Source organism: Panulirus ornatus, chromosome 52, assembly GCF_036320965.1.
Source record: "Panulirus ornatus isolate Po-2019 chromosome 52, ASM3632096v1, whole genome shotgun sequence".
NCBI classification, from domain to species: Eukaryota; Metazoa; Arthropoda; class Malacostraca; order Decapoda; family Palinuridae; genus Panulirus; species Panulirus ornatus.
This window is the reverse complement of record NC_092275.1, coordinates 6515403-6572463: the sequence shown is the minus strand read 5'-3', so window position 1 is coordinate 6572463 and position 57061 is coordinate 6515403. Positions and strand designations below refer to the sequence as shown.

General features: G+C 39.3%; 1 protein-coding gene across 1 annotated transcript; it reads right to left on the bottom strand.

The window, feature by feature from the left end:
• Positions 1-2006: 2006 nt before the first annotated feature.
• On the bottom strand, positions 2007-47156 carry LOC139765015 (uncharacterized). Its single transcript, XM_071692084.1, has 8 exons — positions 47035-47156; positions 43864-44014; positions 40042-40193; positions 39263-39391; positions 38664-38807; positions 31704-31793; positions 28610-29010; positions 2007-11069 (listed from the first exon to the last, which is right to left on the bottom strand). The coding sequence occupies exons 1-8, from the start codon at positions 47090-47092 to the stop codon at positions 10812-10814; spliced, it is 1383 nt and encodes a 460-aa protein (XP_071548185.1). The 5' UTR covers positions 47093-47156; the 3' UTR covers positions 2007-10811.
• Positions 47157-57061: the final 9905 nt, after the last annotated feature.

Sequence of the window (57061 nt, the reverse complement as noted above, 5' to 3'; positions counted from 1 at the left end):
TGGGGTATCATTGCATAAATTAACATTGATAGTGATAGACAAGTATAAAACAAATTGGAGTGATATGGTATATGAAAGAATATATGCTGTTATTGGGCTGAAGCTGGGCATGCGATGCAGATGAGGTAAACCAAAGAGAAGTATAAACCAAGTAAACCTTTTCATAAGTGGCAAAAAAATCAAACTAGAGTTCATGGTCATATAACATTCAATTTCTTTACATACTGGGAAGCAAATTATGCTTTCTTTTCCTACACCATGAAGCTTTAGAACTCTATCCTCTAATGTCTATCCCAATAACTATGATGTGGCACTTTTCAAAAGACAGGTTTTCACTTCTTCCAAAATTCATAAATACTTTTTCTTGGCTCTTCTTTTTCCCTTTCATTAACCTCTTCATATTTCAATGAAAGCCCTGCCTTGATGTGGAATCTTGTCCATTATTGGCGGCACCCCAACCCCTCAAAGCACACACACAATTATAGACATGCATATCATCCCTAGTGATAGAGAAGAAAATATACTTCCCAGGTATTCCCTGCAGCATGTTGTAGAAGGCAACTAAAAGGAGTGGGAGAAGGGGGCTGGAAATCCTCTCCTGTTGTTTTACTTTTCCAAGAGAAGGAACAGAGACATAGGCCAAGTGAGGACTTTTCCCTCTAAAGCTGTCATCTGCTCTTGATGCTAACTCACTAATGCAGGAAATGGCGAATATGTATGAAAAAAGAGGGGGTGGAATGCTATTTCCTGAGTGGTGGGGTAGTGACAGGAATGGATGAAAGCAAGCAAGTACAAATATGTACATGTTTATATATGTTTATGTTGATATGTATATGTGCGTGTATGGACATTTATGTATATATATATGTGTATATGAGTGGATGGGCCATTCTTTGTCTGTTTCCTGGCGCTACCTCACTGACGCAGGAAACAGCGATTAAGTATAATAAATAAATATAAAATGTGTATATGAGTGGATGGGCCATTTTTCATCTGTTTCCTGGTGCTACCTCACTATTGCGGGAAACAGCAATTATATATAATAAAAAAAAAATTCCATCTTCACTTTGGTTTCCCTGTTCTCCTTATTCCTTCCACTTCTGATGCATATATCCTCTTTGTCAACCTTTTCTCATTCATTCTATATGTCCAAGCTATTTTAGCACACCCTCTTAAGATCTCTCAAACACAGTTTTTATTATCATAGCTCTCTTTTACCCTCCTGAAACATTGAATTTCCAACTCATCCACCTTCATCCAGTGGGAGTGCAGTCCTGTCAAAGAACTTCTCACTTCAAAAGAATCCATATTTCTCTGCTACTGAAAATAGTGCATCCTTGTGCTCCAGGAGCCTTTAGAAAGAGGTCCAGGGTAACAGCAAGACTCTTTCATAGAAATTGGACCTGGGGTAACTATAAATAAATATATAAATAATAGTATGGCATAGAGACAGGTCTGCAAGTGAGGTCTCTTTTTTGTCAGTTCCAGAAGTTATCTCATGAATTAAAAAAAAAAGAAACTTCTATCCTCTTGCATTCATAATTCACTCCTATTCCATTTGCTCTCCCCTATTTATTTCAAAGTTAGAGGCTCCAGTCACAGACAAAAGTCCACAACAAAGCTGGTCCTTAACTGATATATAAAGAGGTTCATGAAAAGTGAAAAGCAGATAGAAGGAAAATTATTTACAAACATTGGAGGAAGTGAAAAATCTGTATTTCAAAAGTGTCAGGTCAGTTACTGGGAAATACCTGAGGCTGTAGAGTTAAACAACTTTATAGGGAAATAAATAGTTATCAAAACAGCTCATCCTTGATTCATATCTCTTGTTGAAAGAGGTTGAAGGCATAATGCTTTCCCCTAAGGCCACAAGTACTTTTTGGGGAAAATATTTGTAGAACCGAGGACCCCAGCTCCAACCAACTGTAATTTCCTTAATTCATATTTTCATTTTGTAACTCACCATCAACATCAGATGCAATGGGAGGCAAAAATAAAAAAGTATCAAAAGACTTAATATATATTTAACAGTTTCATAACAAAATTAACATATCTCTGATAAAAAGAAACAAATAACACTAAACCATATAAATATTCCTAAATGAGTGGATTTAGATATTTGGCACACAATCTGTTATACATTTAAACACTGAATAACACATGCACTTATTACTCTATGCAGCTTGATTTATATACAGCTGAAGATATGCAAGAAAAATAGGCAGTTATATACAATGTAAATATACTATATGGGTTCTATATTAAAAGTTCTCACCTATCAACAGAAGACACAGCAATAACATAAAGCATGTACACAAACATACTTACAAGCACAAACACATACCCATCCACCTATTCCTGTTAACCTGATGCTAGTACCACATGTGTACTTATCTACTTTTTTCTAGCACTATGGATGAAAAGCCAAAGCTTGTTAAGCCCCACTTGAAAAGCTGGATATGCTCAATAAATGAAAACTGTTTCAGCAGTAACAGTAACCAACAATGATTCTTATAGCTTCTTGTTAGAACCTGTAAAAATTCTGTAATAACAGCACAAACAAAAGATGAAGGAGGAAACCATACCACTGAAATTTCAGTTATATCCTGTGAGTATTGTGCATTTTATTCTATGGGCACTGTGCACTTATTTTCACCCAAAGCAAAACAAATTTGACTGTATGTATTGAAAATATGAGCTTTTGTAAGTGTTCAGTTAATTTCACTTCAATATTTCAACACAGCAGGTTTCAGGCAGCATATCTGCCTTAAGCTATCTATGGAAGCACTGCCAAAGTAGAAATAATGGGGTTGAATATCCTCTTACCAAAAGTTCCTTTGCTCCACCACATAAAAAACACATTCTCTAACTTAAAAGAACCTTACAAAATTTAGTTTTTTTACGTATCCTGTTTTTGCTTCCTCTTACACTTGCTAATCTCTCTTTACATGCTTCCATACTTTTAATTTCTATGTGTCTATTTGCTGCAAAGCCCTCATTCCTTTTACAGATGCTTATATTTCAGTGAAAACACTTAATTCTTAATGCAATGAAATGGCTACTCTAGCTCTGTAAGACATAAACCTTCACCTGAAAGTTCTTTAACTTATGATTAATCAATTATGTTAGTCATTTCATTTGACAGTAAAAGATGTTCTGGAAAGATGCTGCCAGATGCCACACTGCTTTGAATGGTGGAAAAGTTCTCCAACACAGAAATATTTCATAAATGATCCATACAAGGCAAAATACTTTGTGGCAAATAAAGTGCAATATTCTTGAGGAAATTTGAATGTAAACCTTACTTATGCTTCAAGTTGTGTAAGACACACGAATTTCCAAGAATCAATATACATTATGTAACTACAACATGGCCATACGGAGAGATCACTATTAGTTTGCTTATAATCTCAGTAGTTAAACCATTGTGGGGAACATGTGCTACAATATTCTGTGGTTAGTTGTGACAACACAGGATTAGAGTACTGGTAGATCCCTGAAACAAAGTCACTTAAATGAGAGGTATTTTAAATAAAATTCTAATGGAAAAGGAATTTGAATTTCATCAAAAGAGTAAAAGATAAGCAAGCATTCCTCTGTCAATATATCAGAACTTCTTTTCCTAAAAGGTTTTGAACAAAAGTGTGCCTATGGCATTGGATAAATATGCATAATGAAAACATATGCATGTATAGAGCGAGGCTGGATGGTTTGAGCACAAGTTTGAATGGGGAGGACATGAGGGAAGTGGAGTTTCAGATACCCAAGAGTGAATGTGGTAAGATATGGAACCATGGGAACTGAAGTAAGTCAAAAGGTGAAAGAAGGGAAAGTGGTCTTAAGGTGCACTATGGAGCATGTTTCTGTAAAGGAGGGTGGGTATGTTTGAAAGTACAGTAGTCCTGACAGTGTTGTAAGGATATGAGTCCTCAGCAGTCAGGATGGAAGATGTGCTGGAAATGAAATGCACTATGAGACTGACTGATCATATAACTGTGTCTGAGAGGGATGTGGTAGTAAGAGCAATCTAAATGCTAGAGCTGACAAAAGTTTGCTGTAATGGCATTGGCAAATGAAGAGGATTAGGGAAGAAAGCCTGAATAAGAGTATATATGAGTCAGAAGTGGAAGAAACAAGGAGGAAAGGTGACCAAGTAGATGGAAGAATGGTATGAAGAAAGACTGAACATTTGGAGGGTGAGAGGGATGCAACAGACAGTACAAATTAAGAGTGAAGTAGCATATGTGGGGTGAGGTGCTGTCAGTGGGATAAACAAGGCCAGATGAAGTGGTTAAAATAAACCACTGAGTGGACTGTGTGGTTTAGCTGTGGATGGTGGGCTCTGGTTTTGGTGCATTACATGTAATGGCTAGACTGAATGTATGTAAGTGAGGCCTTGAGCTTTGTTTTACTGAGGGCCATGACATCCTTGTTTCATTCTTCAAACATACTACCCATCTCTCCTCTCCTCTCATCTTATTTACATCTACACACCCTTCCCAGCTCCTTTTTCTGTTCTGTCTTTTAGAAACTGAAATATGAATATATATGTAGAACATTAATTAGATGACCTTTACTAGAGCACAGCTGCCCATGCTATTTCAGCTAACATGAAAAAAAAAAATTCCAGAAGTAATGACATCAAGGTCTGAGCCTCTATGGTAGTTGCAAGCATGTGTGTGGTCTTGGGCCTGTCCTTGGGGACACACAGTGTTATATGGGTGAGAATTAAATGGCATTTGCTCTGGTTGATGATAAAGTCCACATTTTGAAGGTCTCCAAGATTTGATGTCCTTGAATGAAGCATTTCCCCTTTTGATGGTGACATCAGCAGAAAATTGTTAAGATACAACTTGGGGAAGTAAGTTTTGGGAATATGGCTGACTAGATAGTCCCCAATCACCATTTCCTTTTCAGCACATAACTCCACAAGCTGTTCACCACTTCCATTTACATTACATTACAGTGCACCTCAATTATACCCTAAACTGCCACACTACTCACTTTTGCATTTAAATCACCAGTCACAAATAACCTGATCTCTGGTACCAACTTATTTCCACAAATCCCCTATCAATGACTTAAGGGACTTAGGGATAAGGAATGTGTTGCTTAGCAAGATTCCCATGGTACAGTAGGAGCATTAGGTACTTGTACTGAGAGATCACAAACTGGGTAGTGGCTACAGGGAAAGAGCCACCAAAAGGAGAATAAACATCTGAAATAAAAAAGGCGTGCAAGGAATAGAGTGAATTGAAACCATGTGGTATACTGGGGTTGATGTGCTCTCAGTGGATTGAACCAGGGCATGTAAAGCATCTGGGGTACACCATGGAAAGTTTTGTGGGGCCTGGAAATGGAGCTGGAAATGGAGTTGTGGTTTCAGTGCATTACACATGACAGCTAAAGACTGAGTGTATACAAATGTGGCCTTTGTTGTCTTTTCCTAGCACTATCTCGCGTGCATGCGGGGGGGGGGGTCATTTTATGTGTGGCGGGGTGGCAGCGGGAATGGATGAAGGTAGCATGTATGAATATGTACATGTGTATAAATGTATATGTCTGTGTATGTATATGTATGTATACATTGAAATGCATAGGTATGTATATGTGTGTGTGTGGGCGTTTATGTATATACATGTGTATGTGGGTGGGTTGAGCCATTCTCTCATCTGTTTCCTTGCGCTACCTCGCTAATGTGGGATACAGCGACAAAGTATAATAAATAAATACAAATGAATAATAGAAAATAAAAATTGGTAGTGTTGGACAGCACTAGACAGGCCTAGGCAATTTATGTCCAGCTCCTGTCTTGACTTCAAAAGGACCATAATCATGTGGCTTGAGCTGGGGAGGTAGTCAATGGGCCACAGTGCTTTCAAGCAAATGTGAGCCAGTAGGCATATAATTATAAACAATTGTACCATCCAAGAGGAAGAAACAATAAATAAACACATACAAAAGTCCCCTGTCAACAACTGGGGTTACAACCTTGGAAAACCCTGTGGGTGACAAAACTGTGGCTGGCAAGGTAGAAGGCATATGGGAACTGAGGCTTAGGGGGAGTATCTCCAGAGAGAGACGTACCTTAAATCTTGCTGTGAAAGCTTAAGGGTTGGCAATAAGCATGATGTACTTCAAAAACAAGCCTATTCTATAAAAGTACAGAAAAATGATGTAAAATTGTAAAGTATTAATATGATGGCAGTAAGTCACCCGTGATGCTGCACCTCCGTACTCCCACTATGAAGTCAGCTAGCAATCTAAGTTACACAAAAGGCTACCTCAACACCCACTCAGGTAACACTGGTTATGACAAACCTTTAGCATCCTTCTAGCAATGGCGGTCCGCTGGGCTGGACTATGGGTAGCCTATAGCCGATGTTCAGAAAACTTTGAAAGTGTCATGGGAAACTGAATACTCGAAACTTACTGCTATGATTGATAAAATGGTATGCATCATCTTAAGCATACATACTCAAAACAGTGGAAAGCAAGAAACATCTGTACTGGAGTCTAGCACTAAGGATAAATGATTAATCACACAAGCATGGTCACTCACAACCAACCTCTATCAGTTCCTGAAAAAGTCATGATGATCTCACTCATGCACTGAGAGAAACAATACATAGACCACAACCTAAAGTACTCCAAAATATAGCTATTCTCAGACAAATTATGTTAAAAGAACTGTTTATCAACCTGGCTTGGGGTGGCCCTGTCCACCAATATATCACGGTATACTGGTGAAGGTATGAGACTGCCAGTTATGAGGGCCAATGAATAAATCCTTCCATCATTACTAGAGAGGATGAAGTTTGTCTCCAAGTACGTAGCTTGTGTAGTCATAACTATGTGAATATATGAAGTTTCCATAAATCACATCCACTCCTTCCTTCAAGGTCCAAAATATGGAAACTAAGTGCTGACAGAACATGAATAGAGATGAATTGGGGGAAGAACTCAAAACAAAGGGCCTTGATCACTTAATGTCCATACCTGAGATTCCAGCCCAAAGCAGAAGTAGTATCAACACTTGTGTGATACCATTCTAGTCCATACATATAGAGTAATTCCACCATGAAGAGGCCAATAATTTCAAAAGGCCTCAAAAAACTGGAGAAAGACAAGTAAGACAAAGTAACACACGAACAGGTAAAAACACATACGACTGGAGCTGCATGGGGAGAGAGGAAGAAAAGAGGCAGGAGGAGGACACTTGATCTAAGCTTAAACCACTTACTGGGTTATACAATTTGCCTCCCTCACTAAGCACACTTGTAAATGTTCAAAATTATACAACCATTAGTTCCATAAGTTGGAAGCACCCAGGAAAGATAAAAATGAATAATACAGGAATGACAATGACAAAAGACACAAATAAGGGATAATGATTCATAATTAAATATTTGTCTGCAACCAGGATACTAAACATATTTGCAAATGCTAACCTAAAGATAAAAAGCAAGCAGGGATTGATTTGGAATGGTAGGTCAGTGATGTCGACCTAGTGGCAGGTTGCTCAATGGAAGAGATTTGTCAATCTATGATGATTCAGTTAATGGTAATTTGACTGAAAAGGGTGAACAGAGGAGAGCCTCCACACCAAGATGTTGGGGTTAGGAGAGATATGAACTCTGATAATTCCAAAGGATTATCTTGTTTGCTTGTTAGACACTGAGGGAGGAAAAATATTTGTAGAACTTTTCTTAAACTTGTTTGCCATTTCCTGGATTAGCAAGGTACCTTCAGAATCTGACGAAGAAATATCTTTCTCTCCTCACATCCATTCTCAAGCTGTCCTGTGTACTTCACCAAAAACATAGACCCCTAACCACGACCAGGCACACAAACCTTTCTGTGGTTTATCCCAGCCTCTTCCTATACCCTGGTTTAATCCACCGACATCATGTTATCTCATGTATATGACTTTGCTCTAATTCACTCTATACTGAGCATACCTTATGAGTACTCTCTTCCATGTTTAGAAGACATTTGGAAATGTCTCTGGGGCAAGTTAGGGGCTAAAGTGAAGGCAAGAGCAAAGGAATGGGTGGCAGATGACTTTCTTAACGAGGTGAATTTCTTGTTGATTGGTTAATTTGGATTTTTAACAAATCGAGGCTCATGACGAGATGCCTGAGGACTAACAGAATGCTTGTCTAGTATAACTGTATAAAGGCAATCGAGACAAAATGAGTATTCAAATTACAGAATTATAAGTTGTTAAAAGTATGTGGTAAGTTGTATGGGAGAATGGTGACTGACAGTGTGGTGGCATGCACAGAGCAGTAAACTGGTGAGGAGCAATGTGGTTTCAGGAATGGTTGCAGATGTGTGGAATCAGGTGTTTACATTTAAGAAATTGTGTGAGAAATAGTTAGAAAAACAAAGACTTGTCAGTGGACTTTATGGATCTAGAGAGGGCATATGATAATTTCGATAGTGATGCTTTGTGGTAGGTGTTATGAATATACGGCATAGAAGGAAAGCTATGTGAAGGCGTGAGTTTTACCAAGAGAGTAAGGCATGTTTACGAATAAGAGGAGAAGGTGAGTGGTTTCAAGTGAAGGTGGGACTGCATCTGGGGTGTGATGTTACCATGACTGAGGTGAAGAAGGTGAATGCAAGGGTCTTTACGAGAGCAACAGGTCTGCAGTTCTGGGGTTCGGAACATGGGAAGTGAGTCATATAAAGTTTGCTGGTGACATGATGCTGAGGGCAGATTTGAGCGAGAAATGTATGAAGCTGGTCTATGAGTTTAGGAGAGTTTGTGAAAGGAGGAACTTGACAGTAAATGTGATTAAATGTAGTATTATTAGGTTTAGCAGTGCAGAGAGACAAGTTAGTTGGAGTGTAAGTTTGAATGAAACCTGGAGAATGCAGAGTGTTTTAGATTTCTGAGAGTGGACATGGCAGTAAAAGAATAATGGAAGCTGAAGTGAGTTGGGGGTTAAGGTCCTGAGCATATTCAGGAATGTTTCTGTGGGGAGAGAGAGATGATTATGTCTGACGGTAAAGTAGTCCTATTGTGTTGTATGCATGCGAGATGTGGGCCCTACATGAGAAAGTACAAAAGATGGTGAATGTGTTGGAAATGAAATGTATGAGGATAACATGGTGTAAGGAGGCTTGATTAAAAAAATTAATTAATTAGGTAAGAAAGACGTGCAGTAGTAAGAGGAATACATATGAGACAGATGAAGTAGTTGTGCTGAAATGGTGTGGATATACGAAAAGGATAAATGAAAAGAGGATGACTAAGAGGGTTTAAGTCAGTAGCGGAGGAAGTCATACACATTCATATATTTTCTTTCATCAGTGTAAAGTCACCTTTGGCAAGGTTGTATCACTAGACTTCGATCTTGCCAAAGAACCTATCATACCAAAAAGAGTCCAAACATTTCCTGTTATTGACTCTACTGCAAGTTGTTGGCTAAAGGAATCTCTAGAGAAGGAGTCCTGGGTTATACAAAGTAATAACAAATCTAAACTACCATATGCAGGTACTGCCAAACTCAACCTGTGTTTAGTTACACTGCAAGTAAAGTCACCTTGGTTAGCCTGTATCACTGTCAAAACAAGTACAGCTTCACTGAGGAAGCTTTCTTTCTAAAGGAGTCCATAATGTCCCTAATCCTGACTGGAGAGCAGCCTCAAAGGTGCAGAAGCCCTATAAAAGGGTATATGAGCTTGTATAATTATATGATCATGCAAAAAAGTTGCTATTAGTTTAACTGGGCATAATTCTGGAAACCAAAAACTGGTTTGTGAAGAGACAAAAATCCATTAACATGGAAAATCCACAACCCTCTCACAACTTGGTTATAAACATCTAATCATACCTAAAGCCTTTTATGACTAATACCTTGGCACTAAGTGTATTTTTGTGGTGAAAAAATTGAAGGACTGCATTATAATCTACTATCTTTTCATATCAATATCTGTGTAAGGCTTACCTAAATATATTCTGCTTATACAAGTCAAGTAAATCTTTTACAGTTCATTCTGCAATGTGTATTACATATATATATATATATATATATATATATATATATATATATATATATATATATATATATATATATATATATATATATATCATCCCTGGGGATAGGGGATTAAGAATACTTCCCACGTATTCCCTGCGTGTCGTAGAAGGCGACTAAAAGGGGAGGGAGCGGGGGGCTGGAAATCCTCCCCTCTCTTTTTTTTTTTAATTTTCCAAAAGAAGGAACAGAGGGGGCCAGGTGAGGATATTCCAAAAAAGGCCCAGTCCTCTGTTCTTAATGCTACCTCGCTAATGCGGGAAATGGCGAATAGTTAAAAAAAAAAAAAAAAAAAATATATATATATATATATATATATATATATATATATATATATATATATATATATATATATATATACTGTACTACAAATATCATGGCAATGACAAAGTTCTCTTTATTCAATCTAACACCAGTTTAGTCTGTGCCCTATGCACAGATTTAACATGTGGACATAATATTCATTGTGAATTAACTCTTAGGGAGAATCAGTGCACTAATCTTTATATCTTCCTCCTACAGATGATAAAAGTGATTTCTTCTTTGTAGAGCACATTTCCAGTCTGTATCACAGAACACACCTAAACTTGCATTTCATTATATTTCATTACTCTATATCAACTAACCACTTTTGTTGGCCTAATATCCTTGCAACTTGCTTAAATCACCTAAATCTTACTTGTACACTTAACCTACTAGTTGCACAATACTTAGGCGTAAAATTTTGTGGTAAACGTATCATTAAACCTCTTTGATGAAAACCTATTTGTTACCTCGAGTTTGTGGGCCTGTGTAATGTGACGAAGTTGATCCTGAGGCCACAGCATGACCAATGTTATGATTATGTACCACAGTCACTTGAGGTGTATTATTACCATTGATGTCTCCATTGTTGTTTATATTAATGCTGTTGTTATTGTTGAGCAATGGGGACAGCAAGGAGAGTGAGGAGCCTTCACCTGAGCTCCCTACTGTAAGATCATCACGGGAAGAGTAAGGAGGAGGAGGCGCTCCAACAACCTGTTGAAAATATAACAACAGTTGTAATTACTAGCAGCATCGATTCTTCAGAGAAGCTAAGCTTCACTTAAAACATGAAGTGAACATGAATATCCTCTGCAACATTTCCCAATCTGGCAACCTTCCAAATGGGGTCCACTTGAGGTCAGTCATGTATCAGAGTAACAGGCATTGAACACAACATAGCAGGTAATATTCACACTCCTTTCCCTGCTTAAAGATTCCTGGACAAACAATGTGATGCATCAACAGAGATATGACATCATGGAAATAATTCCCTAAAATACTCTAACAACTACAAACAAAGTGTATTCAAAGCTGGACATGACATTATGGAACAATTTGCTACAATACTATTTCTAATAACTGTAAATAGTTTACTGTAATCTGAAGTGTATTTAGAGTTGACTTTGGCTGCCACTGGACGAAAGAAATGCAGGAGCAAAACAGCCTTCATTACTGTTACAGTTTTCAAGGCCATACTTACACTGCATCTTTACTAAGTGATGTTTTAAAATATCAAAAAATCGACTACCCTTTAATACTGCAAAAGCTTTATCATCCTCTATCTGTCAGACCTATGCAAAGCTGGATACAAGAATATGCTGCTTACAAGATTATATTCCCTAGACATTCCACAGAATTTCTTTTTTTTTTTTTTTTTACTATTTAAGTGTGATAAAATACTGTACTTCTGTAACTACCTACAATAATATTAATAAAGATAATGGTAATAATAGTATTAACCATAATAATAATAATAATAAGAATAAGAATAATAATAATAATGATAATAATAATTATATTCTTATTTCTAAAAGATAGAACAGAAGAAGGAGCTAAGCAGGGAGTGATGAACAACTAGAATGAGAGGACCAACTGACACAACCAGGATCTGAACTTAAGCACTCGATCTGGGATGGCCTGTGAATGCATCATGGTCAGCAATGCTAACTGCTACACCATGGAGGTCCATTGCTGCGTGTTTGATGACAGGGTGGCAGATATGTGGTGTCTGGGTCAGGGAGGTATGTGAAGTCATGAAAAGAGGCTGGGTGAAGAAAGAAGAGGTGGTGAAAGTCTTGCATGAGATTAAATGTGGAAAGGTGGCTAAAGTGGATGGTACTGCCATTCTGACTTTCTTAAAAGAGGGGATGACTGTGTCGTCGACAGGTTGTTGACTGGTTAGTTAAGAAACACTGAGGAATGTTGTGGAAAGATAGGTTGCTATCTGGGAGGGAGAAAATGGGTATGCTGAAAGTTACAGTAGTTCCTACAATGCTGTATGGATGCAAAGCATGGGCTAAAGATAAGGATGCGTGGAGGAAGTGGTGTTGGAACTGAAATGTCTAAGGACAATATGTGGTGTGAGTTGGCTTGGTCAAGTAATCAATAAATGGATAAGAGAGAGGTGTGGCAACAAGAGTGTCGATATGAGAGCTGAAGGATGTGTGTTGAAATGGTTTGGACAAATAGAAAGAATGAGTGAAGAGAGGTTGACAACGATGATATGTGTATCAGATGTGCAGGGAACAAGGTGGAGGGAGACCATATTGGAGATGGAAGGATGGAATGAAACAGATTTTAAATGACCTGGGCAGGAGGGTGAAAGGTATGCACAGGATAGAGTGAAGTGCAACAATGTGGTATGTAAGGGTTGCTGTGTTGTAAATGTACCTAACCAGGGCATGTGAACAGGCTGGGGAAAGTCTGTGGGGCCTTGTTGTGGACAGGGGAATGTAGTTTTGATGACAGCTAAAGAATGGATGTTATCAAATAAGGCTATTCTTTGTCTGTTCCTAATGGTATCTCGCTAACATGGGAAATAGTGAACACGTATGAAAAATGAAATAAAAAAGTATTAATCAGTGTACCAGGCTCTGCCTTGATGAGGTTACACTGCAAGTGAAAAATCAGCTTTGGTGAGGATATATCATTGGGATTAAAGTCCCATCAAAGAAATTTTCTCTCTAAAGAAGTCTAAATTTCCCTGTTACTGGAAGGCTAGGTTTCATGAGTTTAAAAAGGTCCTGGGTTACACCAGGACTCTTTCACAGATATTGGTCCAGGGGTAATTATACATAAATACGTAGGATAAGGCACAATCACTATGTTCAAATGAGAAAGCTTTGTTAAGGCTTCCATTTCAGTACAGTACACTACTATAAACTAATGTATGTGATACTGTGCCGTACCCATCTCAGCAAAGTATGCTACAGTAATGTATATGATACTGTACTGTGCTGTACAGTACAGTATGTTTATATTTATTAATAAGGCTATTATATTACATATTTCAAGGTTTTCATGTCACGTAGATTTCACATATATGGCACATCAAGAATACGATAACATAGGGTTCCTTCTTAGATGACCAATCAGCAGCTGTAACATAATTTTCAAAACGATATGCTTTTAGAAAAGGAATATAACATCATTTTGTATTGTGACATCATTATAAAATGCATTATGACTGAAAATATAAACAATATCTTGAACTATCTAATTATGTCATGTCACAGAAGGAGACTAGAAGGGGAGGAAACAGGCAGCTGGAAATCCTCCCATCCTGTATTACTTTTCAAAAGAAGGAACATAGCAAGGGGCCAAGTGATGAATTTTCCCTCAAAGACTGTAATCTGTTCTGTTGCTACCTCACTCATGCAGGAAATGGTGAGCATGTATGAAAAAATAGTAAATGAAAAATACAATTAAAAAAAGTCACTAATGTGAAACCTTGGTGTTGTTCTAAGAATGTGTACCCTAATTCTTGAATGTTGCTATTGCAAAATATTGCTCTACGAACTGTTTTTATATGAAAATCCATTGTATGAGTAATAGATAAAAACATATACTTATACAAAACAGAAACAAAACTAAAAGGACACTGATCCAAAATTAAAGGACACTGATCCATAATCAGCTGCTGGTCTGTCAACAGCAGATGCGAAGTGTGTGTTGGTCTTGAACCTGAGGAGGACCCTGGTAATATCAAGATCCTGTCTTAGACCATCTTGGGGCAATTACAAATGAATAAACTATTCAATGATGTTGCTCTACTTAACCTCTGCTAAGCTGTGTATTCAAGGAAACATCTCCATTGTAAAGCAATAATGGCATAATGTACACGAATAGATCATTATCTATACATATAACATTGTTGCAATATTGTACTAACAGAAAAGAGTAATGTGTGAGTAAGCCTGCATGTTCAGTCCTTTATATTCTATACTCATCAGAAAATAAACTTCCAATGTAGCCTTCTGCAATGTGCATAATAGGTAAATATCAAAGCTTCAAAACACTCCTGTCCACAAATAAAAGTAGAATACAAAAACTAAGCTAAACAATTCAAAACAAATTGGAGGCAATCTTAGGAACATTTTATTGTGCCAGAGGAGTAATACTGTATATATCAGAAAGTTAAAATTTTTGGTGAAATAATTTATCAATATAAAAAACTCAACATGCTTATGAATGCCAAAAGAATAGTAATTAAGAACATTTAGTAAATTCCCTTTGCTTTTTCCCCCCTCTGCCTCTGATGTGCAAAAATATTTTTTTTTCTTTTTTTTTGCTTTGTCGCTGTCTCCCGCGTTTGCGAGGTAGCGCAAGGAAACAGACGAAAGAAATGGCCCAACCCACCCCCATACACATGCCTTGATTCAATCCACTGACAGCACGTCAACCCCGGTATACCACATCGCTCCAATTCACTCTATTCTTTGCCCTCCTTTCACCCTCCTGCATGTTCAGGCCCCGATCACACAAAATCTTTTTCACTCCATCTTTCCACCTCCAATTTGGTCTCCCTCTTCTCCTCGTTCCCTCCACCTCCGACACATATATCCTCTTGGTCAATCTTTCCTCACTCATTCTCTCCATGTGACCAAACCATTTCAAAACACCCTCTTATGCTCTCTGAACCACGCTCTTTTTATTTCCACACATCTCTCTTACCCTTACGTTACTTACTCGATCAAACCACCTCACACCACACATTGTCCTCAAACATCTCATTTCCAGCACATCCATCCTCCTGCGCACAACTCTATCCATAGTCCACGCCTCGCAACCATACAACATTGTTGGAACCACTATTCCTTCAAACATACCCATTTTTGCTTTCCGAGATAATGTTCTCGACTTCCACACATTCTTCAAGGCTCCCAGAATTTTCGCCCCCTCCCCCACCCTATGATCCACTTCCGCTTCCATGGTTCCATCCGCTGCCAGATCCACTCCCAGATATCTAAAACACTTCACTTCCTCCAGTTTTTCTCCATTCAAACTCACCTCCCAATTGAATTGACCCTCAACCCTACTGTACCTAATAACCTTGCTCTTATTCACATTTACTCTTAACTTTCTTCTTTCACACACTTTACCAAACTCAGTCACCAGCTTCTGCAGTTTCTCACATGAATCAGCCACCAGCGCTGTATCATCAGCGAACAACAACTGACTCACTTCCCAAGCTCTCTCATCCCCAACAGACTTCATACTTGCCCCTCTTTCCAAAACTCTTGCATTCACCTCCCTAACAACCCCATCCATAAACAAATTAAACAACCATGGAGACATCACACACCCCTGCCGCAAACCTACATTCACTGAGAACCAATCACTTTCCTCTCTTCCTACAAGTACACATGCCTTACATCCTTGATAAAAACTTTTCACTGCTTCTAACAACTTGCCTCCCACACCATATATTCTTAATACCTTCCACAGAGCATCTCTATCAACTCTATCATATGCCTTCTCCAGATCCATAAATGCTACATACAAATCCAAAAATAGATATATAGGGGAAATAATCCCAGGTATGTGATGCAACTAGTGAAATCTGAAACATTCATGTAATTAGCAAATAAATGTTCATAGAAGCAATCAGTAAAACTTCTAAGCATGATGAGAAAGCACTCTGTGTTGTGGCTGGGTGAAACTTATAAGCTCTTTTCAACAATGACCTCACTTCATGCCATCAGCTGTTGGGCACATGACAAACCTCCTACCTCCCATAGCTACACCTGCATAACATCGCTAACAAAAATATTCTGTGCTGAAGAAATCAAACCATGCATTATCAATAGTACAGCATTATAATTCTTATATAAGTCCATCACATTATCCTTGTCTCCAAAGAAAGCTGTGTAGTATTCTTTAAGTACATGCTACAATTAACTTTTAGAGTGCTATGAATGTCAGTCTACTGTTATGTAGCATGGTTCTACAACTGTTAATTTATACATATCTTCCTACCAGAAATTGACTTTCGCATGTACTGTAGGTTTTGTTAGCTGGAATTAAAGGCAATCTAAACAAAGAAAGTCACCAGAGCTAACTGGAGGCATCATCAACATACTAGCAATCTCATGAGGGAAGTGAAAAAACGAGGTGGACTGCATCAACTTACAAGGTGAACTAAACAGACTCCAAAGTTGGTTTGATACATGGCTGACTAAATTCAACCAAAGCAAATGTAAAGTAATGAAGATGGGACAAAGTGAAAGAAGGCCTTAAATAAATATCATCTAACAGGAAATAAGCTTAAGGATTCTAAGTGTAAGAAGAACCTGGGAGTTGACATCATCCATAACCTGTTACTCGAGTCCTACATTAGGAGAATAATTAAGGAGATTAACTGTTTGACAGTAAATATTAGAACAGCTTTAAAGTAAATGAATAAGCTGAGTTATAGGGAAAGGTTACAGGCTCTAAATCTGACCACCTTAGAAGAGAGAAGGGTGAGGGGTGACCTGATCACTACCTTTAAGTTTCCAAAACAGACAGATGATGTAGACAGTGAGAATGACCTGATCAGTACCTTTAAGTTTTTAAAACAGAACGATGACGTAGACAGTGAACAGTTCTTCGAGAGATGTAGGAATAGAGGAACCTGAGGACAAAACATGAAATTAAGCAAGAAACTTGTTAAAAAAGATATAAAGAAGTCTTTTTATAGCATAAGTGGTGGATGAAAGGAATAAGGTATCGGAGAACATGGTTAATGCAGACAACATAAATAAGTTTACTAAGTTGTATGATAGTACAGAAACTTCAAGAGATGGAGACCAAGGAGCTTAAAACTCCTCCTTTTACAGTAAAAATAGGTAAGAAGAAATAAGTAATTACATGTAAGGTAATGAGGATGGGACTGAATGAAAGAAATCCTCAGTATGGTTATTATCTAGCAGAAAATAAGTTTTCAGAGTCTGTTTAAGAGAAGGAATTGGGGCTCTGACATCATCACTAACCTGCTGCCAAAGGCCAACCTTAGGAGAACACTTCAGGAGACAAACTACTTGCTGGAAAATATTAGGATAGTATGTAGAAAAGGAAATATTTAGCAAGCTGTTCATATCCTACATAAAGCCAAAACTATAAAATTCTTCTCAAGTTTGGTAACTGCACCTTAAGAAGCACATAGAGCTAACAGAGAAGGTCCAAAGGAGGGCAAAGAAGATGGTACTGTACTAGAATTAGGGGGCTGAGTTACAGGGAAAAGGTACAGGCTTTAAATTTGACCTCCTTGAAAGTGAGAGGAGTGAAGTGGAAGAGAAAAGAGTGAGGGTTGACCTGATCATAAACTTTAAGATTTAAAACAGACTGGTGATGCAGACAGTGAACAGGTCTCCAGAATAAGTAGGGACAGAGCAACCAGAGGTTATAGTATAGAATAAAGCAATTTTTTTTTTCTAAAGATGTAAAAAAGTACTTTTACAGCACATGAGAGATGGATGAATGCGATAAGATGACTATGGATGTGGTTACTGCAGACAACAAACATAAATTCAGGAAACTGTAAAATAGTACATATGGGCTTTTCCATTATTTCTCCCAGTCACTTCATATGACCTAGTTCAGTTCACTGACAGCATGTCCCACCCCAGTATACCACATCATTCCAATTCACTCTATCCCTTGCATGCCTTACACCCTTCTGCATGTTTATGTCCCTAACTCATCAAAATCTTATTAACTTTATCATTCCATCTCCAATTCAGTCTCCCCTTTCTTCTTGTTCCCTCCACTTCTGACACATATATCTTCTTTGTCTAACTCTCCTCACTTATTCTCTCCATTTGTCCAAATCACTTAAACAGTCTCTCTAGCTCTCTCTACTATACTCTCCTTATTATTACATGTCTTACCCAATCATTTACACAGGAATACAGAGGGATTCAAACAGCAACAGACCATTGGGTTCTTTGTTTGTGATAATGGAATATATCAGACTTACAGATTAGTGTGGTAAAAGTTTAAAAGCATACATTCTAATCAAAGAGAATAACCTGCAACTTGTACACTGTGACTGACAAGGTGTAAATAATATAAGTTGGGGACTTGAATAAAAATATTTATCGTCTCTTCTCAAATGTATCTACAGTACTGCTTTTAACCATTCTAACTGGCAGCTCATTCCAGATAGTTAACAATCCCACTGGAAAAAGTACTTTGCCTCATCTGAGATAAAATGTTTGCCTAGGAGTTTGTATCCATTACTATGAGTGAAAGCAGCTTGACAGATTAAGCCTTTGAAAATTCCAAATATTTGTTAAATCAACTTTCAATTTTCTCTTTTCTAAGCTAGACAGAGTCATGTCATTTAACTGATTCTCATAGAATCTGCTTCATTATCTTGACTCTTCAAAGTTGTGCTCTCTCCATTCTGTCAGTCTCCTTTTAGGTAGGGTGATCAAAAAGGAACACAATATTCAAGATGGGAATAAAACAATGAGCTATAAATAGTGAGGATGATATCCTTAGACTTAAATCAGAAAGCCCTACCTATGACTCCAAGAACTTTGTTTGCTCTTTCCATAGCTTACTTGGTTTTAGGGTTACCATAGATTATTACACACAAGTCTTTCTCCTCATTTATCTTTCACAGTTCTACAGAATTTATACTGTAGCTTATCTTTTCATTTTTACTAATACATAAACTATGCACTTATTGATATCAAACTTCACATGCCATGTATGAGACCAGTCTACCAGTTTGTCTATATCAGTTTAAGACCAGTCCATCAGTTTGTTTATATCAGTTTAAAGCGGAAGGCATTCAAGCTCATTTGTAGAATTATTTCCCAACTTTGTATCAGCATAAAATTTGATGTAATGCAATGCTACCCATTATCAATATGTATGAGAGAAAGAACTAGTCCCATGACTAATCTTTGTGGCACACCACTAGTTAGGTCTAACCATTCCAAGGCTAGACCATCAGTTACAATTCTTTGTTAAAGGCCTGTCAACCTGTCAACCAATTTCCTGTCTGCTTAAGTACAACCCCATCAATGTCACGTGACTGAATTTTTGCAATTAACCTTTGATGTGGAAAATCATCAAAAGCTTCTTGAAAATCCAGATTGATCATATCAACTACATTACCTTTGCATTACATGTCGGTTAGGCCAAAAAAGAAATTAAGAAGATTTGTCAGACATGAGTGATTTTGTTGAAAACCATGCTAAGAATTGTTGATTAAATGGTTTCCAATTCCATCATGAATGATGGTTTCTGTAAGTTTTCCAACCTCAGTTGTTAAACTACCTGGATAATAATTTTGGGCAGTAACTCAATACATTTTCTGAATATCAATGATACCTCAGCTAGCTTCCACTTATCTGGAAGCTTTTCCACTGCAAGTGACATTGAAAACGGAAGCTAAGGGCTAAACTATCTCATTTTTTGGCCTCTTTCATTGTTCTCAGATACAACATATCAAGGCCTACATTTTATTCAGTTTCATTCTGTTTACTACTGACAGTATATCTTTAGTTTTGGGTCAATCTGTTGCAGAATATTCTCTCATGTTAATGAAACTGTGCTGGTAAATGTGACATGTTTCTGGCTCATTTTGAAATTTTTTTTTTTTTTTTTTTTATACTTTGTCGCTGTCTCCCGCGTTTGCGTGGTAGCGCAAGGAAACAGACGAAAGAAATGGCCCAACCCCCCCCACACACATGCATATACACACGTCCACACACGCAAATACACATACCTACACAGCTTTCCATGGTTTACCACAGACGCTTCACATGCCTTGATTCAATCCACTGACAGCACGTCAACCCCGGTATACCACATCGCTCCAATTCACTCTATTCCTTGCCCTCCTTTCACCCTCCTGCATGTTCAGGCCCCGATCACACAAAATCTTTTTCACTCCATCTTTCCACCTCCAATTTGGTCTCCCTCTTCTCCTTGCTCCCTCCACCTCCGACACATATATCCTCTTGGTCAATCTTTCCTCACTCATCCTCTCCATGTGCCCAAACCACTTCAAAACACCCTCTTCTGCTCTCTCAACCACGCTCTTTTTATTTCCACACATCTCTCTTACCCTTACGTTACTCACTCGATCAAACCACCTCACACCACACATTGTCCTCAAACATCTCATTTCCAGCACATCCATCCTCCTGCGCACAACTCTATCCATAGCCCACGCCTCGCAACCATACAACATTGTTGGAACCACTATTCCTTCAAACATACCCATTTTTGCTTTCCGAGATAATGTTCTCGACTTCCACACATTCTTCAAGGCCCCCAGAATTTTCGCCCCCTCCCCCACCCTATGATCCACTTCCGCTTCCATGGTTCCATCCGCTGCCAGATCCACTCCCAGATATCTAAAACACTTCACTTCCTCCAGTTTTTCTCCATTCAAACTCACCTCCCAAATGACTTGAAATATAACGACTTTTTTTTTCTGAGATCCTCATTTGCACTTTGAACTAAATCTGTTTTTGTTGTGAGTAGGTTTTTCAACTAATTGGATTAGGGCACTATCAAGCAAACTTACGTACAGTCCACAACCAAAGCTACTTTAGATACTGTTATGTTAAAATCTCCAACTATGACAATCTTGTTCATTACAAACTTCTGCTAACTGATCATAAAATATTTTGTCTACCTCTGGTGTCTGTGCAAGGTGGCCTGTAATTTTGTAAGGGATTTAAATGAGCTTCAACAAAGAGCAATATACCACTACCTACTTTGTTTCCCCTATCCCTATTACACAGTGTATTGCGGAATTACAAATTCAGAGAGAAAATCTCTAATGTTGCCTTCTAAGATTCAGAAATGACAATCATATAATTTCATTCTAATGCTGTTGTTTCTAGCTCTGAGATTATACTGCACACACTCTGAGGATTAAGATGGAATATTTTTAGATGAGACTGAGACATATTTCAAAGGGTACTTGGAAAGGAGGATGGTTCTGCTCCATATGGATAACCCTCAATCACCCTCTTCAACATATTCTCATCTATCACCCATGTTTCACATCCACACAAAACAATCAGTTTTTCCAAAACTACAAATGCTTAACTCTTACTTCATAAAAAAGAACAATGGTTCTGACTTTCTCTATACCTAATGAGATAACTAAATAAGTTATGAGATGAAAGTTTATGTTATTTTTTTCTTCTTTTATTTGCTTTGTCGCTGTCTCCTGCGTTAGTGAGGTGGCGCAAGGAAACAGACGAAAGAATGGCCCAACCCACCCCCATACACATGTATATACATACACGTATGCACACACAAATATACATACCTATACATCTCAATGTACACATATATATACACACACAGACATATACATATATATACATGTACATAATTCATAGTCTGCCTTTATGTATTCCAATCGCCACCTCGCCAAACATGGAGTAACAACCCCCTTCCCCCTCATGTGTGCGAGGTAGCACCAGGAAAAGACAACAAAGGCCCCATTCATTCACATTCAGTCTCTAGCTGTCATGTAATAATGCACCGAAACCACAGCTCCCTTTCCACATCCAAGCCCCACAGAACTTTCCATGGTTTACCCCAGATGCTTCACATGCCCTGGTTCAATCCATTGACAGCATGTCGACCCCGGTATACCACATCATTCCAATTCACTCTATTCCTTGCACGCCTTTCACCCTCCTGCATGTTCAGGCCCCGATCACTCAAAATCTTTTTCACTCCATCTTTCCACCTCCAATTTGGTCTCCCACTTCTCCTCGTTCCTCCACCTCTGACACATATATCCTCTTGGTCAATCTTTCCTCACTCATTCTCTCCATGTGACCAAACCACTTCAAAACACCCTCTTCTGCTCTCTCAACCACACTCTTTTTATTTCCACACATCTCTCTTACCCTTACATTACTTACTCGATCAAACCACCTCACACCACATATTGTCCTCAAACATCTCATTTCCAGCACATCCACCCTCCTGCACACACCTCTAACCATAGCCCATGCCTTGCAACCATACAACATTGTTGGAACCACTATTCCTTCAAACATACCCAATTTTGCTTTCCAAGATAATGTTCTTGACTTCCACACATTCTTCAAGGCTCCCAGAACTTCCGCCCCCTCCCCCACTCTATGATTCACTTCCACATGCATGGTTCCATCCGCTGCCAAATCCACTCCCAGATATCGAAAACACTTTACTTCCTCCAGTTTTTCTCCATTCAAACTTACCTCCCAACTGACTTGACCCTCAACCCTACTGTACCTAATAACCTTGCTCTTATTCACATTTACTCTTAACTTTCTTCTTTCACACACTTTACCAAACTCAGTCACCAGATTCTGCAGTTTCTCACATGAATCAGCCACCAGTGCTGTATCATCAGCGAAAAACTACTGACTCACTTCCCAAGCTCTCTCATCCACAACAGACTGCATACTTGCCCCTCTTTCCAAAACTCTTGCATTCACCTCCCTAACAACCCCATCCATAAACAAATTAAACAACCATGGAGACATCACACACCCCTGCTGCAAACCTACATTCACTGAGAACCAATCACTTTCCTCTCTTCCTACACATACACATGCCTTACATCCTCGATAAAAACTTTTCACTGCTTCTAACAACTTGCCTCCCACACCATATATTCTTAATACCTTCCACAGAGCATCTCTATCAACTCTATCATATGCCTTCTCCAGATCCATAAATGCTACATACAAATCCATTTGCTTTTCTAAGTATTTCTCACATACATTCTTCAAAGCAAACACCTGATCCACACATCCTCTACCACTTCTGAAACCACACTGCTCTTCCCCAATCTGATGCTCTGTACATGCCTTCACCCTCTCAATCAATACCCTCCCATATAATTTACCAGGAATACTCAACAAACTTATACCTCTGTAATTTGATCACTCACTCTTATCCCCTTTGCCTTTGTACAATGGCACTATGCAAGCATTCCGCCAATCCTCAGGCACCTCACCATGAATCGTACATACATTAAATAACCTTACCAACCAGTCAACAATACAGTCACCCCCTTTTTAAATAAATTCCGCTGCAATACCATCCAAACCTGCTGCCTTGCCGGCTTTCATCTTCCGCAAAGCTTTTACTACCTCTTCTCTGTTTACCAAATCATTTTCCCTAACCCTCTCACTTTGCACACCACCTCGACCAAAACACCCTATATCTGCCACTCTATCATCAAACACATTCAACAAACCTTCAAAATACTCACTCCATCTCCTTCTTACATCACCACTACTTGTTATCACCTCCCCATTAGCCCCCTTCACTGAAGTTCCCATTTGCTCCCTTGTCTTACGCACTTTATTTAACTCCTTCCAAAACATCTTTTTATTCTCCCTAAAATTTAATGATAACCTCTCACCCCAACTCATTTGCCCTCTTTTTCACCTTTTGCACCTTTCTCTTGACCTCCTGCCTCTTTCTTTTATACATCTCCCACTCATTTGCATTTTTTCCCTGCAAAAATCGTCCAAATGCCTCTCTCTTCTCTTTCACTAATAATCTTACTTCTTCATCCCACCACTCACTACCCTTTCTAATCAACCCACCTCCCACGCTTCTCATGCCACAAGCATCTTTTGCACAAGCCATCACTGCTTCCCTAAATACATCCCATTCCTCCCCCACTCCCCTTACCTCCTTTGTTCTCACCTTTTTCCATTCTGTACTCAGTCTCTCTTGGTACTTTTTCACACAAGTCTCACCACTCTCTTCACCCCAACATTCTCTCTTCTTTTCTGAAAACCCCTACAAATCTTCACCTTTGCCTCCACAGGATAATGATCAGACATCCCTCCAGTTGCACCTCTCAGCACATTAACATCCAAAAGTCTCTCTTTCGCGTGCCTATCAATTATCACGTAATCCAATAACGCTCTCTGGCCATCTCTCCTACTTACATACATAAGTTTATGTAAAGTTTATGTAAACTGCATAAATAGGACTGGCCAGTCTGGTAAAACTGAGTCTTTCTTAACCCTTTCAGTTCTACATACATACCTAATACACATGGGACCAGAGATGTATACATATATGAGACATGTGATGATGCTTCATGCCCCAATTCTAAATCTCCTGAAGCACCTATGAATAATACAGATACATTATGTCATCAGTAGTAATTATTCACACACAGAAATATTCTAGCTGTTAGTTACTCTGCAAACATCCTGGTGAAAGGATACCTATTGAAGTGTACATCTGGTAACTGTTAGAGTGATACCTTTAAGTGTGGCAGCCACAAACATACACATGAGGTGCCATGGGAAGAAATACAATGCAATTTCAACAGCAATTTGTGATTTTGAAGTATAAGATTATGATGTTTAATAAGATATTTGGGCCCTGTGATGACAGATTACTGGTGGAAACAAGCTTACAATGAAGCTTACAAACTATCATACTACTAAGATTACTTAAAGGGATTACAGCTGTTAACAGTTTTGTTCATCTCCTTTTTGATGTATTTCTTTAATCATTACATAGAATTAATCTATCAAGACAATCTTTTTCTTAGATTTTTTGAAAAAGTTTTTCGCTAGAGGGAATGCAAAAACAGACTAAGGATGAAAAGAGTTAAACTATGAATGCTTGCCTTTATTCTTACACAAAAAAAATGTCACAAAAAAGGTTTTGCTAATTTTTGTGCAATCAGGTTGGCCAAAACAATCAACTGCCCATCAAAAAGTTTGATCTTAATATTTGCTCTTGATCCTTTTCATTTGTCGCATCAGTTGCAGGCTTCTCATGATCTCGTCTTTAGCTGTCCCTCTTCCTAATTATCACCTGAATCGAGGAAGGTGGATATCCTACTGTTCAATACTGTTAACACCTCATCCTTCAGTTAAAAACAATGTTCTGTGAGCAGTTCTTCAAGATCTTCTGCTCTTAGTCTCTCCTTATTACCAGGAATTTTGTTCATGATGTCACTGACGAACTCATCATTTATACCTTGGTTGTCATCCAAAATCATTTACCAATGGAGAAACTTTTTTTTCCATATGCCCCAAATAGTGGATTCCTTCACATTTCCTATATAAAATCATGAGCACTGCATCAGTATTTCAAGTTTTTAAGCCTCTAAAAAGCTTTCTTTTTCAAAAAGTAGCACTATGAAGCTGAAGCCTATGGGTCATCAAGGTTACTGGGGTTGATGGCTGTAGTAGAGATAGCTGCCAGGAAGTTGCTTACAATGGTCCTCATGAGAACAGCTGTGTAATGTCTTAAACTGTTCTATGTACCTAAAATGACATGTATAAACCAAAAAGGGGTGCTTGGGTGGCCAGCTGCACCCGTGGCACATGCCATGTTGGTGGTGGCTTTTCAAAATGTAGTAAGATGGGTAAGGTGTAGGCAGTAAAATGTATGAAATCACAGTTGAAAATGAATGGTTAACTATCTGGTGATTAAATAAATGTCAATTTAATGAGTATCCTCTTTATAAACAGAGTACCAATCACCATTCAACATGAGGGCATTGGATAGTTTGTCTAATACAGTGAAGAAAAATATAAGTTAAACCTTAGATATCAATTGTGAGGAAAAACACCACTCATGTAGTTAATTTTGAACCCATTTAAGGTTTCATTTAGGTTTCTTTTCATTTGTGTGGTTACCAACCTTTGCACAGAAAAACATCATATGTTATTCTCTTTGGAAACAGTGGTTGGGATCAACTGAAGTTTCAACCTTTCCTCCTTGATTAAATACATAGGTGAATGACTGTACCATCAAATAGTCTTAAGGCATCTCTTGTCACAAGCATGTTTCAGAAAAATTTCAGCTCTACTCACTGACCATACAACCCCTGTTGTAAATGTATGGCCATCAAATGCAAGTCGTGTGTTCACAGTGATCCCATGGAAAACATGTAAATCGATGGATTACTAAAGTCACTATGAGGAAAACTTATTACATAAGTTTGTAGGGAAAGTGAAGAAGTATAATGTGAGAAAGATGAAGAAATAAGGACTTAGTGATTTTTGTAGGATTATGTAAGAAGGATGGAGGTTTACATGACTCGGTGTTTGTGGAAAAATTCAGGTAACATCTGTGACCAACTTTCCAGAAAAAAACACTTCCAGTATCCTTCCTACAGGTGCCTGGCCTTCACTACCCTCAAACTTAATTGAAGCACAAAAGGTGTTACATTTCTAATGATGATCATATTATTCACCACCACTGCTGTGCTTGAGTATAAGAGTATGTATGAAACAAGCTGAGAGTTCATTATAAAGACAAAATCTTTCAATATCCTTCCCACACATGCCAGCCAATAAAGACAAAATCTTTTAATATCCTTCCCACACATGCCAGTCAATCTCCCTAAAACTGAACGTTAGTTTGAAAGGTGTAATATTTCTAAGTATCCTCATGTTCTTTATCATTAATGCTGTGCCTGTGTATGAAATAGGGGTATATAGGGAAACAAAGAAAGAAAGAAACATCATCTCTACAACTTCCTCTCTTTCAAGAGCTGTCAAATGTGTCATTCAAATCCCCTCTGTCTGCATACTGAGAACTGGCCTAAGTCAACACAAAAGTTAACAAGATAACTTTCTGTGTATATGCTGTTACTTATGGATGTTATCATTTCATAATGAAAAATATGCTGAATGTTTTTACTCGCTCTGTGATGGATATTCATTTAAGGGGTGATTCAACAACAATTATATTTTTTCATTAATGAAAAATGTACTTTCTGGTTAATATTCTTGCATCATGGAAATCACCATGAAGACACCAAAGGCAAAATTTATATTGAAAATGAAACTACCAAATGGCCCCACTGCTGTGAGTCTGGCGCTTATCTCACACTTGTATTCACTCAATGCTTGGCATACAACTGGGGTGAAACAATCTTTGACTGGAGAAGTGAAAACACTTGGAAATCCAAGAAATATGCTATCATGCTCTAGTAAAAGCATATGTAAATCATCTCCATAAAACTATTGTAATAAGTACATTTTTTCTTCTGCAGGGTCAGATATGTTATGTACTATCTCATGTTTGCCTTACACAGATTCACTGTAGTTGCATTTTTCCAAGAAAAGATTCCCCATGCAAATTCCCCATGCAAAGAGGGTGTCTTTGGGAACAGGATCCTTGGAGTAATGGAAATGGGGAAAAGCTCATCAAGTTTAGAGCTGAAATAGGAATGGTGATTGGGAATACAAGATTCAAGAAAAGCTGCATTCATGAGAATATGTGGGTGAGTGGAGTTTGGGGGTCAACAATAGGTAATGGGTTAAAAGCTAATTGACAGGGGTGCAAAAAATAGGTTGTTGGAAGTGTATATATTGAGAGATGCAGCAGAGAGAATGTCTGTTCATATGAGTGGGCTTAAAAAAGTACATTGTGTACAGAGAAAAAGGACAGATTGAGTGAAGAATGGTATAGGATGGGCAGACGAAAATAAGGAGAAGAAATGTGGAAGGTATCTTGTGAAGGGAAGCAGAATTTAAACAGGCAGGTGGTGTGTGGCATCTGAAAGATGGGATGTGCATGCATGAGAAAGGGTAACGGGTGGTGGAATGAAGAATTTAAAAAAGAGAGAAAAAAGGAAGGTTCATGGATGGTAGATATAGAGAAGTGCATGTGACTAGGTTGAATAGATAATGAGGCAGCAGCAAGAGAAAACGAGAAAGGTACAAGAGCCAAAAAGATAGCATATGAGGGATGTGGAGAGAATACTAAACAACTTATGAAAATCTCAGTCAATATACAAAATTGCATATTATTTTTCAGATCAATTACCTGAAGGCCGTTTATTTAACATCAACATCAATACACTAACGCCAAAGACAAAAAGGATGTTTACGGATAACATAGGTAAAGAAGACAGGCATGGGAATGGGTGGAGGACAGTACACTAGAAAACAGCATGAGATCAGGAGATAGATACAAGAGCTAAAAAACAAGACCAGTGAATGATAGGGAAAGAGAGTACTGATGAGGTTCAGGGGGAATATGAAAATTCTAAAGTTCATACACAAAAACAGCATATTCATTTCTCAAATCAACTGGGTGAATATGAAAATTCTAAAGTTAATTTACAAAAAAAAAGCATATTCATTTCTCAAATCAATCCATCTGGAGGCCTTTCATTAAACATTAAAATAAATACACAATTGTCAGAGACTACATAAAAACTATGATACACAATTGTCAGAGACTACATAAAAACTATGAAGAAATTTACAAACTTTAATTAAGGTGGAACTTGCCTGATGGTATGAGGGAGGTGGGCCTGAAGGAGTTGTTGGAAGCTGAGAGTAATATGGGGGTTGAGAATTTGTGGGAGGACATAAGACAACCCCATTAAATAGTCGCTGCTGTCGTGCACAATGCTGACGCTGCTCGCGCACAATCTCTGGAGCCAATAAATCAGAACGTAATCCTGGGATCCTTCTGGAATAAAGGCTATCTGCTGATCTTAACTGATACTGATCTGTAGTGGATGGAGGAGAGGCAGAGGAACCAAGACCAAATGGACGGAGGGTTGCAGATCGTAGTCGACTCAAGTGATAGTGAGCCCGGGATGAGGTCCCATTAGAGCGCCACAAATGATACCTCACCCCAACAATAATAGCCACTGTTACCAAGTTCGCAACTGCCACAATACATCCTGAAAAGACAATGAAAAACTGAGTGAACAATATGAAAATCAAAATATTATCCATGAGTCAAACCAAATTTGGCAAAGTTTTATGACTTTACTCAAAATATTATTCATGTGGGAAACCAAACTTGGCAATGTTTTATGACTTTACTTCCACTGTAAAGTTGAAAAACAAATCTAAAAATCAGGCGACAGTATAGCCACTGGACTACACAGATTATGACCAATATTAGATGCATATAAAAAAGACTGAGTGTGAACAAATGGGGCCTTTGTTGTCTTTTCCTAGCGCTACCTCGCACACATGAGGGGGAGGGGGATGTTATTCCATGTGGTGAGGTGGCGATGGGAAAGAATAAAGGCAGACAGTATGAATTGTGTGCATGTGTATATATGTATGTGTCTGTGTGTGTATATATATGTGTACATTGAGATGTATGGGTATGTATATTTGCGTGTGTGGACGTGTATGAATATACATGTGTATAGGGGTGGGTTGGGCCACTTCTTTCGTCTGTTTCCTTGCGCTACCTCGCAAACGCGGGAGACAGCGACAAAGCAAAATAAATAAATAGATAGAAAAGAATTTTCCACCTCCAATTTGGTCTCCCTCTTCTCCTCGTTCCCTCCACCTCCGACACATATATCCTCTTGGTCAATCTTTCCTCACTCATTCTCTCCATGTGCCCAAACCCTTTCAAAACACCCTCTTCTGCTCTCTCAACCACGCTCTTTTTATTTCCACACATCTCTCTTACCCTTACGTTACTTACTCGATCAAACCACCTCACACCACACATTTTCCTCAAACATCTCATTTCCAGCACATCCATCCTCCTGCGCACATCTCTATCCATAGCCCACGCCTCGCAACCATACAACATTGTTGGTACCACTATTCCTTCAAACATACCCATTTTTGCTTTCCGAGATAATGTTCTCGACTTCCACACATTTTTCAAGGCTCCCAAAATTTTCGCCCCCTCCCCCACCCTATGATCCACTTCCGCTTCCATGGTTCCATCCGCTGACAGATCCACTCCCAGATATCTAAAACACTTCACTTCCTCCAGTTTTTCTCCATTCAAACTCACCTCCCAATTGACTTGACCCTCACCCCTACTGTACCTAATAACCTTGCTCTTATTCACATTTACTCTTAACTTTCTTCTTCCACACACTTTACCAAACTCAGTCACCAGCTTCTGCAGTTTCTCACATGAATCAGCCACCAGCGCTGTATCATCAGCGAACAACAACTGACTCACTTCCCAAGCTCTCTCATCCCCAACAGACTTCATACTTGCCCCTCTTTCCAGGACTCTTGCATTTACCTCCCTAACAACCCCATCCATAAACAAATTAAACAACCATGGAGACATCACACACCCCTGCCGCAAACCTACATTCACTGAGAACCAATCACTTTCCTCTCTTCCTACACGTACACATGCCTTACATCCTCGATAAAAACTTTTCACTGCTTCTAACAACTTGCCTCCCACACCATATATTCTTAATACCTTCCACAGAGCATCTCTATCAACTCTATCATATGCCTTCTCCAGATCCATAAATGCTACATACAAATCCATTTGCTTTTCTAAGTATTTCTCACATACATTCTTCAAAGCAAACACCTGATCCACACATCCTCTACCACTTCTGAAACCACAGAGAAAGAAAGTAATATAAAAGAACAATGTGAAAATGTACATAAAAAGGAGTATGGAAGAATAGAGTAAAATAAAGGGAACAAAGTGAGCAAATGTGTGCATAAAAAGGTGTTTGGAGGAAGAGAGTAAAGTGAAAGGACAGAGTGAGCAAATGTGTGCATAAAAGGAGTAAGAGATATGCAGAAACTTTAATATCTGGGATAGATTCTTTTTGGGCCAGCCTCCTGAACAGCAGTATAAGGCATTCTCATACAAACACAAGGGCTTAATAAAATGAATATGTTTCACAAAGGATCAACAAGTGCATTCATCTATCTTATTCTATATCACCTTAAATCTTAGTATGAGAGCCCTTCTGAAAAATTAAGAAACTGCACAAGGTGCAATATTTTCCTTACCCTTTACATTTCATCTCACTCTCTTTCCACACAAGCAACCATTCCTGCATCCATCTAGTCATAGCTAGTATATCGTCATTTTAAACTTGTATAAATACATGACAGTAGCAAGTCTTACATTCTTGTTCTTGAATATCTACTTTCTGGAGCTCTGAGTGGAATTGTGTAAGTTTAAATGAGGAGAATTTGGAGACAAAGGAATGTTTTAGATGCCAGAAAAAGGATGGAACTTAGAAGTTTGAAGTAAGTCATACGGTAGAAAGGACTAAAGTCCTGGATAACTCTTAAACAGTGGCCATCATCAATCATTGTGGTTTTAGAAAACAGCAGCTAGCAACAATTAATCTGTTAACTTTTCCTACCTCTATTTAAATATCCAGTTCAATCATTATACCATTTATGGCATTCAGAGGTCTCTCTCTTCACCAAGAAGGTATAGATTGTTTTTAAAGTACATAATCTAAAACTAATACAACCACCTGTGCTAACTCTGATTAATTCTCTTTTCATCGACAGCAATATTTCTAGTGAGAAAGGTAAAGCAAATTACAGCAGCAGCAATTTTTCTAGTGAGAAAGGTAAAGCAAATTACAGCAGCAATGATATGAATTCATCACAGTCCTACCCATTACAAGAGTTGAATCTGGTTGGGGGTTCCGCTGTTGGTGAAGGCTTGGTCTTGTCTCGCTGTAATAGATATCTTGGTCTAGAAGAGCTGTTAAGAAAAAGAAACATTACTTGCATTAACAGAGGACAAAAATCCTATATCTGGATACACCATATACTGAATCTTCTATATGAGTAATATCTATCCAAATCATAAACCCTTCTGAGTGTGCTGAAGATGGCAAAATATGTTTCACACACAAAAGAAATCTGAACCCCTTCTAGTTGGCCATTATTGTGCATTACTTATACAAACTACCCTAGGATGGCAACATTATGTCTTTGCAGTCCTTTAATCTATGGATCTCTGTCTCTTGAATGTATGGCTCCATACCTGCACCAGACACTGCATAATACTATCGTATATACGTAAGTGTCACCTTCTATAACTGACACACATGGCAGACATACACTTGAATCAATCAGAAAGCTAATCAAATAAAAAAAGCAGCCACTAATTCTAAGAACACCATATGAAGTCACTGAAAATATCCAAAACACCCATAAAATGTCAAGGAATTATGATAGGATCCAAGGTGGATAAAATGTTGGTGAATAAGAAATATGGCAGCTCCGTTGAAGGTATAATGAGATGAGGCAGACCAAGAGTGAGAGAGATGCAGTAAGTCCACTAATTAGGGCTTTATCATAAGTCCTTCAAATAAGAATTATTTCATTTGTCTGACTGCCTTTGTTGAGTCTTATATTTCTTAACATACCCTCTTTGCTTTTACAGACTATATTTGGGATATCATACATATCAGATAAAAGACAAGATCTGTGCATATGAGGTCAATGGTTCTCTGGTCCTATTGCTATCTTTTTAAAGCAGGAAAGGCAATTAGATATAAAAAACTTCATTTTCTGCCTTCACAAGGCAGCAACAGGAACAGAAGAACAATGGCATCATTTGCACACATCCAGTCTCTTGGAGTCACATGTAATGCACCATCAACAGGATCTAACATCCACACCGAAACCCCAAACTCTACACCATGATCTACCTTAACCACTTAATATTTCCTGGTTCAGCCCATTTATAGCATGCTACATCCTCTTCCCCAGTATCACACAGCTCCATTTTCTCTATCCAATGCCTTCTTGCTCTGAATCTTCATGTCCCATAACCCAAAGCCTTCTTCACTCCATCCTTCCACTTCCTCCTCAGTTTCCCTCTCCCTCTCGCTAATTCTGTTTCCTGCAAACATCCTCTAAGCTGAGCTCTACTCACTCATTCTTTTCATAAACCTGACTAACTTCAGCATACCCTGATCAACCCTTTTAATCAAAGTGTGGTCAAAACTTCTCCAACAATGCCATTTCTTATGTGACCTACCTGCCTCAAGCCATATATTGTCCTCAATGTTTCATTTTAACCATGTACATCTTCGTCCTTTCCTTTGTAATGACAGTCTAAAACTCACATCCATGCAACACTGTCAATAATTTACCTTCACACACTTATCTCTGCCTTTATATACAATGACATTTCTTTCCACATAGTCTTTACTGTATCAAGAATCTTACTTCCCTCTTCCACCCTGTGATTCACTTTAGCTCCCTTTTAACTACCCACTCTCAGGTATATAAAAAGCTCCAGTTCCTCCAGATCTACCCAATTTAAACTCTCAATCAAACAGTCTTGTTTCATCCCCCTGCTGCAGTTCACTACCAAAATTTTGCTAATACCAAATTCAAATTTACTTCTTTTTCACACTCTCTCAAACTCTGTCACCAGCTTTTGGAGTCTCTCTCTCTCTCTGTAGTCTGCCACCATGCAAACACCACATGATTCACTTCCCAAGCTCCAAGGTCCCTGGCATACTGGAGACCTGCTTCATGCATTTTCCTCCCTGAACAACCCATTCATAAACAAATTAAACAGCTTTGGTGACATCACACATCCTTGATAAAGACTATCCTTCAATGAGAACCACTCATCCTCCAACCTTCCTACTCACATAATTGCCTTGCTTCCCTACCAAAACGTGTTACATTCAGATTTCCATGAACCACATACATTCTTAGTACCTTCCACAAGACCTGTTTGTCAGCCCTCCTGATCCATTAATGCCACATACAATTAATTTTTTAAAATTGTTTCTCACACAAAATCTTCAAAGCAAATACCTGATCCATACATTCCCTACCACTCCACTACCACAAGCCACACTAATCCTCCCCAGGCAGGTGCACGGTGTATGCCACCAGCTCTACATCACCAATCCCTCTACCACCTTGGTATATGCGAGTGAGTGGGGTTAGGGGTCAGTAGGAATTGTTGGATTATGTACTTAATGATAACAATACAAAGGAGAGACTTTTTCAAGTAAATGTGTTGAGAGGGGCAGCTGGTGGAAAGTATGATCAGTTCTTGGTGAGGCATGGGTGAAAGATGGCAGTGGCTTTACGAAATGAAGAAATGGCCTTAGAGGAAATAGGGTGATGAAAGAGAAAGAACTTGGAATAGTGGTTCTGTGGGAAGATACCAGGAGAGATTGAGTGAAGAATGGCAAAAGGTGAGAGAACACAAAACTAAGGGAAGAGGTGAAAAATGGAAGCTACAGAATATAGAGAAGGACTGCTTACATTTGCAGAAGTGCATGGCATGCAGAGGGTGAGATGTGGTCCTGTAAGAAAGGGTATTAAGTAGTGAGATGAGGAAGTTCAGTTGCTGATGAAAGAGAAAAGAAAGGTGCATGGGCACTGCCTGCAAGGAAGAGGTGCGAGTGGTTAGATGGACAAGAGAAAGAAGCTGGAGGTCATGAGAAAATTGCTGGGGCTGAAAATGAGACCTTTTTTGGTCACATATCATTTACATGAGCTTTCCATATCATATGTATTAATTCCCTGAGGTAAAGGACAGAAAATTCACTTCCTCCAATTTTTCTCCATTTAAACTTACATCCCAACTAACTTGTCCATCAACTCTTGCTAAACCTAATAACCATGCTCTTATTCAAATTTACTCTCAACTTTCTCCTTTCACACAGTTTCACACTAACATCTGCCACTGTAAATAACTATATATTTATATTTCATTATACTTTGTTGCTGTCTCCCGTGTTAGCAAGGTAGTGTAAGGAAACAGACGAAAGAATGGCCCAACCCAGCCACATACACATGTATATACATACACAACCACACGTGCACATATACATACCTATCCAACTCAACGTATACATATATATATGCACACAGACATATACATATATACATATGTACATAATTCATTATGTATTTATGGATGGGGTTGTTAGGGAGGTCAATGCAAGAGTTTTAGAAAGAGGGGCAAGTATGCAGTCTGTTGCGGATGAGAGAGCTTGGGAAGTGAGTCAGTTGTTGTTCGCTGATGATATAGCACTGGCGGCTGATTCAGGTGAGAAACTGCAGAAGCTGGTGACTGAGTTAGGTAAAGTGTGTGAAAGAAGAAAGCTGAGAGTAAATATGAATAAGAGCAAGGTTATTAGGTACAGTAGGGTTGAGGGACAAGTCAACTTGGAGGTAAGTTTGAATGGAGAAATACTGGAGGAGGTGAAGTGTTTTAGATATCTGGGAGTGAATCATAGGGTAGGGGAGGGGGCGAAAGTTCTGGGAGCATTGAAAAATGTGTGGAAGTCGAGAATGTTATCTTGGAAAGCAAAAACGGGTATGTCTGAAGGAATAGTGGTTCCAACAATGTTATATGGTTGCGAGGCATGAATTATAGATAGAATTGTGCGGAGGAGGGTGGATGTGCTGGAAATGAGATGCTTGAGGACAATATGTGGTGTGAGGGGGTTTGATCGAGTAAGTAATGAAAGTAAGCGAGATGTGTGGTAATAAAAAGAGTGCGGTTGAGAGAGCAGAAGAGGGTGTTTTGAAATGGTTTGGTCACATGTAGAGAATGAGAAAGGAATGACTGTCAAAGAGGATATATGTGTCAGAGGTGGAGGGAACGAGAAGTGGGAGACCAAATTGGAGGTGGAAAGATGGAGTGAAAAAGATTTTGAGTGATTTGGGCCTGAACATGCAGGAGGGTGAAAGGCGTGCAAGGAACAGAGTAAATTGGAACGATGTGGTATACCGGGGTCGATGTGCCTGAACCAGGGCATGTGAAGCGTCTGGAAAACTTTGTGGGGCCTGGATGTGGAAAGGGAGCTGTGGTTTCAGTGCATTATACATCACAGCTAGATACTGAGTGCGAACGAATGTGGCCTTTGTTGTCTTTTCCTAGCGCTACCTCGCACACATGCGGGTGGGGGGGGGAAAGGGTTGTCATTTCATGTGTGGCAGGGTGGCGACGGGAATGAATAAGGGCAGACAGTATGAATTATGTCCATGTGTATATATGCATGTCTGTGTGTGTATATATATGTATACGTTGAGATGTATAGGTACGTATATGTGCGTGTGTGGATGTATATGTATATACATGTGTATGTGGATGGGTTGGGCCATTCTTTCGTCTGTTTCCTTGCGCTACCTCGCTCACGCGGGAGACAGCGACAAAAGTATAATAATAATAATAATAATAATATTTTTTATTTCTATTTTTTTATTATACTTTGTCGCTGTCTCCCGCGTTTGCGAGGTAGCGCAAGGAAACAGACGAAAGAAATGGCCCAACCCCCCCCCATACACATGTATATACATACGTCCACACACGCAAATATACATACCTACACAGCTTTCCATGGTTTACCCCAGACGCTTCACATGCCTTGATTCAATCCACTGACAGCACGTCAACCCTGGTAAACCACATCGCTCCAATTCACTCTATTCCTTGCCCTCCTTTCACCCTCCTGCATGTTCAGGCCCCGATCACACAAAATCTTTTTCACTCCATCTTTCCACCTCCAATTTGGTCTCCCTCTTCTCCTCGTTCCCTCCACCTCCGACACATATATCCTCTTGGTCAATCTTTCCTCACTCATTCTCTCCATGTGCCCAAACCACTTCAAAACACCCTCTTCTGCTCTCTCAACCACGCTCTTTTTATTTCCACACATCTCTCTTACCCTTACGTTACTCACTCGATCAAACCACCTCACACCACACATTGTCCTCAAACATCTCTTTTCCAGCACATCCATCCTCCTGCACACAACTCTATCCATAGCCCACGCCTCGCAACCATACAACATTGTTGGAACCACTATTCCTTCAAACATACCCATTTTTGCTTTTCGAGATAATGTTCTCGACTTCCACACATTCTTCAAGGCCCCCAGAATTTTCGCCCCCTCCCCCACCCTATGATCCACTTCCGCTTCCATGGTTCCATCCGCTGCCAGATCCACTCCCAGATATCTAAAACACTTCACTTCCTCCAGTTTTTCTCCATTCAAACTCACCTCCCAACTGACTTGACCCTCAACCCTACTGTACCTAATAACCTTGCTCTTATTCACATTTACTCTTAACTTTCTTCTTTCACACACTTTACCAAACTCAGTCACCAGCTTCTGCAGTTTCTCACATGAATCAGCCACCAGCGCTGTATCATCAGCGAACAACAACTGACTCACTTCCCAAGCTCTCTCATCCCCAACTGACTTCATACTTGCCCCTCTTTCCAAAACTCTTGCATTTACCTCCCTAACAACCCCATCCATAAACAAATTAAACAACCATGGAGACATCACACACCCCTGCCGCAAACCTACATTCACTGAGAACCAATCACTTTCCTCTCTTCCTACACGTACACATGCCTTACATCCTCGATAAAAACTTTTCACTGCTTCTAACAACTTTCCTCCCACACCATATAATAATAATAATAATAATAATAATAATAATAATAATAATAATAATAATAATAATAATAATAATCTTGTGAAAAGCAAACATTCCAAAGTGCACTGCCTCGCACAATAAGAACTGTCAGTATATCTGAGGAGTGCTTCCACACGTCACCGAATTTCCTGAGAAAAAGTATAAAATTTCTGAGATTTCTTATTTCTTTTCTGCATAATCACCTACAAATTTCACATTGATCTAAAGAGGTTTTATTTTCTTAATGCAAATGTATGGCATCTGTCAAAGCATTATCAAAACCTTGATCCAAACCAGCAATACCATGAAGCTTCAGTGCAGTCAGGCTTGTTAACTGCCAAGATGTAGTATATGAAAGCTTTTCATTATGTATGCCAGGTGTAAATATTCATTGAACAAAACCCATGACAAGACTGTTTACCTTCACTGTGCATATGTGTATATCCTAAAATTCTACCAAAGTATACTTACAGTACACCACATCATTAAGAAACTAATGAAGATAGTGATTTATAATAGTGTGGGAGGAAAAAGCAGGTAAGAACATAGAAAGCCTGTAAAAGACATCCAGTCTACACTTGAACCATGAGAATTCAGAGCTATTGGGTAGTCCAGTCTCTTGGAGCAAAAGGATAGGTGATGGCATCACTGTGCCTGACTGACTGCTTGAACGTATATTCAAAACAAATGACTTACCACTACCACAGGTCAGTAGATAATAACAAGGTGAGAAAACTAGCACTAACACAACAATTAGATGGAGTTCTAAAAGATCCTAACTCCCTAAATATAGAGCCTCACAAAACATATCAGCATAAAGGAGAATATTATCAATATATGCAGCAATACCTTAATACTCAAAACAATGGTATCTGATAAATTCTGGAGAGAAAATAGAAAATCTGCAGTCCTTAAAGTTCTGGTTTGAAAAAAAAATCACAGTGCATAACAGAAACTCCATAAGTTTCTGATCTGTGGCTTGCAACTACTCTACTAGTATTAAGTTTCATATACTGCATGTCCTTTACAACATATCCTGCTAATATCGCTGGGTAGACAACAAACAGACCCAACAAGAAAGAGAATTGTAATACTGCTCTGGGTATGAAAACCAAGAGATTATGAAGACTATGTAGACCTATTTTCAAATACTTACCAGGGTGCACAAGCTGTCTGCAACACTGTATGGTAGGCATTATGGTGCAATTAGGAGGGGATAGATCACGTTCTCGGCAACACATTCCACGTGCCAAACAACGTTTGTCTTCACAGATAAGTTTATCTGCACAGGCATCAAGACCTGAAAAATGGAAATGCAGGAATGACTGAGAGGTAAGGAAAATGCAAGTTGAACTGCTTTGTTTATTAAGGTGATACATCAAGCAAAACCAAAATCTTTATTCCCACCACCACTACAAGCAAAATGTTTCTACTGAATGCAATCCTGCATCATTCCCCTGGCAACTTCATTATCTTCAGCCACAATCCATTTTCTCACTGAATCTACCCATTTCTTTCACAATCCCACTATTTTTCTGCTTTCAACTGTATTACTTTAAATCTTCTAGACCAACCTGCTATATGTTTTACATGATTTCAACATACATTTCACGGTCACTTGGACTGAATGGTCATTTGTTCAATTGGGAATAGTTTTCTAATAAAAAAGTTCTCTTAACAGATTCAGAGATCAACCCTAACCTAAAAGGGGACACATCACACAGCATTTCAAGAACTAATGAGAAAGTTACTTACCACAAAGCTCCTGTACTTCATCAGAACCATCTGGGCAGTCTGGATTACCATCACACTTGTAGCGGGGTGGAATACACTGACCACTGGCACATCTGAATGCATCAGATGAACAATGGGATACTCGAGCTCCTGCAATAATTAAAAAATGCAATAACAATTTCTTAAGGGAGCGAGACTACGAATGAGTTAGGAAAGCAACTGTCTGGTGCTTATTGGGTTATTTCAATGTGTTTTGTAAGTGTTAAATTTCATGGGCATGGGGTGGATTTGTGAGAAGAGGTTGCTGAAGTGTGAGGCAAGGGAAGGCTTTTATTTCTACTTGGGGGCTTTACCACTTCTGAAACCACATTAATCCTCCTCAGTCTGATGCTCTGTACATGCCTTCAACCTCACAATCAATATCGTCGCAAATAATTTTCCATGTATACTCAACAAACTTATGCCTATGTACTTTGAACACTCACTTTCATCCTCAGGCACTTCATGATCCATGCATACACTGAATATCCTTACCAATCAATCAACAGCACATTCACCCTCTTTCTTAATAATTTCATCTTCTGCAAGGCTTTACCATCTTTTTTCTCTTCATCAAACCACTCTCCCTGACTCTCTCACTTAGCACAACACCTTGAACAAAACACCCTATATCTGCCACTCTATCATGAAACAAATTCAACAGTCCTTCAAAATACTACATCTCCTCCTCACTCTATCATTACAATATGATAAAAGGTCAGGACAAAAAGAAAAAGATATGATTAGATCCTAATACTCACGGGGCATGACGATAACATACACTACACTCTTTACAGGTGCTATAAGCTCTGCTTCAACACCACAAGTGTAATTTCCTCCATCTGTCTCTTCTAAGTCAACAATTGTCATTCTGGTTCTTCCGGCAGTTTCATCTACATGAACTCTGTTTTCACTGTGAGACAGAAAATTATCATTACTATAAGGCATCCTGTCCGTACATCTTTTCATATAAGTAAATCCAATACCTCTTACACATCATTATGCACTTGTTCATCAATATAGGCAAGGTAGAAAAAATTAATAAAAACATCTTACAGCAAGGCTTTTAAAAAATCAACATTTTTGGATGACTCCAGAGCAGTAATGCAAAAATCAATACAGACCCTAGAAACTGTGCTAAAACTACCGAACAGAATGACCACCTCCTCAACAGCCAACTACCAAGAACCCACTGGTTGTGTGTGAAATCTACATGAAAAACACAAACCACAGCACATACTGGCCAGCAAACGAGCATTCAATCCCAACTGGAAACTTACCAAGATGATGGCAACAAACCAGCCAACTTTTCAGGTGTCTTCAGTGAAAGTCATGGCAAGTGTTTTGGTGAAAGTAGAAGTGATGAAAGCCTTTTGTATGTCAAAGAGTGGCAAGGAAGCTGGAGTGGGTGGGAATGAATCTGAATTTCTAAAAAAAAGGAGAAGAATGTAATGCTGATTGGTCAATTAAAGAGTTCTAATGTATGTATGGTTCATGGTGAGGTGCCTAAAGACTGGCAGAATGCCATTACATAAAGGCAAGGAAATGAAAAGAGAAGGTTTGAATTACAGAGGCAAAATTCTGTTGAGTGTACCTTACAAACTGTATTCTCCTGTGTGGTGAATGAAATAGTGGCATGCACAGAGCATTAGACTGTGGAGGAACTGTGCAGCTTCAGGAGTGGCAGAGATTGAGCACAGCAAGTTTCTACTCTGAAGAGTTTGTGTGAGAAATGTTTAATTAAATAAAAGGATAAATGTGATACATTCATGGATCTGGGGAAAGCATGGGACGAGATTGATAGATATGCTCCATGGAAAGTGTTAAAATATATGGTGAGGGAAAAAAGTTATTTGAAGCAATGAAGAGCTTTTTCTTTTTACTGGGAGATTAAGGCATGTATGCGAGAAGAAATAGAGGAGGGTGAGTGGTTTTAGGTGAAAGCGAGTTGGTGGCAGGGGTGTCTGAAGTCATCCTGGCTGTTTAATCTGTTAATGGATGTGTTGTTAAGGAAGTGAATGCAAGGAGCTAAGAGGAAGGGGTATGTCTGCAGTCAGTTGGGGGTGATGGGGACTGAAAGGTGAATCAATTGCTTTTGCTGATGACTTTGCTATGGTGGCACTCTCCATCGAGAAACTGCAGAAGCTTGTCTCTGACTTTGGGAGAGTGTGTGAAAGGAGAAAAAGTGAAAGGAGAAAGCTGAAAATTAATGTGAATAAAAAAGAGGTTACTAAGTCTAGCAACATAGAGAGACAAATCAATTGAAGAGTTAGTTTGAATGGAGAGAATCTGGAGAAAGTAGAATGTTTGATCTACCTGGGAGTGGACATGGCAGCAGATGGAATCAAGGGAGCTAAAGTAAGCCAAAAGGTAGGTGACATAGGTTAAGGTCTTGGTTGCAATGAGTGTGTGGAAAGATACCACTCTGTGAGGGGGACAGGATGAATATGTTTGATGTTACAATAGTCTGAAGGTGTAGAGTGGGCCCTAAGTGAAAAAAATAAGAGCAGAAAAGAGTGGATGAGTTTAAAATTAAATGTACAAGGTCGTTATATATTGTCAAGGGTGCTGACTCACAAAGATATTATATGGTAAAAAAGAAGAGGGTGTGCTGAAATGGTCTGGACATATGGAGAGGGTGAGTGAGGACAGACTGACTAAGGAGGTACATACGTTGGAAGTGGTGGGCAAATGGAGGAGCATAAGGAAAAGGTGGAAAGGCCTGAACATGCAGGAGGGTTTGGGGCATGCATGGGATAGAGCAATATGGTATAAAAGGAGAGAAATGCCATCAATGGGCTGAACCATGGCATATGAAGTGGTAAAGGGAAATTTGATGTACCAAACAACAATTGGTAAAGTTAATCACACGCTTAGTTGGCATTCACAGGCAAATCACTGAAGTAACAATATTTGTACATGTGCTAGGATAGAGAATTAAAAACATTTACCACTGATCACAAAAATCCCCTGCTACCCAGAATTGTGGCAAGATAAATAAAATAATGCATAACATCATATCTTGACACATTCACACAAAAGATACCTGTCACCTTCCCAACCAATAATATATATACTGCATACAAAACTTCATATCATTCAATGATTTCCTTTATTGCAACATGGCTTCATTGCATGATGATGCACAAAATAATAAACTGTCGGCAGCTTCTGTAGAAACTAAATAAACTTATTTGTTACACCCTCAGAATCACTCGCAAGAAAGTTTTTGGTTCAACAACTAAAATATGAGGTCAATGGATACTTCAGAGGCACCTCTTCATTTCTTTGAAGTTCGTATGCACAATGAATGTGACATATTCAAAGTAATATTCAAACAGCTATAACAAACACACAGCTTTGTTCTTTCAATTTACTACCATGTCTCACCATATGTAAGATTATACCTAAAAAAAAACAAACCACTGGTTCTGTGGCAACTGTCTTAACAATGGATGACTGCTAGAATGCAAATACAACATTAAGCTGTAAATGTTAGGACACCAAAGTTGCTAAAGCAATGAACTATTATTTTTTTTTGGCATTACAAATATGAATGTTCACCAAAATAACCTCCCATAGGGTAATCTTAATTCTAATGGGCTTCTTACTAGCAAACTGTATGCTCAGACATGGGAGACTGAAATGAAACCTTAAACAAGGTATGTTGAGAATGAACAATGTTATCAAGAAGGTGAAACCATTTGTCAGAGTCAACACTACAGTATATTTACAATTCTGGTTTGTGATAGTTCTTAGAGGCAGTGGTGTGACTACCACTTGTGTACAAACTAAAAATATAAAATAAATGCTTCTTATATCAATAATAGTAACCTGACATGAATTTACCATATTGTATGGTAAAACCAGGCCTGAAGAGAACCAGAGGGCAATTAAAGTGCATAAGATGAAGACAACTATTTATAGGACTTTCATTTTTGGATAATGAATCAAACTTCTCATTAGGACTGCAACATAAATATGAAACAAGTACCGCAAATGAAAGAAACCACAGGATTAGAAAAATTTCTAATGAGAATCCTTTTACTTCAAAGGTAATGCTTCCAAAGACAATGGTAACGAAATTATTACAAACAATTTTGAACATGTTATCATTTGCTGTTGCATCTTTATACACAAATAACATTTACTATAAAAATGTAAGAAGAAGGATTAAAGTTGTAACTGATTATATGGTAATTATCATACAAAACTCCTGAAATTAAGTGCATTTTAAGAGGTAAAAAGAGGGGTAGTACTGTGTAAGTATCCAAAACAAATCAATCATAATAGGAAAAATGACTTCAAGGAAGATTTTCATTCTAAATAATAATCTACACCTTTCAATTTTTTCAGTATCCCATCATTATCTGCCAAAAGCATGTCTTTATCGGCAAATCTAAAATAACTGGTGCAATATCCAACAACGTAAAACTTACACTGATAGGTATCATAATAAAGTGAAAAAAGAGAAGTCTTAGGTGGTATATGCTACATTTCTTGATACATATATGGACAAATGATATTTCTACATTATCTTCTTGGAGAAATCATGATCTCTGACAATGGATGAGGAGACTTACTCATTTGTTGGTATAACCCAGGTGATCTTGAATTTGGAGTCTTCTTCTTGTTCATAATCAACCGTACAAATTAAAGTAAGGGTGTCCCCAACATACTTCTGAAGTGGCAAATCACTGGGCTCCAAATTTACTCGTACACTGGAGGATGAATCTGCAAAGTAAAAGCATGGATAAAACAAAAACATCATTTACATATGTTATAAACAATCTAATTCTAAAATTCGTATAACAAAATAACAGTAAACTGAAGTCATGAGGGGAATCTCAACATGTACTGCATAATATCTAAAAATGTAAGTTGTTAAGATTGAAAGTCTTTCTCTCCAGCAAATTTGAATAAACCATTAGGATCCTTCTAATCCCTGCCATCTGGTGATGGAACAGCCCATTAATCATCACTAAACTACTCCATTGGTGGCAGTGGCTATCTTACTCAATCATGGTCCCGCCCCTGGTCCAATTAGCAATATCATATTGTTAATGATACCATCATCTCACTCACTGTCAGGGTCATTATAGACCTGCTGCCATATGATTCTAGGATCATAAACATAAACCAGGAAGTGATAACCATCAAGAGAAAAAAAAATGTTTTGAAATAATGGAGGGCAAGACAAAGAGTGAAACAATAACCTAGAAAAATTCTTGAATGACTGCCAATGAGAGACAGTTTTTTCGATCTTCAAAACTAAATTTCAGGGTCAGAAGATTCCACAAGCTTGAGAGCTTACAACATGAAGGAGGGGAGCCTACAATCTTGCCATATCACTGCAATGTACTACAAAGCTGAACATTTCCAAAAAGTGTTCTAGATGATGCTAAAACACCACGGTCTGGGAATGAACCATTAAGGCAGAGTTTGCAAAAACCATAGCTTTGTCCCCCATGAGGCAGAAAGTGGGTCCATATGAGAGCGTCAATCTATTCCATGCTTTAGGTGCTTTTGTACTTCATTGCGATTACAAAAATACCAGCAGAGGACCAATCTATCTTATAAGGCAACTAGTACAACAGAGAAACTTTGGGATTAATTGATGTCAAAGCAGGCAATATACTTATGAAATGCACTGCCAGTAAGGTGCTTGAATATCAACTGATGACATAGTTAGCAACCATATGATTTCAGTAAGCAATGAATATAATATTAGCACATTTTTACCATCATTTCACCCAACAGGTGAGGTTATGTGCTCCTAAACATATAAAGAAACTCCAGGCTAAAGATAACATAAGTCAGTGCATCAATACTGAAGGCTCTTTCAATTCTGCTACCAGGAGCGCTGGAAGTACTGCTATTGCGATCCTGCCTGATGGTAAGAGATTAGGGAAAAATGTTAAACAACTGGGCATCTACCCGAAAAACTGAATTATATGCCATACTCATTGCTCACATGCTTGTTGAAATCAAAACCACAAATCTGATTTCTCTATCCTCACTTCTTACCATAAATGCCCTGAGATCAGAATTTAACATTTTGGTCTCTGAAGCTGGAGACAGACCTATAAGCATTACTTGTCATGGGATTAAAATCAAACTGTTACGCAAGCCAACCCTGCTCCTGTTAAAGAAGCTGTTGAAAGTGACATTAGGTTGTCAACTAGAGGTCTCAAAACTGTAATTAGGAAGGAACTAATATATCTCTTTAGCGCATACTAATGATTACAAATGGGTACTAGATGAAACATATTACATCACAATGAAATGTGTGATGTACAACATGTTTGGGGAGGAAGTAAAAAGATCATCAGATTCTAGATTATAAGTACTAAAGGCAATTTGACCTATATGGAGATGTTAATCATGTGAACTGTAAATTCTAAGGCTAAAGATATTTTCAAAAAACTAGAAAACTATGTCTTAGACTGTGAAAAAAACAGAACCCCTTACACATAGGTCCAAATAAACCCTGCAAGAAATGGATCATCTTATTATCTATAATAACACCTTGTTCTTAATAATAAGATGCCTGAAATTCTGAAACTGTAACCACATTTTGCATCTAGTCAACAATGCTGCTATATGAAAGACTAAGATTATTCAATGAACCAACTTTGTGACAATCTATTTCATAATCATCTACTGTTGAGGTCTGACAAAGGTTACTGAGACCTCTGTACTCCTGCACTACCACTCCCAGGATGGTATGAGGTGCACATAGGACTAACCACTAACGGAAGCACAAGTCAATGTTGTTACCTATTTCACAATAACAAAACCAAATTTTTCTTTAAATTTATCTTATTACACTATTGCATGCAGTTCAACAATATATAACAGTTCATATCATGCACTGCAGCTACAAGTATGTTTTCCAAGCACTAAATTGACATTGCAAAATACAAGCAGATAATATTCATACCTAATAGCAATGTGGAAAAATTTTCGACAAATATAAAACACTTCTCACTCATCACATTCTTCTCACTGGACATATAACGAGCAGAAAAATATTAAAAATCTAAAGCTATTTTTGAAGTATATCGAAGCTGGAATTTACATAAAATGTACGGTATCAATAAATTGATTTTGTTATATTCCACTGACACAGTGTAAATTTCAGCTCATAAAGGTGTGTTGATTTTCTAAGTTCACTTTTCTACTATTTTTCTCTTTTTTTTTTATTTGGCCACACAATTTCCTTATTTTCAAAGCTCAGCCTACTTCTAAAATATCTATTAATATAAGGTAAGAGATATGCTCCAAATTAAAACCTGCGTGTCTACTAAAATTATACACTTCTTATTTCATCCATACCTTTCATACCATTAATGACCATGCATTTTAATAAACAAGCACCCTCAAATTCCAGTTTTACCGTTTAATCGCTGCCTGAATTATTTAACAATTTCAGTGTTAAACAAGGATAAAAAAATCTTCCTTAAATGACTTCACAAACTACTGCAGACCTGACCACACACCAGGTACTTTATGTGCATGTGACACTGTTATACTCAGCCATGATAAAAATACATAATAAAAGACCTGTCAAACAGTATTACGTTCACATAGCCCGACACATTACAGGTACCCAGAGCATCAAGTCTGCGTAATAGCCCCTTGCTTACATGACCTCATTCCCAGCATCTACACTCTACACCTGTGGCCCTAATGCCTCCATTTCAACTGTATCTACAATTATGTAAAATGTCTGTGGTCAAGGATTAGCTCACCAATTGCCCAGTAGCATATAATCAAGGTTAGAAATGTTGACGGGATGCTGGAGGCCATTTTCTTGTCATTATTGTTGTTTACATCCAACAGACATTCAATTGACCAACACGAAAGTGATAAATCTAACATTCTTTGAAAAAAATATCAATTTGTAATAATATGATTCATAGATGCAATTCTTTATGTTTTAGCATACGAATTTTATTTTTGACGATAGCTGTACTTTCTTTTTAGTTGTATACCTTCTTGGCGGGAAGCAACTGGAAACTGCAAACGTTTCTCACTTGCCTTGTAAACGTTTACCCCATAATACAGTCAACTGTATACGTTGTTTATAGAATAGACAATTCTTTACATGTGTTTCAAAACTTATGGTGAAGTATGGCGTATTTGACAGAGATTACTCTATTCAAGGATAGTTGTTTTATTCCACCATACTATTTGCTTGCTGGATTGGACAAGAATTTCACTGGTTGTTTGTGTGTTTAGCTGGGCTTTAGGTATTCCAACAGTCAAGGTCGTTAAAGCCGTTCAGGCAAAGTTATAACCACCATCACAAAAATCTTCAACGCCTTTTTGTGGTAATGATAATGTAATTCTAAGACCACATACACTCAAAACTATGTATAGAAGTATAAATTACAAAAAGTATAGAAAAGAAGGAACGGCATCAATGAAATTTAGACATTAGTCTATCTGTCTGTATGAAATCATCCGGAGGCAGTCTTTTCTCCACGGATACCAATCTAAAATAATCGTAGATGAAGAGAAAGACGCGTCGTAAATATCAGAGGTATCCATCGTATATTTCAAGACAGCTCTAGCTTATGTGAAGAACTGTGAAGCAAGCCCGTCGTAGGGGACTGTGGTGGGGGTCTCGAGGGGGTCGAGCAAACCCCCAGTTTTTCCTGAAAAGTAATACTATAAGTTTAAGGTTCGTCAAAATGTTCTAATGGCCTAGGCAGACCATCAGTCTCTCAGACATAAGTTGAATAACGCTTTTAAAGACAAATAATAGCACTTAGCATGTTACTGAATTCCTTTGAGACGGTATTCGGTGTTCTACTGTATATAGATATTCTTAACTTGTGTGCGTTCGTTCTCAAAATCATCTATACGAAAAAGCCCCCACCTCCTTACTTGAAAATCCTCGTAACGGGCCTATAACATGATGAAAAGATTCTGAATGGATGTCTTTGTTTTTTAAATCGTGAGAACCACAGTGGCTTCATCTAACATTAATTGAATGCTGTACGAAGTGGAGCCTGTTGGAAGGTCTAAGCTGTCTATTAGAATGTTAAGAGAGAAGCACAATGGAAGTTTCTGGCAATTATAAGTATCAGATTTCTTTCATCATTCAATTCTTGACGAATACAAATATCAAGGTCGCTATGCAGAGTCATTTCATCCAATGTGCAAGAGGGGCATTTGCCCAGTGAACATTTTTGCTTTTAAGAAAAAAAAAACGAGAAACTTTCGGATTTCTCGAACTAATGCTTGTAATATTTGTCAACTGACATCGCATCAACTAAGTGATAGCTTTCTTGCCTGTATCAATTTCTCTAAAAAATATTAAATCAATCCCGTAACCCAATAAATAGTAATATAGCAATATATAGTAATAGATATATTCATCTAAATTCTCTCTGATAATAAGATTATCGATTTTTTGTCATAAAACCAAGGTACGTCAGAACCATCTATTAAATCGAGTGACGCACAGGCGTTGTAGAGAATGGCCATCTACCCCTAAATCAGTGGTTGTCTGGCACCTACAAGGGTGTGTTCTGCTCAGCGTGATACATCTGGTCCTGCTGATGGGCCTCCTGACGCAGACACACCTGGATTCACCGATGGTCCTTTCCCTAAAGGCGTTGTGTCACTAGGTGGACCAAATGGAATGAGCAACCAAGTGGAGCAGCAGCCTGGTTTCATGTCGAGACAAGTAAGTGGCCAAGCTTGCATGTTGTATACATATTGGAGTACTGATTGGGCCATGAGAGGATGTTTGTACGTAAAACAGTTTAGAAACTTGGAAATAATGAATACGTCATATTTAAGGATAAGCGTGGCAATACTGTGGACATGTTTATTCGTGAATGTGCCAGCAATGAAAAGATTGAAGGTAAACATTTGGTTTCTGATGACAGTTATAAGCCAGGCCTGGCCCCAACAAGTGGTGGTCAGACTGTCAACCGTCTGCATGAAGCGGTAATTAACTTGGCCACTCGGAAGGGAGTGGCGAGTAGAAAGCAATCTTGTCCCATAACATTTAGTCGGAAGCTAACAAAGGCAAGAGGGAGATGGGGGTGGACATATTGTTTGTCAACAAGCGTTTGTCAACAAGAGCCAAAATGTGTGGATTTTTACGATTGAGTAAAAAAAAAAAAAGGCAAACATGATTTTTCATATCCGGGAATTTTGGTGTCAGAGAAAACTAGTACGTGCAAAACACTGTAACTTGAGTCAACAGAACACAAGGCAGGGTATGAATGTATTGTGAGATTCTGTATTTTGATAATATCAAGGTATCCACACTATGGGAGGGAAATGTCACCCTCAGCTGCCTCACACATTTTGATGCCTCCTATTTTGATGCCTCTTAGGCTTAGGTATGTTCTTCCCCTTCTGGCAACAATGTAACTAGGCTTTAAAGTACGTTCCTTCCCTCTTAGCAACGTCATTTTTGTGTAATGTGTATGGAAATTTGAGCGATTTTTTTATATTGAAAATAATAAATATATTAGTTTGGCTACATTCATCCTTATCTTTGATTTTTGATTGATTATCATGTTGCTTATTTGTTATACTTTGCAAGTCTGGAGACGTTTACATATATATATATATATATATATATATATATATATATATATATATATATATATATATATATATATTTTTTTTTTTTTTTTTTTTTTATACCTCGTCGCTGTCTCCCGCGGTTGCGAGGTAGCGCAAGGAAACAGACGAAAGAAATGGCCCAACCCCCCCCCATACACATGTACATACACACGTCCACACACGCAAATATACATACCTACACAGCTTTCCATGGTTTACCCCGGACGCTTCACATGCCTTGATTCAATCCACTGACAGCACGTCAACCCCTGTATACCACATCGCTCCAATTCACTCTATTCCTTGCCCTCCTTTCACCCTCCTGCATGTTCAGGCCCCGATCACACAAAATCCTTTTCACTCCATCTTTCCACCTCCAATTTGGTCTCCCTCTTCTCCTCGTTCCCTCCACCTCCGACACATATATCCTCTTGGTCAATCTTTCCTCACTCATTCTCTCCATGTGCCCAAACCATTTCAAAACACCCTCTTCTGCTCTCTCAACCACGCTCTTTTTATTTCCACACATCTCTCTTACCCTTACGTTACTTACTCGATCAAACCACCTCACACCACACATTGTCCTCAAACATCTCATTTCCAGCACATCCATCCTCCTGCGCACAACTCTATCCATAGCCCACCATATATATATATATATGTTATAATTTTTAATTTCTTTGATTATACTTATTCGCTGTCTCCCGCGTTAGCGAGGTAGCGCAAGGAAACAGACGAAAGAATGGCCCAACCCACCCACATACACATGTATATACATAAACGCCCACACACGCATATATACATACCTATTGATATCGAAATGTCTTTCCCTTTGTTCTTCTGTATGTATGATGATTGTTCACATTCATGTCACTGCTGCCAGCAGGCTTGAGTCTTCTACCAAATTCTGTCTAAAGGGGCTTGTACATAGTTCACTATATGACAGACACCGAGTTATCACCTTTGCTTTGGTTAAAAGTCAAATTGTGCAGCCATTTTGAGGAGTTTGAGGGTGAGTGACAGTCAAATAATCGTTATTGCGATTATGAAATAAAATGATTATTCACTATTTTTAAGACCTTAGCAAATACAGTTTCTTAATGAGACTGCAAAACTTCAAAATGAAGTTGCGACTAAAATATATGAAATGGGTGCGCGCGCTGAAACAGCCTATTGTATTGTTGACAGTTAACTATCAGAGCCATTTACGACACTAGATTATTCCTTATATTTGTTTACTTGCTCATCGGATTCTGGTGAAAGTTGATAAGGTTTCACTTACGCATTCTTTTCCACAAGTAAAGACACACATCCACGAGAGAGTAAGTTTACCTTGGCTGTGTACTTTCAGACTGCCAGGTAGGAATAAAGGGACGATTCCTACACTGAATAGACCCTTACGTTAGTGGAAGGAAACAAAGGACACATGTCAAAAGGAGTCCTTTCGAAATAGGTAGGCGCCACCAGTGGCGTGCCGCAAAGTTTAGTACAGGAACCATTACTGGATCAAAATAAACGATTTACAGAATGATTAGACTCGTACCACAATGTTTCTGGAGACGACGCAACCACACACAATAACAAAGTCAAGCTAGTCATCTCCTACAGAAACAGAGGAACGAATGACCACACCATGAGCAACCAGCTGTACAAAAAAAAAAAAAAAACAAGACATGACAAGAATCCAACGTAGTTTATGAATCCCAAATGTCACTAAGAAGACAGCAAGCTCCTAACATGGCCTACGTGGGAACCACAGCCAGTACACTGTCCAGAAGACTCACTCTACACCTACACAAGAGGTGTACATGTACTACATGTCACCAAGAAGCAGAACATCGACCTCGCACGAGAGACGATTGTCAACTCTACGAGGATACTACGCCGTGAATAAGACACAAGACGCCAGCACTTCAAGAATACCAATTTCAAAAATCAAAAGGATATAAATATAAACAGATAGGGACTAGGTTCCCCATGTCTATTACCACATCTTAAGAGGACTAGTTACAGGATCACGGCAACTAAGTCCTCAGGATTCTTGTGTTTCGTTCCCCCAGTGATGCTCCCGTATTTATGAAGTCATGTGTCTGTTGTGATTTAGATAGATAGATAGACAGATGGATATAGATTATATATGTTGAGAATATTTCTTTGTTTAATATTCACAGTGGTGAGGCGTCGGCTGTGTTGCTTGTCACCCTGATGCCGAGGACAAGATCCGTCTAAGAAATGATAACGTGCTACTATTTTTTTTTTTTTTAACGTCGTTGATAAAAAGATCTCATGAGTCCTGCTAACGAAAAAAAAAAAAATGAGGCCATTGATAATTTCGACCTCATACACATGCTAAATGATCTCGAAATATGGCTTAGAAAATACCTGTTGCTGGTGGAAATGGTGATTATTAATGATGATAAAGACAAGTGGGATGTGTCGTACCAAACCATTCTTCCCCAGCAGCCAGCCATTGCAACACGTACTGTATGACCACAGATGTCCATAAATGTCAAATCTGAATGTATCAGCAAATCGTATATCACCTCTGTTTGGTCAGTGTGGATAAATAATTTGATTTACAATAAGTCAACCGTAAAAAAATCACCGTGTTCACTCAGCGACCGTCCGACAGAATCAAAAAAAGAATTCCAGCTGATTTCGTATCAGCAGCGGACTTTGCTAAAGTGAACTGAACAGTGTCAAGCAGGAAGTAAATAAAGGCAACCAGATGTTAGGTTTTATATCCCGGAGCATAGATTACATGACACCAGAAATAATTCTCACCCTTTATAAGTCTCTATTAAGACCACGCCCTTAATATGCAGTCCAGTTTTGGTCCTCAGACTTTAAAAAAGACGAGGAAAGATTAGAGCAAGTACAAAGACGCGCGACAAAATTGGTCCCATCCCTTAGAAATCTGGCATACGAAGAGATGCTAAAACGATTGGATCTCTTCTCTTCGGAAAAAAACGTAGACTTCGCGGCGACTTGATCCAAATGTTCCAAACTCTAAATAAGTTCGGTAAAGTAAATCAAGAACCTGTTTTCGAAATACAAGAAATTACAGTTACCAGGACAAGTGGAATAAAACTCAAAGCTAAAAGATGTAGTGCGGACGTGGGAAAAAGCTTCTTATAGGTGTGTTGAACGCTGGAATAAGTTACCGTCGGACGTAGTTAATGCTGAGACTATGAATACCTTTAAAGTCATTTGGCAAATATTTTATAGATTCAGGTATAGTCTGAGAAAAAACGCCAAAAATAAACTGTATAAACGCCAGCAGTAACGGGGACACTAGATGGCTAATGTGCAGCAGCGAGGAGTCGGTGATAGCTAAAAAAACTGAGAGGAATTCCATTTCCTTTTTAACTTAAACTTTTTTTCTTTTTTTCTACCAGACAACCAATAGAAATGGGCCAATAAAAAACATTGTATTTCAAGGAATTTCAGATGATATGAAGGGAGCTGATTCCTGAAAACAGCCGTTCTTCAACAGGTTCCTTTCCAGCCTATTTGAACCTATTCTTGTGCAACATGATAGCTCTCGACACCTGGAAGGTAAGCGTCGTTGAGTAGCACGGGAGGACTCGCCTTGGCTTTCCAGGAAGCATCTGGTGAGGATCAAGCTGACAGAGGTGAAGCTGTTGTCTGATATTTGAAACGGTCATATTTCAACTATCGCGTCGCTCAAGTTAAAAATGCCAATAGGCCCTCGGTTGGTGATGGCAAACCTTCTAGATCATATAGAGCCAACAGTTACTCAATATCATCATGCCTGTTCGTAGTCTGCTCCCATCTGCTGGATTAGTACTTTACGAAAGAGACTAAAACATCGCTGTTGATATACTTCCCATAGGACCATCGAGATAAGAAATGATAAGAGAGCGATGCTCACGTCAGCCTGGAAGTGCGTTTGCTCCTGGTCTGCTGGGGCCTGGCAGTGTTCAACTAGAAGGTCTCTCCCCAGCCTGGGTGGAGGACGAACATAAGGAGAGGACATATTTGGGTGGAAGGACAGTATGGGTGAAGGACAAGAGTGGATGGAGGACGAGTGAGGGTGGAGGACGATTGTAGGTGGAGGATGAACGTAGGTGGAGGACGAGCGTGGGTGGAGGTTAAGCGTGGATGGAGGACGAGCATGGGTGGAGGACGAGCATGGGTGGGGGACGAACATGGGTGGAGGCTCAGCGTGGGTGGAGGACGAGCGTGGGTGGAGGATCAGTGGACACATCATAATACATGCAGGAGTGCTGGCCAGCGTATGGCCAGGGTCGCTCCGGGGCTTACCGCCCGGGCACTGTCAACACTTGTCCCTCAGCCAACACTCTGTGTCACTCCCACACTGTGCCACACCTCGTGTGTCACCCCCACACTGTGTCACACCTCGTGTGTCACCCCCACAATGTGCCACACATCGTTACCCCCACACTGTGCTGCACCTCGTGTCTCACCTCGACACTGTGCCACACCGTGTGTCACTCCCACACTGTGCCACACCGTGTGTCACTTCCACACTGTGGCACACCTATGTCACCCCCACACTGTGCCACACCTCTTGTGTCACCCTTACCCAGCTGTACCACACGTCATGTGTCACCCCAATACTACCACATCTCATATGTCACCCCAACACTGCACCGCACCTCATGTGTCACCCCCACGCTTTACCATACCTCATATGTCACCCCTACACTGTGCCACACCTCATGTGTCACCCCAACACTGTGCCACACCTCATGTGTCACTCCAACACTGTACCACACCTCAAGTATCACCCTCACACAATTGACAGCCCCCAGTTCCAGTACTCAGTAACCCTTGTTCAAAATCACAGTGACCAAATGAGCGAAACTAATTTTAGTGACGTGTTTCTATAACCCCAGGAATGCATCCGTCCTGCCAGAGAGACCCGAGGCCTCTTCAAGCTTCATTTGGTTACGAAGGCTGCTTCACTCACAGGTTAGTGGAACCGATTCTTGTTCAACTAAACTGTTTTGCTATGCACACTTGACTCGCTTATGGGAAACAGCAAATACTCTTATAAAAGGTATTAAACGTTGGACCCTTAAACGCAGAGGTTCGATAACCATTTCCCTCAAAATATGGTTTGTATTAGGTGGGTCATCTGGTTCACGAACTGCATATGAGTTATGGGGAGATATGGTCTTCACGTTTAGTTTCCTTACTACTGACGAACCACTCTCAGGAATGGTACTATGTTGGCATATGTGTTGCACCACAGCTCCTCTGCCGTGTACGCCTGCAGATCTGACACTGGTCACCTCTTGCACTTGTTATCTATGTCACCTGTGTCACTCGTATCACCTGTCGCACCCATGGCAGTTCCGTCAAGTCTAACACCTGCGACACCTGTTTGACCCTTTATGATTCGTGGTACCTGTGTTACCAGTGTCGCCGGTCACCTTCATCATCCATGGTGCTGTGACATCTGTGTTACCCTTGGCATCTGTGGCACCCCTGGATCCTACTGAGGAGCGAGTCCTGTTGATGTGGTATAACTTCCTCTTTTGAGGGACCTGTAACTCATCCCGCCGCCTTGTGCCGTTGACGGTAACTTGCGGGCAAGTGGCAGGCCCTTAGTGAGGGAACTGACCCACTCCCAGGTGCCTCCCTCAGGTATCATCAGTCAGTACCTGGAAGGCCTCGTCCTGGAAACTCCATTTTAATCTTTTCTTTCATGTTGGTATAAAATTGTTCGTCACGAAGGACGGGTCAGAGAGCGGGTTCCTGGCACTGATCGCCTGGACCAGTTGGAGAGAATTTTTTGTTCATATTCTTACGTGGTCGAGTCCCGGAGAGGACTACTTCCCTCAGCACTGCGTCAGTCGCGACTCTTCCCGGAGGAGTTTTCAAAGATGGACGGAAAGCACGGACGTATTGACGGACAGACGGAGAGATGAACGTACGTATGGACGATGAGAACGCGTATGGTCGGATAAACGAACGGACGCACGACAAGGAGACAAGCTTCACGTGGAGACATACTTCGTCATGCCCTTATGGCTTACACTTCAACTCGAAGTCACTCGAGGCGAGATCGTCTGTGGAGTCGACCAGGGCGCTCTACTGCAGGGAAGAGGTTGGGAAAGTGATCAGAGATGGATGAGGTCTAATGATACAAGGACCTACACATCCATGTGTTCTTATTGGATCTTTTAGTTATATGTGGGAGTTTATGGGTCATGATGTCAGGCGCTGGTGGGGAGTGTGAGTTACCGTGGAGTTGGTGAGTCTAGAGTTGAGATCGTCATTTCCTCACTGCCAGTGTCGTGACGTTATCTTCGGGCAGGCAGGAGTAAGTGGGTGAACGATGGGTATTTTCCATGAAGAGATGATTAACCTAATGGAAGGCAGCAGAGGAGGTACTGCTGTTGGTGGGGTTGTGATGTGGGCTGGGAGTACAGGGGAGAGAATGGGTGGGAGGGAGACATTAGGGGAGTTTAGAAAGAGCAGGGGAAGGGGCAAGGAGAGTTAGCGAAGGGCATGCGAGAGACGGAGAATGTAAGGATAGCGGGGAAGACAAGGTACGGGAGGAGAGGAGAGAGTTAGAACAGGAGAGAAAATAAGTGAGAGTAGGGGAAGACGAGGGAGAACAAGAGGAGCTAAGGCTTTAAGACACCTCAAAGGTCTCGGAGTGAGGACAGGAAAGACTTGTCGAGTGTCGCTGCATGATGGGTAGCTCCACCATCATACCATATACAACACACGGCAGTCAACTCCTGATGGGGACGGGGATGGGTGGATACAGTGACACGAGGATCATTAGAACTGGAGGAGTGAGGGATGCACCCTGACGACAGCTGCTGTAGGGTTAGCCAGGCCCCTTGCGGTAACCCTCGCCGCCACAGTACCGCAGTAGGAGGTACTATACCATACAGCGGCCTTCACCATCACTCCAGCCACACAAACACTCACTCCTGCTCGCCGCTACAGCTAGCTCACACTGGCGTATAAATAAACAAGCACATATGGAAATACCCGTGAGAAAGATTATCCATCTTCTGACACCGTCTTATTTTTAGAACGCTCGCATCTATTTCTCGGTAGGGTGTACATCGGCCTTTGACGGGATTAAAGATCCAATGCAGATGGATGGTGGGTCAGGCACGGGCGTCCGTAACCTTGGGAGTGAAGTCTCTCTTGTGCTGATAGTGTGGGGGGACG

What these genes read in the sequence shown, in the direction of transcription:
- LOC139765015 (XM_071692084.1), bottom strand. Translation starts at nt 47,092, where the DNA reads ATGGCCTCCAGCATCCCGTCAACATTTCTAACCTTGATTATATGCTAC. An exon ending in TATATGCTACTGGGCAATTG is followed by an intron (nt 44,015 to 47,034) that starts GTGAGCTAATCC and finishes TTTACTTTGCAG; the next exon opens with ATTCATCCTCCAGTGTACGA. An exon ending in TGAAGTACAGGAGCTTTGTG is followed by an intron (nt 38,808 to 39,262) that starts GTAAGTAACTTT and finishes TCCATTTTTCAG; the next exon opens with GTCTTGATGCCTGTGCAGAT.